Source organism: Hakea prostrata, chromosome 7 (genome assembly GCF_041222555.1).
Source record: "Hakea prostrata isolate BN-2017 chromosome 7, UWA_Hpros_2, whole genome shotgun sequence".
Classification (NCBI taxonomy): Eukaryota; Viridiplantae; Streptophyta; class Magnoliopsida; order Proteales; family Proteaceae; genus Hakea; species Hakea prostrata.
Window position 1 is genome coordinate 59187958 of NC_142606.1, and position 72089 is coordinate 59260046.

Consider the following 72089-nt stretch of genomic DNA (forward strand, 5'->3'; position numbering starts at 1 on the left):
GGTCTTTCATAAGAAGTGGAGAAATTCTCCCGAGTGGCTACCCGAGCGAGGTCCCGAGTGTGACGCCTTTGAGAAATTCCATCTTATGAGAGTCTTACTTAGACTTTCATGAGAAGTGGAGAAATTCTCCAGAGTGGCTACCCGAGTGAGGTCCCGAGTGTGACGCCTTTGAGAAATTCCATCTTATAAGAGCCTTACTTAGACTTCATGAGAAGTGGAGGAATTCTCCCGAGTGGCTACCCGAGTGAGGTCCCGAGTGTGACGCCTTTGAGAAATTCCGTCTTATGAGAGCCTTACTTAGACTTTCATGAGAAGTGAAGAAATTCTCCAGAGTGGTTACCCGAGTGAGGTCCCAAGTGTGACGCCTTGGAGAAATTCCATCTAATGAGAGCCTTACTTAGACTTCATGAGAAGTGAAGGAATTTTCTCGAGTGGCTACCCAAGTGAGGTCCTGAGTGTGACGCCTTTGAACTCTCTTGGGTTCTTCGTTGATTTGAAGGGCACTCCTGGGTTCTTAAACTTGTTAAGAACTCTCTTGGGTTTTTCGTTGATTTGAAGAGCGCTCTTGGGTTCTTAAACTTGTTAAGAACTCTCCTGGGCTCTTCTTAAGAATGCTCTCGGGTTCTTGAAATTGGCAAGAACTCTCTTGGGTTCTTCGTTGATTTGAAGAGCGCTCCTGGGTTCTTAAACTTGTTAAGAACTCTCCTGGGCTTTTCTTAAGAACGCTCTCGGGTTCTTGAACTTGTCAAGAACTCTCTTGGGTTCTTTGTTGATTTGAAGGGCGCTCCTGGGTTCTTAAACTTGTTAAGAACTCTCCTGGGCTCTTCTTAAGAAAGCTCTCGGGTTCTTGAACTTGTCAAGAACTCTCTTGGGTTCTTCGTTGATTTAAAGAGCGCTCCTGGGTTCTTAAACTTGTTAAGAACTCTCTTGGGCTCTTCTTAAGAACGCTCTCGGGTTCTTGAACTTGTCAAGAACTCTCTTGGGTTCTTCATTGATTTGAAGAGCGCTCCTGGGTTCTTAAACTTGTTAAGAACTCTCCTGGGCTCTTCTTAAGAACACTCTTGGGTTCTTGAACTTGTCAAGAACTCTCTTGGGTTCTTCGTTGATTTGAAGGGCGCTCCTGAGTTCTTAAACTTGTTAAGAACTCTCCTGGGCTCTTCTTAAGAACGCTCTCGGGTTCTTGAACTTGTCAAGAACTCTCTTGGGCTCTTCGTTGATTTGAAGAGCGCTCCTGGGTTCTTAAACTTGTTAAGAATTCTCCTGGGCTCTTCTTAAGAATGCTCTCGGGTTCTTGAACTTGTCAAGAACAACTCTCTTGGGTTCTTTTGAAGAAATGCTTGTGTCTTCTTCGCTATAACTTTCTTTTTGAGAAAAAGGATGTCAAAAATGGAGACATAGACTTTATTGAGAATCAAATGGTCTTTCGACTTGCTTGCAAATGCTACATATCTTGACTAATTCTACTGATAGAATTTTCAGAGATTCATGGAATTCCAAGTTCGATCTATTGTCTCGCCTGTGGCTAAGCTTTTTAGCTTGTAAGTCCTTGGTTTTGTCTCTTGCTCGACGAGATATGGCCCTTCCCATGTAGGTGAGAGCTTGGCTTGGTTTCTTGGGTCTGAAGCCGCAACTTTGCGGAGTACTAAGTCACCCGCACGATGTCTTCTATTTTTTACCCGAGCATTGAAGTTTCCAGCTACTTGGTTCTGATATCTTTGATTTCGGTTTTGTGACATGCTCCGCACTTCGTCTATTAGATCAAGATTGCTCTTCAAGCCTTCTTCGTTTGCTTCTTCATTGAAGTCTGTATATCTCTTTGATTCTGCCAATACCTCCACCGAGACAAGTGCTTCTGTGCCATAGGCTAGCCGAAAAGGTGTTTCTCCTGTAGGAGTTATGGCCGTGGTGCGATATGACCAAAGAACACTTGGTAGTTCTTCAACCCATTTGGCCCGACTTGTCTCCAGACGCTTCTTTATTCCATCCAAAAGCGTCCGATTGGTCATCTCAACTTGCCCGTTGCTCTGTGGATACGCCACAGATGACGTTCTATGCTCGATGTGATATCTTTCACAAAAAATCTTGAAACCAGCCCCGACAAATTGTTTTCCATTGTTGGTCACGAGGATCTTTGGATTCCAAATCTGTAGATGATCCTTTCTTGAAAGAACTTCTCCATTTGTTTCTCAGTAATGGATGAGAGAGGTTCGGCTTCCACCCACTTAATGAAATAGTCTATTGCCACGATCAAATATTCTCTACTGTTGGCGGCCTTAGGGAGCTTTCCCACCAAATCCATTCCTCACATGGCGAAGGGAATCGGACTGGAGACAGATGTAAAGTCTTCAGAACAGATGCATGAAGTTGACATTGCTTGCATTTTCTGACATAATCCATGGCGTCTTTCTGAATAGTCGGCCAATAGAGGCCTTGGCGTATTATTTTATGGGCCAAAGCTCGACCTCCCATATGCGCTCCACATATTCCTTCGTGTACCTCGGCTAAGGCATATTGAGCTTGAGAAGGGCCAACACACTTTAAGAGAGGTTGTGTGACCGATCTTTTATAGAGTTGATCTTCTATGATGGTGAACTTCACGGCTTGATTTTTAACTGCCTTAGCCTCCTTGACGTCTTCTGGAAGGATATCATTCTTCAAATATGATATTATTGGGTTCATCCAACTAGGCTCTTCTTCAATATCCATCGCCTCGACTTCCCGAATGCTAGGAATTTCCAACTGTTCAATATAAACGGCTGAGCCTAAGGTTGAGTACTTGGATAAAGCCAACTTGGATAACTCGTCTGCTAATTCATTTTTCTTTCTCGAAATTTGCTTTATTTCAAGATGATCGAAATAATGGCGACAATTGTCAATTTTGGCTAAGTAATTTGCCATTCTTGTTTCCTTTGCCTCGTACACGCCGCGAACTTGATTCACGATCAACTGAGAGTCACTTCAGACTTCCAATTCTCGGACTCTTAGGGCTCGGGCAAGTCTTAGTCCTGCTAGAAGGGCTTCGTACTCGACCTCATTATTAGAGGCTTTGAAGTTGAATCTTAAAGCATAATGAATAGTGAATCCATCCGAGCTTATTAGCATTAACCCTGCTCCACTCCCCGAAGAGTTGCTCGAGCCATCGACATATAAAGTCCATAACTCCTGACCAGGTGGATCTTCTACTCCCGAACTGGGCATGCTATTCTCAAGAACAAAGTCGGCTAAAACTTGTCCTTTTATAGCTGGATGAGTTCTGTACTCGATTTGGTATTCGCTTAACTCAATGGCCCGTGTTACCATCCTTCCTGCTAAGTTTGGTTTCTGTAGTATCTTCTTCAACGGGAAGTTGGTCAAGACTACAATTGGATGAGCTTGGAAGTATGGTCTGAGTTTCTGAGATGCGACTACAAGGGCTAAAGCTTGTTTGTCCACATCCGGATATCGCGTCTTGGCATCTACTAGAACATGACTTATGAAATAAATAGGGTTTTACAAAGTACCTTCTTCTTTTACTAACACCGTGCTTACTGCCGCTGAAGAAATGGGTAAGTATGTGAATAATTGTTCTCCCGTTGAAGGTCTGGCTAAGAGAGGTGGAGTCCCAAGCTTCTCCTTTAACTTCTCAAACGCTTTCTGACATTCATCCGTCGAGAGTGTATCCTTTGCCTTCCCGAGGTCTTTAAGAGCCTTGAAGAAAGGCAAACTTTTCACCCGATCTCGAAATGAATATGTTTAGGGCAGCTACTCTTTCGGTTAAGCATTGAATATCCCTAACCGTCTTTGGCGATTCCACCTCGAGCAAGGCTTTGATTTTTTCTGGGTTGGCCTCGATTCCTCGTTGGGATACCATAAATCCAAGGAATTTTCCGGAAGAAACTCCGAACGTGCACTTCTCTGGATTTAGCCTCATCTGATATGTTCTTAAAGTATCAAAGACTTCTTCAAGATCTTCCAGATGACTTCTTCGGACAATACTTTTCATGAGCATATCATCCACATATACTTCCATATTCCTTCCGATTTGGTCTTTGAAGACTTTGTTTACCATTCTTTGATAAGTGGCCCCAGCGTTCTTCAACCCGAAGGGCATTACTTTGTAGAAGTAACTTTCTCGATCTGTCATGAAGGCCGTATCCCTCTCGTCCTTGGGATTCATCATAATCTAATTATATCCCGAGTAAGTGTCTATGAAGCTTAATACTTCATGTCCTGCCGTGGCGTCGATCAAAAGGTCGATCCGGGGAAGTGGATAGCAATACTTTGGGCATGCTTTATTCAAGTCTGTGTAATCCGTACACATTCTCCATTTGCCGTTGGCTTTCTTCACCATTACTACATTCGCCAACCAAGTTGGACATTCTATTGGTTTTATGAAACCCGATTGCTTTAGCTTCTCCACTTCATTTCTAATGGTAGCATTTTTCTCGAGTTAAAAATTCCTTCTTTTTTGGATCATTGGAATTGCATCGTCCCTGATCCATAAGCTGTGTTCTGCAACTCTTTGATCTATTCCGGGCATGTCTTCGGCCGACCATGCGAATACATCTAGGTTGTTCTGGAGAAACTCAGTCAATTCTTCCTTGAATTCTGTAGGTTGTTCTGAACCGATCATAGTCCCTCTCTCGAGAAGATCCGAATGAAGTTGAATTCGCTCAAGCTTTTCAACAGGTTCGGCTCTCTGCATAGCTTCTTCATCCCGGTCATCCCGAATTTCAATACTCATTGTATTGCCCGATCTCTCGGTTCTTCTAACTTTCTTGAGATAATTCACATAACATTGTCTGGAGAGTCGCTGATCAGAAGAGCACTCCCCGACTCCTGCTGTGGTTGGAAACTTCAACTTCATATGTGTTGGAGAAACCACCGCCCCTAAGGCATTAAGAGTTGGCCTCCCGAGTAAGACGTTGTAAGCTGAAAGGTCCCGAACCACCATGAATGTTGCTTGGACGACTGCATCCCTAGGAGAGGTCCCGATCCTTAGATCCAACTGGATGGTCCCTTCGGATATGGCGGACGACCCGGCGAACCCATATAAGTGAGTCCCGCATGGAGTCATCATCTCGTCCTCAAACTTCAATTTCTTAAATGCTTCATAAAATAGTAAGTCGGCGGAAGATCCCGTGTCTACAAGAACGCGGCGAACTTCCCAATTTGCCAATTTCACTTTGATAACTATAGCATCGTCGTGAGGAGAAGTGACGCCCTTGAGATCTTCGTCAGTGAAGGTTATTGGATCTGGGCATAAGTCATTTCTTCGTTTTCTTGGCAACTGCATCGATCCAACGAATCGTGCCTTTTGCTTCGCTTTCTTAATGGATTCTTCCGTCAGATTTCCCAAAACAATATAAATGGGGGGAAATTCCCAAGTGTCGGGTCTCTTCTCGGGATTCTTGTCTGCCCTCTCGGGACTTTTGGATTTGAGTCTTTTTGTTGATCTAGGTGGGGACTTCTCTTGATCTTGTCGCTTCTTCTGAAGATACTTTTCAAGATGCCCTTCTTGGATGAGTTTCTCGATCTCGATCTTTAGATTTCTGCACTCATCCATATGGTGGCCATAGTCTTTGTGAAAGCGGCAATACTTTGTCATATTCCTATCTTCGGGTCGGGCTCTTATCTTGCCCGGCCACTTCAAGTTTTCTTTATCTCTGATTTGTAATAAAATTTCTGACCTCTTAGTATTAAGAGGTGTAAAGTCTCCATTGGCAAGTCTTTCTTTCGAACCTCCCTTTTTGTCATCTCTTGCCCGAGCATTTGAATTCTGACCTCTTTCTCCATAATTCTTCTTTTCCTTTACGCCTCTCGTAGACTCTTCTCGGGCTTCGATAACTTCTGCAACTGTTGCTTGTTTTTGACATTTCTTAAGAAGTGCTCCATAAGTCTTTGGCTTGTCTTGGAGCAATACTTCAAGCAAATGTCTTTGGGCTATTCCACTCCATAGCGCATTGTACGCTACTGTATCATCCAATTCTTCAACCTCAATAGCCACTTTATCTAATCTGAGAAGATAGTCTCGAACAGACTCATTCGGCCTTTGCCTAATGGCAAAGAGGCTATCTGCTGTCTTCTTACTCCCGATGCAACTTCGGAATCGGGCAATAAATTTTCTCCCGAGCTCTCAAAAGTTTTTGATGGATCTTGGCTGTAGGCTAGAAAACCACTTTATCGCCGGGCCTTTGAGAGATGCCGGGAAAGTTCGGCATAATAGCTCATCTTCTCGGCCAATAACAGCCATGACAGATTTAAAATAACTAATATGTTCTCGAGGATTAGACTTACCTTTGTAGGGAGTAAACATCGGCATGATGAAGTTGGGTGGAAGAGGTGCTCTCATGACTACCTCTGCGAAAAGCTCTCGGTCAACAACGTCGTAGTCGTCGTCTAGGTCCCGATCATCAAGCCTTCCCTCCATGGCATCTAATCTTCTCCTGAGACCATGCGCCTCTTGATGTTCTTGCGGAGACCGAACACTTCCAAGATCAGAATATTGGGAAGTTGGTCCATGAGAAGATCCATACTGACTAACTGATCCTCTCGGGTCATTAGACCTGGAATGGCCTCTTCCGTGGCTTTCGCCTTCTTGTTCCTGATCTCTTTCATTTCTACGCCCTTTTCTGGGTAAATCCTGAGTTTGCCTGAGCCTAGCCAAACGATTGAAAACAGTTCCCCTCGTCCGATCTCCTCGAGGAAGTGGTTCTTCAATACGAACTCCTTGAGATCTTTCTCCAACTCGTTCGGCTGGTCGTCTTGGTATTCTGGGATTTCTCCTTTCTTCATTCACCGGACGTTGCCTATCCCAAGTTTGTCGGACAGCTTCACTCCTTCGTCCTTCTTGGGAATTTCTGGGGGGTCCGGATGGTATCCCGACTTGATGGACTAAGCCACGAACTACTCCTTGGAGTTCCAACATTTGTTGTTGGACTTCTCTTTGCATATTCTGCAAAACGGCTACTGTTGCTGGAATAGGAGGTTGACTTGAACCTCCCTCTCCAAATGGAGTTGGAATAGTTAACAGAGGAATCTCTGGAACTCCTTCTTGACCTTCCTCTGGAATAGGAATTTTTCTATCTGGAGAAGGGAGAGTTTGTTCTTCAACACGTCCGTTTTCTATCTCCCTTTCTGTCGCTCAAATGAGAATTTGAGAACTTGCCACCTGAGGTGTGGTACGTCTCATCATGACTTTTTGTGACGTTTCCCACAGACGACGCCAATTTGTTGCGTCTAGAACTTCTTCGAGGGCCGAATATTGAGATGACCACCTTAAGAGCTCTCCAACCAAGTTGGAATAACTGGGATGCCTACACACATAAAGAAAGCAAGAACGGTCCGGCCTAGTTTTGGCCGAGGAACCGCCTCCGACGCCCAAGTCAGTCTAGGCAACAATAAGAGTTCTTGAGAGAGTTCTCAAGAACGTAATGAATAATTTATCAGATGAGGTTCTCGTACCTTTCTCCATGTAGGAGGTGGGTTTATATAGAGGTTACCTGGAGGCGGCGCTTCCTTGAATTTCGGATCGACAGTTGGAGGGCGAGTGGAGTATCCTTGGAATAACGGCTCCTTCTTTATCGCACCAGATAGAGCCGTTATGCTGACTCATCTCCCCAATTCTCAGAATAGACATGCTGAGTAGTTATTCGTAACTAACTCTCGTTGACATAGTCAAGAAGGTTTTCTGGGACTTGCCTCGAGCGCTTGCCAAGGAAGATATACACCAACTGAAGTCGGGTATGTATCTGTCCCGAGTGGGGCACTCGGGACCTTTTCCAAGGAAGAGATGAGCCAGCCCAAGGGGGTGCATCTGTCCCGAGTGAGGCACTCGGGTCCCTTTATGAGGGAAGAGATGCACCAGCCCGAGGGAGGTGTATCTCTCCCGAGGGGGGGGGGACTCGAGACCTTAGTTCCCCACAACAAGTATCAAGCTTTAAGCAATTCACAAAGTCATTGGATTGGGAGATCCAAAGAGATCCTAGGCAAAGTTAGAGAACAGGTACAAGCCTAGGTCATTGACAAATTGACTGTTGTTGAAGAAACAATTATATGGTTATAGAGAAAGAAGTTTGATGAGCATTTGAAGGAGTTTCGACAAGATTTTGATCGAATTGTCGGCTTCTAATATTTTTAAAGAGGATGACAAAGAATTATTCCCATTGGCATCAATACCTCTTTCATTTGGTCTCATTGTTACTATACTGGTGGTAGGTATGGGTACTTTTGAAACTTTCATGATGTTACTACTGCTTTACAAATAGAGCTCCGATTGGAACTTGTGCAAGTGGTACATGTGAAGTATAGTATTGAATAAAAGTAATTTCGGAAAGAAACAAGTGACTTTCACTTCAAATTTAGTACATGATTGTCATATCTTAAAATTGATTGTAGCAATAGACAAGGGGGGAACTCTATCACATCATACGACAATGATGAGCCATACGATACACCTTGACTGAGGAGTGCGGGCAATGCCATTTGAGTACTGGCGAGCAGTAAAGGACATCCTAAGTGGAGGGTTTGGTTCATTTCAGTTTAAATAAGGCAAACAAATGCATCCCTCAAGGGAATGTGAACGATGCATTAAGGCATGGCAGATAATATACAAAACAAAAGTAGTTGTAGCTTCCACATTAATAGCAATTTTCTTCAAAATTAAACCAAGGTAGGGCTTGTTAGGGTGGATGTATCTTGTATACTATATATCCATATAGTTAAACTTGACTTGTCATTGTAATTAGAATAGATTTTAGATTACTTGTACAAAGTTGGGATTTCAAGTACCCTTGCAAATATTTTATACTTTCTTTGGAGAACCCGAAAAATAAAGAAAGAGGATAATACCTAAGGGTGTAAATGGATAACCGAAATTCGCTCCCGAATTTATATCTACATCCGTTTAGGGGTATCCGAATACGTCCAATTACTAATAAGATGCGGATATGGTATATCCATTTCTTACCGATTATTATTCATCTGATTAAATTACTTATTTAGATTTATTTTTTTATTTTTTTATTTTTATAAAAATTTTACCTATGATATGTGACTATTTTTCTAGATTTCTACTAAAATAGCTACCAAAGTTGCTAAATTCTTAAATTTTAAACTAACCTACCCCTCAAATAAAATGGTAAAGACATAAACAGGTAGTCAAAAACTTGTATTTGATATGTATTCAATCCCATTTAGAAGATTCTACTTGAAAAAATAACTATCCAATTATCATTCGAATTAGACCTATAAATGGATAGCCGAAATCCGCCTCCGAATTCGCATTTGTATTCGTTTAATTGTATCCGTATCCGAAAATTTTCTTACCGGAAAATATCCATATCCGTCCGCTAAGCAACCTGATTCGGATTCGGATTCGGATAATTGCTTATCGGATCGGATAATATCCGGATAAAGTAAAGTATTTAACATTTTTTCTTTAAAAATAGATGATAATCGGATTCGAATACCGGTAATCGGATTCGGATAGCGGTATTCGGTAATCGGAAATAGGAAATTTATAATAAAAAATGTAAAAAAGTGACAATTATCAATCAATAATCGGATATTTTATCAAATCGGATTATTATCGGATATCTGATAAAGTTTCTGATTCGGATTCGGATGCCTTCTCTAAATTGTTACTGGATTCGGATTCGGATTCGCATAGTGGATTTGCTAATTAGATTCGGATTTGGATACTGGTGTATCCAAGCCGAATCCGGTCGTTTTACAGGCCTAATCCGAATCCGACTGAATCTGCCCAAAAACCGATTGGATATTATCCAAATTCGTCCGAATATAATAAAATGCGGATATGATATTACCACTATCAGATCCGTTTACACCCCCTAATAATACCTCATATCATAGAAAGTGGTGTACATAGATTTTTCAGTAAATACTGAAATCTTTTATTCTCTTAGGGCCTGTTTGGTTACATGAATCGTGAAGATTTCAAATATCTAGAAATTTCAAATCCATAGATTTCAAATCTATAGAGTCATAATTCACAAAATTAACTGTTTGGTTAATAAAACATGTCGATGAAATCTATGGATTTATAATTTTTGTAAATACAAAAATATTTAGTATTTTTAGAGTAGAGATCAAATCTCTGGATTTCACCTCATACCCATAAATCTACAGATTCACGTTTTTAGTGTAAAAAGATGCATCTCTAGATTTCATGAATCCAGGGATTTTCACAACCAAACATGTATAAATCTCAGTCATGAATCCAGAGATTTGAAATCTCTAGATTCATGTAACCAAACAGGCCCTTAGGTGGACCTGTCAAACCCGCTAGCCATGGTTCTCCAACCAGTGATATTATCTTTGGATACCGCAGCAATGGCTTCGCAGATCATCGTATCATCATCCTAAAATCAGACAGAGATTGAGAAACAGCTCGAGAAATTCTTAAAATATAAATTTTGGACGCATTTAACTAAAGAAACAAAGTGAACCTCCACAATTTAGGCCTGCTGCGTGGAATTGGGCAACTTCATCACTCCCAATTGAGGACGGACGTTGAGCTTCAGACTAATCAGATGAGCATCTACTCAAAGTGAAAACTGAAGACTCATCTCATCCTGTTGCAGATCACCACCACCACCACTTCAATCAAACATGTGGCTTTTAACCTAGTTTTTTATCAAGATTGCAAACAGATCACCACCACCACTTAAATCCAACACGCAGCTTTTAACATAGTTTTGAGAGATTTTAGCAACACTGAAACAATCATCTGGAAGAAGAAAAAATCAAACAGTTTTACGGAGGCTATGTAGCACTAGTACAGGTATAGTCTTGACTCCTATAGAAGACATAGGCACAGACACGAGAATCAAACTGAAAACTTAACGACGATCAACCATATAATGTCGGATGCACGGTACCGTTCATCAAGATATCTATATGCGTTTTCATTTTCTGTACACGATGGAAAAGCGAGAGGGTTCATCAGATGTTCTCCACAAACTACACACAGAAGGCAGTAAGGTAAGAACTACAAGATAAAATTTTACTTCAGCGCTGCAATGTCGATGGCTTTACTGGCTGGATGATGGCACATTCTCTTCAACAGATATGGAGTCAGTTGTAGATGACTTTTTTGTAAGGGACTTAGGAATATCAATGTCATCTTGAGCACAGCGTTGCTGTGGGTGTGAAAGCAGCACACACATGTGACGGAAGAGAACACGAGAAAGCCCCTGGCCAGACTCAAAAATGTAACCCTCATACTCACTGACATGCTCGAGGGCATCCACAAGCGAATCATATACCTTTTGAGGGCAGTTCTCTGGCCCAGGCTTGTCATGGAGGTAGACGACATCCAAGGTAAAAAGTTTTGCATTTGCAGGCCACTGATATTGAGGTTGAACAGATGATCTGCAGTATATGAGAATCTGCAAAATGTGAATTAGTAAAATGCTTAGTCAGGTTGATGAGAATCATATACAGTTCCTCAAAGCACATAAACTAGGGTATCAAGGCCTTAATCTAAGGTCCATGAGCATAATGAACAATGATATGTGACATGGCCGGAGCTTGGAGGGTAGGGAGGTCCAAACACATCCGCATGGAGTTCAATTGGGGTTTCTCAGTTGTACATTATGACAATATGCGAGAGTTGGATCTATTTTCTTATTTAATCCCCTTCCTAAGAAAAATATAGGGAATATTCTGATTATCAGTTACAAGTACGAATTCTCTTCAATTAACTGGAAAATAATCCTTGTTCAGACCCAGATGCAGGATCTGCTTCTATTTCATGATCTGTTCTAGTTATGGAATTTATGAATACAAGGGTCTTTTGCATTGGAGAGGGCAGACTCTATACAATACAAGTGTGCATGTGTGTGTGAGAGAGAAGGGCACATAAGCCTCTTAAGAACCTGCATAATTAATTTGTTTTTCTTCACAACAGATCTAATCATATTATGAGAAATCCCCTGGGATATTTCTTTTTCTTCCATCCCAGGTCCACACAAATCCTCCTTATCCTCTCTATTTTTTTTCCTTTTAACGGAAGCATAGCTGTTCAATCCTTCCAGCTATGAACCCATCATCAGTGTTTTGAACCACCCAGTAATCAACAGACTGCCATCCTTCTTTTTGCCATCTTTTACATATCGCAATAACAAAGAATCTAAGGAAAATATCACCAAATTCTCAAACACTGCAGCTTTCCACAACTACTGGCTACAAACCCAAATCTTGTTTTTCCAGAAGGAAGGAAAAACTGTAGGGCTTGCTGATATAATATTGAAAAAAAGGGGTGAACCCAGTGCCGAAGCCTTCTGCAAAGTAGAGTCCAGGGGAGTAGTTTCCTTAAGCCACCTTACCCCAGAAATTTTGCTGAGAGACTGTTTCGATACCTTGACCTCAAGCTACAACTGTGATCCACCAAACATTTCGCCAAGGCCTGCCCCGACTAGAAACACCGCACAACTGTGTATTACTCTCTAGCAAACTCTTACAAAGATTGGTATGACATCACCTGGATAGGCAAATTAAAATTGGGTCCAGACTCCAGCATTTGAGGATCATCATTCGGAAACTGTGTGGACCAATGAGATCTTTCGAGATGTATTACCCTCGAACAAGACAATGCATGATAAAAATATCTGAAACCGAAAAGAAATTCTCCAAAGAAGAATCAGGGATACCTCAAATTTGAGAAATCAAAGAAAGATCTGCTATGGGCCAAAGAGAGGGAATAAGAGAGGATAAGGTGCTGTCTGAGGCTGTGAACAGTTTCTGAGGATAAAGAGAAGGGTAAAGGAGGGAGAAATCCAATGGCTAGCAGTCACCACACCGTAAACTCAGACTTTACTTCCCATTATTCAACACTAAAAACATAGGAACACGTCCACACTCCACATTTATTAGGAAAATGGAGCTCCAAAAAAAAATCACAGGTTCTAAAACTAGGAAACTGAGATCAAGCCAAACAGGAAAACCCAATATCCTACATAATCTACCCAAAATAGAACGAACGAAAAGAATTCTATCACAAAATTAAAATAAAATCCAACTTACCTAGTAATCAATAGATGCAATATGATAGGACACTAATGTGGAGGAGCACTATAGGGACAGGTGAGTTGTAGGGGATCATATCTACCCAGCCATGTGAGGGACAGAATTGAAATATAAGGACAAATGGCAAGGACTCAATGGGGAACAGCTACTTGCTGTTGGGGATATTCAAAGGGTATGGCTGAGATGGAAAGGAACGCAGTTAGGATTTGTTTGGGGTATACTAGGGGAAAGTAGGGAATAGTGGAGGGGGAGACTGAATTTGGGTAGGCATTCAGGGGTAGGGAAACCATGTATCACAGCTCTAATGGAGTCACTTGCAATGTTGAACTAATTGGAGTGTTTTCCCTTCATACTTGCTGTTTATTCCATTCAATTGCAGTGTGTGCACGCATGTGAGTAAAATCAAATGGGTTTCAGGGGCTGCCGGGAGCAGGTTCTGCAGAATTAAATCATCGTCATTTGCAGGAGAGGTTGCTGGTGGTTACAGGGGAGATAGCAGGGTCTAATCACAATACAACCTGGTTGTGGGACCAAACTTGGAAACAGCCTTTTCTGCAAAGCACGGGGCAGGCACTTGCCCATAGCACTCCTGCAAAAGCAGGAGCTTCATGCACTAGGGATGTCTTTTTTTTTTCTTTTTTTTTTTTTTGGCAACCTACTAGACCCAAAACCTAAATTAGTAACTCAATATAGACCCTATACCAAAATAAACCCAATCTAACCCGATTCTTCTAAAAAACTAAAAATAAAACAAAATATACAACAACAACAACAATAAGCCTTGTCCCATCTAAATGGGGTCAGCTACATGGATTCTTGCCCTCAATCAGTTATGTTCGAGGTCATGCTAGATACAAGGCCTAAGCTATACATATTCTTTTTCACCACTTCTCCTAAGGTTATCTTATGTCTACCCCTAGCTCTTCTAGTTCCTTCAATATGGATTATATCACTTCTCTATACAAGGGCATTTATAGGTCTCCGTTGAACATGGTCATGCCACCTCAAACGACTTTCTCAAAGCTTATCACTTATGGGAGCAACTCCCAGACCAACTCTAATATGATCATTTCTTATCTTATCCATCCTAGTTTTGCCACTTATCCATCTTAGCATCCTCATTTCTGCTACACTGAGTTTATCTATATGATTATTTTTAACAGCCCAACACTCTACACCGTACATCATAGCTGGTTGAACAACGGTCCTATAAAATTTTCCTTTAAGCTTTAATGGAATACGCCAATCACATAAGGCCCCAGACACACCTCTCCACTTCATCCACCCTATTTTAATTCTTTGGGAAACTCATCCTCTAAATCACCTCTTTTACTTATGATTGAACCTAGGTACCTAAAACAATCACTCTGAAGAATCTCTTTATCGTCAAGAATCACCACCTCATCATCTGCCCGATCATGACTAAAGTTACAAACTAGATATTCTGTCCTCGATCTACTAAGTTTAAAGCCTTTTGATTCCAAAGCTACTCTCCATGATTCTAATTTGGTATTAATCATCACTTGGGTCTCATCAATCAACACAATATCATCCACAAAAAGCATACATCAGGGGACCTCATCTTGAATGTCTTTGGTTAATTCATCCATTACCAGAGCAAATAGATATGGGCTTAAAGTTGACCCTTGATGTAGCTCAACTCTTATCGAGAATTCATTACTTTGTCCCCCCACTGTTCTAACACTAGTCATCGAACCATCATACATATCCTTAACTATATCTACATATTTACTTGCAACAATTCTTTTCTCTAGTGCTTGCCAAATTAACGCTCTAGGGACTCTAAAATAAAACATAATGTAAACAAATAAAAATGGATGCTAACTAAAAGGTGAGTGACCAAAACATTAAGACAATATTTAACCAAAAGAAACTCTTCCTAGACAAAATTAACAGCTAACAAGATCAGCAAAATCTTCTATAATTAAATTCCATATACCTTCCTTCAATGTAAGGTTGGATCAAGAATGACCTAACCCCAAGCAGAGTTTCATACAAACCAATGAAGATGATAAATTATAGATCTAACACTTAACCATAACAATAATTATAACAAGGTTTAATAAACCAACTGGTCAGAGAGGGCCTGCTGTGATTGCTAGAAACAGAAGAAAAACAGCCTGGAACAGGAAGAAAGTGAAGAAAAGTATGAGGAGAATAAGATGGATAAATTAGGAGGTGAAGGAGGTAAGCACAGCTCTTGGTAGCAGCATTTAACAAACTTCAACCTGTTATAAAGCTATCTCAAATTGAAATTGAAACACTATTTTGGGACTCAACTAACTAAATGTAGGACTCTATCAACAATAAATTACAAACTTTAAAAGGGTGAACCTGGTGCCAAAGGCTTCACACAAGCAGAGTCCAATGCTAATTTTCCAACGCAGCCTTGTCCCAGCAATTTTTGCTGAGAGTCTGTTTCCAAAATAATTACAGACTTTTAAGTCACCAAATAAATAAATAAATCTTAATTCTTACATATAACAGCATCATGTAGAAGTTATCTACCACCGAGATTGAAACCAAACTTTCATCAGACCCTTCAACTATGAATAGATAAGCCACCACCTTCCAATTGGGAAACAAAATCAAGTTTGGAAAGCAAAGTTATCTATGAACCGTTTAGTAGGCTTTTATACCAAATGAGACAGATGAAAAGAACAATTTGCTTTAGTACGCTTAAAAGAGGGAACCAGAAAAGAAGAAAGAGAAGATAAGGGGTTGTTTTGGGGCTGTGAACAGTACCATGAATAGTAAAGATAAAGGGAAAGGAGAATACCGCCTGGCCAGCAGTCACAAACCACTTAAAATGCATGTTAATAGGAAAATAGAACTCCTAAACTAGGAAACTCATATCAACTCAAACAAAGGAACCGAAACTTCTTAAGTAATCTACCTAACAAAGTGAAAGATTACATGATTGTCCAAAAATAGAAATAAATTCTAAGTAGCCTACTAGAGAAGAACGAAAACACTAACTCAATATTAACCACCCTAACCTAAATCTTCCAGAAAACTGAGTACATATAAGATTCTAAACCATAAACAAGTCAAACAAGAGTGCAGCCTATAAGGAAACTAATCTAAACATTAAGGCACAGAATATTTAACTAAAAAGGATTCTTCTGGATAAAATTAACAGCTAATGGGACCCACATAATCTTTTCTGTACATTAAACCCTGTTTACCCCCAATAAATCCTAATTTGTGGGCTTTATAAAAGAGGCCCATTACATTAGCAAACCAACAAAAAGGGAGATGATGTAGCCTTAGATTGAATAGGATCAAGTACAACCACTCTTCCAAGATCTTATTCTGAGGCACCTAGCAGGGGGTCTGATTTAGAGTCTTGGAATGGTATGACGAGGCTACAACTTGTATCAGTGGGGTATACTGTGCATATGGTTTGAATATGAGAAGTTTCTAATGGTCAGATTGAGAAAATTCAGGTTAGGAATTAGCGTTTGTTGGGAAAACAGTATTCAGAAAAGGGAAGAATAAGGATTGGGAAATTAGAAGATTAGAAGAAGATAAATTGGGGTAGGGGATACCGGGAAAATTGGACTTACCGCCATCACAGATATTCTTGAAAAGAAGCTTGAATAAAAGAAGATAATCTTGGGAGGAAGAAAAGGAAAGAAATCAGACTTGGGATACCAATCCCCTATGCATTGCTCAACAGCACAAAAACTCCTAAAAGGTTATATTATTTAATCAAACCATTTCCTATTGACAAGGGATGCATTTTATATATATAAACCTTCAAAAAATTTCCTAATTTGACTCACATTGGGCTCCTTGCCACTCAAAAAGATTTTTATAAGGTAAATAAAATAAAAACAGTTCTATCGAGTTATTAAGTATCCAAAATCTAACTCAAACATTGAATTGAACAACTAATCTGTGTACTGGCATTACCTCACTATAGGCTTATAAGTTAGATCCATCATGGTTTGAGATCTCAAACTCAACAGAGATCTAGGTCCCTCAAAAAACCAAGATCTCAGCCCAGAGCTGATAAGAATCCCCAATCAAATGGAGGGCCCATCTCGGTGGGTATTACGGCTAAGTTTGGGCCAGAATTTGGTATTCAACCTATTTTAAAGTCTTCTAAACACAGTGGTGGGCTTGGATTTGTGAGAAAACAAGTATATATATGAGTTCCAACTCGACCCTAACTTTGAAAATAATATGCTAAAGGAGTGAACATGCAAACTTATAAAACATGAAATACAAAACCATTACTTGATATAAATCAAATTATAAAGGTTTAAAGTCAAATATTACATTAAACATGTTCAGTTGTTCACAATTCTACATTAAAACATTGGTGTACTTATAAGTTACATCACAAGAGTAGAAGAGTAAAAACAATCATTGACTAAGCAGCTCCTCCAACTTTGCTCCACCAGCATCAGCACAAACACCACTTCCACCAGTGTAGAACATAGTTTTGAAGAAAAAAAAAGAGACATTTGTGAAGAACACTCACCTTAATTCAAGATTGGCATCAAAATTAGTAAATCTTTGTTGTACATGAGCTAAATAGCTTGTTGATGATGCAGCCTAAGTAGAGATTTGACCAACTTTCTGATGAAAAATCCAGCCAAAACACCAAAACAAGCAAAGGCAAAAAGAGCGTTGAAACAAGTCAATACGAGCTTGAGATCTCGAACGAAATGTGGTATTTTCAAAAATTGGTTTGAATCGAGATCTTGCGAGATAACAAGATCTCAAGTTGACCGAGACCATGGCTGTGATCTTGCATTTTTTTGGGGATCGTCTCGAGGTCTCAAAAAAAAAAGAGATCTCGCCCCCCCCCCCCCCCGGGGGGCAGGGGAGGGGGGTACTAGTGTAGTGGACCTTAGCTCAAGGTCTGAAAAAAATGAGATCTCAACCGGGATCTCATGAGACCTTGAACCACAAGATCCATTATATTAATTTCTCCCCTAATTAAAGCCATAGTCCCTGAAAATCCCCCAGCACCATCAATGACACCATTTTTCAAATGCTCAATCGTTCAATAAACCGTCTAAACAACTTTGAACCAAAAACAGAAGATGGCAAACAATAAAAGGCAAATCGATTCCATCCATTTCGCAAAAACTTTTATGAGAAAATCTTGCCTGAACCTTGCTAATAAATGAAAGAAAGAGAAAAAAAAATTTGTCCGGCAATAGTTCAACAAGAGGATACATTTGGCTTAAATTAATAGCAGTTATTTTTTCCAATTACAGAATCCCATATCATAGAATTGCAAACTATCCCTATGATTAAATCAAGAACTATAACCAAAGTTGAGGATAACATCTGCTAGAAATAGAAACCCAAATTTATGGAAAAGTGAGTGGGTTGACATTGAATACTAGCTTCTAGAGTTTCAGATAATACTTATCTGTCACAGTGATTTGATTGCTCGTTAAAATTAAGAAACGAAATCAGACCCTTGTTTTTATAACAATAACACATCGAAAAATGAACAGATTTGGAAAGAAAATCAGAGATACAGAGAAAGACTCTTGCAGCAATTTAAAATGAGAGAGAAAGAAACCCCATTGGGATGATTGCAAGGGAAGGACAGTAAGGGAGAGTGTGGGAAGGGAAGGGGAAGGATGGTTGTGGAGGTGTGGCATGGACCAGTTAGCAGGAAGGAGAAGTTGATTCTGTTTGTGAAGAAAGAAGAAGGAAAGACGGATGTTGGAGGTATTTTATGTTATTCATTTAGCTTCAGTATTTACGGGGAAATCTAATTTAAAACACGTGAATGTATGATATAATTCTATACCTACCAATTTTGTAAAAGTATATCCCAAAGATCTAGGCAATTCTCCAAAAATAAAATGTTCAACGTCCATATATCAAACCGTGAGCCAAAATAAAGTTTTCTGTGGCCCAATTGGATTGATTGGATACCATTAACTGCATCCCTTCAGTTGGCAAAATGCAGCATTCCCGTAAGGCCATACAGAAGCATTTGTTCTCAGGTATCTACAAATGCATAAGCATGAAGTAACAACCTGCCATAAGTTGACTTCAAGGACCAGCTTACCAAGTATCCATTATCCATAATTTCGGCGTCCATCTTACTTAGCCTAGACTAGTTTCCAGTGATTGTTTTCATAATGTGTCATGCAGCAATCACCTCAAGGATTACCAGAGAAGCAATTTCAGTTGTGGAGTTTAACGATCTGATTTCAAATCATTTTTTTTTTTCTCTAGATGTTGAGCAGATTGAGATTGACGGGAATTCTCCTAGTGATTCAATACTATCCTTGTCAGATCTAGGATCTTCATATCTATGCAGTCTATGAGCTCACCAAGAAAGATGTGATCAGAATGTGCATCAAGAGCTGCCCTCCAAAACAACAATAAAATGCATTAATTTAATATTTACCAGTCTGAAAATCCGGTTCTGAGCACGAGATTTCTTCGCTTCATGAGCTGCTACTCGGAAGAGATGGGTGAGATCTGCCTGACCATATGAAGAATCAGGAGTGATGGTGATCATACGAAGTGCAGCAATAGCAGACTCAGCGTCGCTCCTAAACTCCTTCCGAAGCTTCAAGGTTATCAAAATAACGACAACAATATTTCTCAAGTTAACAAAGGCACTGGAGAAGTAAAGGGAGGATCAATTTGTATATTTGCAACGAAAAACAAGAATCTCCGAAGCTAGAGCTTAAATCAATTCAAGATACTCGACAAATTTATCACACATCAGTTACTTTAAGAATGCCCCGACAAAATGAAGAAAGAATCCAGTGATTCACGTCAAATGTTTCAACATTCAGTTCGAATCATTCTCTCTAAGTAAACCATTTAACCAGTAATATATGTAAAAAACTAAAATAAAAAATGCACAAACAAAAAATCAGGATTAGGATTGCAGAAAAAAGCCAAATTCCAGAACCCAAAACCTTTCACATTACACAAAAGAACCCGATAAAAACTCCAAGAAATTATGGTATAATCACATCGAAATTCTACTGGAACAAAACGAAAGAAAGCAAAATTAGAAATTGGGAATACCCAAGAAGCGGATTGGCCAAGAGCTGCGAAGGCGAAACGGTGCTCAGGATTGATAGCGAGTTTTGCATGGACGAAGAGGAGGACTGCATTCTTTATTGAATCCAATCTGGTGATTGGTCGACCTTTAGGGCCCGAAACTTTCATCTCCACCAAAGATTCAGGGTCGACATCGATGCAGAACAGTATATCCTCGTTGCAGAAAGAGGTCGGCTGCAGAGTGTATGCACAAGATGATGGGCTCTCGGCGTCTACCACTTCCATGGCGCTCATCTTTCTCTGGTCTCTCCGGTCCTCTCACTTCGCTATTCCACCACCAGGCTTAAAAGGTCAAACAATGAAAAAAATCAGGTGGTTCAGGTGAGGCCCACAAATGAAAAAAATTGAAAGAGTAGGACCCACAGCAATACCCGTGGCCCCAGCATTAGAGGTCAGCAATCATCTGGAGAGCACAGTGAGGATCGCCGATTCAGACCCCAAACAATGCAAGGCCATGAACAGTCACGAATGGCCACTAGAAACATCTAGGATCCGTCAATGGAAGGAAGTGGAGTGGTTAAGAATGTCACCTTTCAGTGGAGAGATTGTGGGTTCAATGCTTACCTGCGGCATATGTAATATACCCATCCCCAATTTCCCTATATATAAAGCGCATTTGTTACCCAAAAAAAATCTAGGATCCAATAGTAGAGAATAATCATGGTTTGAGGAATTAGTTAGGATCGACCAGACTCTGTGAATGCACATTTTAGCCACAAAGTCATCCTAGAATGTTGTCCTAGCCTCGCAGGGGTGTGCATCCGTTCTACTTAGCCATCCTACTTTGTTTTAATCGTGTCTTTTATCCATGGTTTTATTTAGTCCCACATCGGGTTGAGATGATCTGATTATATGGTTTATATATGATAAGGCCATGTATTATTAATTTGTGCGACACGAACCGAGCCTGAATTCTATTGTGACCCTGCCATGATTATATAGATATATATTAATATTTATAGAATTTATAGATTAGGCCTTGATCCGGAAGGCCTATTTTGTCATGGGCCCTATTCTGGAAAGCCCAGCTAGGTGAAAACATGGAGATGCCATTAAAGAGGCACTCTCCTGTAAGGAGGTCAGCTGGATAGATACCTTCCTGAAGGGAGTTGAGCTAAAAGGTACCCTCACAAAGAGAGGTGACCTTACCCTTTCACCCATAGCCTTTGGGGCTCTATATAAACCGATTTTCGTGTTCATTCTTGACACTGAATTTTCCTTCTCCTCTTTCTTTCTCTCTCACTCTCTCCCTGTTGTTGTTCTGTTAAGCAGTGAACATAACCTGATACACCTTAAGTAACATTTTTGGAGTGTAACCTTTAAGGTTGGGCTGACTGATCTTGGGGTGAAGACACTGTAGAACCCGTATTGCACAAATTGTGGTGTCTAAATACCTTAAAGAAAGTACGTTTCAGCTCAAAAGAAGTATTGTGAGAACAAGCGTTCAAGTGTTTTTGCAGATTCCTCAATAACGTTTCAACACTCAGCCCTTAGACCTTGAATCTTGAATTTCACTGAGTTCTCAATTTGGCTTGAAAGAATTCTTCATAAAGGGACTTCCATATCTAGATCTCATGACCATACTTGAAAAGTTATTTGTAGAGATGTTAGGTCTAAGATTTTACTTCCATAGCTAGATCTCATGACCATACTAGAAAAGTTTATCTGTAAAGATGTTAGCTCTATGATTTTCCTTCTACCTCATAGACCTTTCAAGATGTTAATAAGAAAATCGATGCAACTTAGTATTCAAATTTATACAAGTATTGCAATTGAAGTTAAAGATTTTCAAACTTTCTCCAAAACATTAATATGACAGTTGTTAACAACAAAAGGTGAACATTAATGTACTAGAACTTATCTCATGAATTCTGTCAAATAAAGATTCTACCAAAAAAAATTTAAAAAAATAAAAAATAAAAAATACAGAGATTGCAAGGATGTTGACATCATTTCAAATCCGGTTCCTCAATCCTCAATGTTAGTACACAACTCACACCCTACCAGTATAAAATCAGAGAGGTCTACGTTGTCAATATTCAGAGGTAAATCCACTTCTAAATGCGTAGTGGAGGGATATGACATGCTACACTCCAAGGTAGTTGATCGCAATTCATTTCCTACTGGTATTTACTGCAGACCCATGCAAGCAAAATTTTGCCAAACATTCCTTAATTGAAAGGTTGCTCATGCATTTTACTTACTCCTCCACTGGAGGGTTCTTACTAAGCTTAGAGTTTAAAGGTTTTTGGGGTAAAAAAAAAAAAGGAAATACAATCAGATTAGACTTTTCAATCTGGTACATCAACTTGGTTTATCAACTATTCAAGTTTAAACATAATAGAAAACCTGAGCACCTTATGTAATTTTCTTTTATAGAAAAAGAAAAATAGCATTAAGATTAAAGCTAATAGCACTTACAAATACTAGATATTGTTCTATTACAATTATCCTATAAGGTGGCTGCCATATTGGTATATCCCTCAAAATAAGTCTGGAGCACTGGGTTTGGGAATATATTATATTCCATCATTTTTGTCAATCTTGCCAATTCCATCAACATGGGTAATTCCTGAAGAGTCCATTTTTGTCTTGAAGGCCATGGTAATAGATCTGCTACTTGTGAATTGTTTGTCCAGATTTCATCTATTTTTAGCCCTTCTTCCTCCACTTTTTCAATCCCCTATTGCAGTCCATTAAGCATAGTCTCCAAGATTTCATTTGCCTTCCCTCTTCCAAAATTGATAGACCATAGATATCCATCTCTACATGTTCCAGTGCTCCATCCTGCAGGTCCTAGCTGCTGGTTATATACCCATGCACACATTAAAATACTTTTGTTAGACTGTGATATTGTCCTACACCAATTTTCTTTTATATTGCTAGGATTTGCATAATTCATATGAACTGGTAAAATTGAGTTTTCGTCCTCCCTTTGTAGCTCTAAAGCCTTTATCCATTTCTGGATATTCCCTAACACCATAAAGGGGCTAGGTATTTCTTGATTAAACACTTTTTCATTCCTTTCTTTCTAGATGAAATAGCATGATATTATGAAAATAGACATAAACCATCTGGACATGTCCTTGGTTAATTGCGAGCACATATTATGGCACCAGCTCAACATAGACATATCCATCCAGTTTTCTATACGTAGCCCTAGAGGTCCTGCTGTGTGAATTCTCTTTCCCCCATTCGCATGATATGAAGATATACCATGTTGTTTATTCTTCCTTCCCGCACATTGCACACTCAGGCAAAGTTTGCGACCGTTTTGCTAGTTTTGCCCGCACCGGTAATCCTGCATTTAAAACACCCTAAAAGAACATTCCACATTTGGTTCCACCACTTTGCAAACTAGTAATCATGGTTCGTGAAATGTTGTTTCATTATTTCACGGAAGGCCATTTTGACCGAGAAATCTCCATTTGGAGAAATTGATCTTCTTGGTCCAAGAGAGGTATTGGAAAAGTTATCACCAGGTTTATTGTTGGCCACATGTCCCAATGATGATTCTGTAGTTCATTTGCCACCTCTGCCACTGTTGCATGTTGAGGCCATCTTGTGAAGTTGTGCTATGTTGTTATGCTATGTTCTTGGTTATATTCCCATGGATCAAACAAGAACGATGTTCTTCGTCTGTTCCCGACTACTCTTCTCACCATGGTTCTTAACATTGGGATGATGCTTGTAATGCTATTCCATACCCATGACCCCTTTTTCCTTGTTACCTTCGGATCAAAGAAACTTTGGTCCTTAAAGTATTTGGCTTTGAGAACTTGTACTCATATCGCATCTGGATTTGAAAGTATTCGCCACCCTTGTTTGAGTAGCAATGCCACATTGTAATCCTCCATTTTTTTTAAAACTCATTCCTCCCATGGGTTTTGGTTGACATAATCTTGTCCATGCTATCAGATTCAGCTGCTTGCTCTTATTGGGTTGTCCATTCCAAAATCTTTGACAGATAGCATCTATTTTATTGCACGTAATCTTTGGGAATCTCAGAAATTACAACTGATATAGGGCCATCGATTGAATTGATGCTTGCATTAGCACCCTCCTTCCTACGAATGACAAATTAGTCGCCTTCCACATTGTCATTTTCTTCGCCATTCGATCCACCACAGTTTGCAATGTTCTTGTTTTCGCCTTACCTTGCATCAAGTTTGACCCTAGATACATTGTTCTGCCCTTAATTTCTAATACCCTTAAAATTGAAAGAACCGGGTTCCTTTCTTCCTTCGGAACATTCCGACTGAAATGTACTCCACTTTTCTCAAAGTTTATTTCCTGCCCTGTCAAATCCATGAATAATTCCAACCACTGCTTTAAGGGCCATGACTTCTTCTATTTTTGCTTTGCAAAATAAGAATGTGTCATTTGCAAAAAACAAGTGTGATATCTCCAGAGCTCCCCTCTCGACCTTAATTCCACTTAGCAATTTCAGTGATTTATACTCATCAAGGAGACGTGACAAAATCTCCATTATGAATAAGAAAAGATATGGGGTAAGGGGGCATCCCTGTCTCAGCCCCCTTGATCCCGCAAACCAAGAGTAAGGAGATCTATTGACCTTGACGGAAAAGGTGGGAGAGGAAATTAGCTCATTGAAAAGCCTGCACCATTTTCCGTTAACACCCAAGAAATTAAAAAGTTTAATTAAGATGCTTCTGTCAACTCTATCATAGGGCTTTGACATGTCCAATTTTAAGGCGATGAAACATTTCTTACTGCATGTTTTACGCATGTAATGAAATATTTCATGGGCCACCATTATATTGTCCGTGATCTGTCTTTGGGCCACAAAGGCCCCTTGACAAGGAGAAATGAGGCAAGGTAACAGTGCCTTCAGTCTTCTAGCAAGGATTTTGGCAATAATTTTGTAAGACACGTTACAAAGGCTAATAGGTCTAAAATCATATACAACATTAGCATTCTCTTTCTTTGGGATAAAGCACAAGAGGGTATGGTTAACCCCCGTAGGTAGGACTTCGTTAGAGAAGAACGCGTCAACAAATTTGTAAACGTCCTCACTTACTAAATCCCAAGCTTTTTTATAGAAATACCCATTGAACCCATCAATCCCTGGTGCTTTGTGGGGTCTCATCGAAAACACCTCCTCTTTAACTTCAATCAAACTAGGAATCTCAGAGAGAGACCTCCCGCCCAGGTTACCATGCGAGAAAAGACATTCATGAAATCAAGGTCAAGGGTCTCAGAAGATTGGTAGAACTTTTGCATATATTTAGCAAAAACCCCAGCAATCTCTCCTGGCTTAGAAAAACATTGACCTTCATCATAAATAACCGTCAAACCCCTCTTATGAAGATTGATTCTGCTAGTTAAATGATAGAATCTGGTATTCCTATCCCCATCCTTAATGTACATACCTTGAAATTTCTAAAATCATAACATTTCTTCCGCCTCCAGAGCCCAAGCCATCCTTTTTTTCTTGTCCTGAATAATCTCCCAGTCCGGGCTTCCTTGTTGCTCTAAATTTTCAATCTCTAGAGCCAAGCTATGAAAAATGTTATCCACCAGACCAAGCACAAGACCAATTCCATTTTTTTTAAATCTAGACATCAAGGCCAATTTCTCATTGAAGGGAATGTTCTGATTTTTTATCCATGCATTATGTAAGTCATTTGGGAACAAAAAATGTGAGAACCAAGCATTTTGAAAGTGGAATAACTTAGGATTGTAGTTGGTGACCCCCAGGGGTTTAAGGATCAAAGGGTTATGGTCAGACCCGGCAGCGGGTAATTTTCCACCTGTTGGTTAGGAAAAAGACTCAACCACCCTGGAGAATAAATTCTAACTATTTTTTCCTTAATTAGGTTTGGTGGTTTTTGCTTGTTCGTCCAAGTGAACGAGCATCCCAGTGCCAAGATTTCAGTTAAATTTTCATCATTAATGATTTTTTTCAATCTTGACAAGGCTCCCCCAATTTTGTCGTTGGCATCCAGGAGTTCATTAAAGTCGCCTAGAATGACATAAGGTTCCGCCACAACTTGCAAATTAGTACCCAAGGTCTCCCAAAACCCTATTATGTCCGAATAGTAAGTTGGAGCATAGATGAAACATGCAACATAGCTCCTCCCCTCTACCAAACATCGGAACAAAGCACCTTATGTAATTGTTACTTATTTTAGATCTTAGCACCTTATGTAAGTGGGTCTCTACCAAAAATAACCTATGCTCTGCTTCTGTTCCCAAATGGAAGGTATATTCAATATGAGAGAGAATGATACAGAATGGTGAGATCCAGACTGGCAAAAAAATTGATTACTACATTATACATTCATAAGGAACTTTTTTTGAATTCAATTGTTTCTTGGAACTGCATCCCCTCTAAATCCTTTTTTTGGGGGGGTCAATAGGAAATGGCCGTGAAGGCCTCCAGTTTTTTGGCAACCTGTATAAGCCTCCAATTTCCCCCCTCAAATAAATTGTTTTCTGTCCCCTCAGGCGAATATTATCTTCTGGTAATAGCCTCTGCTCAAACAATTTGTCCTAAGATTTGCTGGTACTTCTCGAATATCTCCAAAGTGTCATTGCCAAGAAAACCACACCTGCAATGCTGACCAAAATCTGCACAAAGGAGAAAAAAGGAAGAAAAAGCCAAAACGTCAACATAGGAAAAGTGGATCAACTTTGGTCTAATGCATATGGGAACAGGGTGGAAGGATCACCCTATCCCTCCCACCCCAGTCCATGCGTTGGTCAAGGCAGCCTGCATACGTGGAGCAAGCAGTGGGCCCAACCTTTGCCCGATGCTATATCACATCAACAAGGGAGGAAAAAAAAGAGTGAGTTGGGGGGGGGGGGGGGGGGGAGAGGGTGTTAACAATTGTACAAGCCAAGTGGGAACTAAAGGTTTAAGTGAAACAAAGACTCCATAAACACAATTAAACTACTAAAATTTATTGCCTTGTAAAATTTGAAAACTTCCTTGGTTCATCTCTGAAGTCAGTCCCCTTTTACTTTTCCTTCAATAAGTTATATAACAACCTCAAAAGCACTAGGTTTCTTCCCCCAATTCTCTGCTCAAGGCTATATGTCTGTTTGCGGGTAAAAACCCCTTCAAGCTACACTACCAGGCAAAATCAGTATAAAAGAACAAGGTCAGAAGTTGAAATCTCCTTCAGGCGTATCTTTAAAAAAAAAAGGGTGGGTGGGGGTACCTAAGTAGATTTTACTTGAGAATTTGAACTTAAATGAATCTACCTGCAAACAAACAAGGACCTAAATGCTACATCATATGTAACACATGCAGAGCACAAATAACGGCAGAGAGAGAGAGAGAGAGAGAGAGAGAGAGAGAGTATGACTAACCTTTGCATCTTTACCAGAGCTATTAGGCATATATTGGATGAAAGATCTGAGCAATTTCAATCGAGATGTCTGGGGCATGAGAATCACTACAGTATACTGCTTTTGGCATGGATAAGGTAAGATGCGTTGCAGCGCCAATTGTGCTATTAATGGTCTCAAGGATTCTCTTACTTTGGTACGTCCCTCGTCTTGAATCTGAAAAAAGAGCATAAATTAGTCTGCGTGTATATATTTGGTCAGTATAAAGAACACCTCAATAAGTGCATTTACAACCTAACACTTTCTCCTGATTTGCTCCTTTAACTATTCACAGAAGTGAAGGGGTTCAAAAATAATTTGGAAGTGAGAGATCATTATGTCATTATCAAAGTTTTCTAGTATCATTTTTTTTTATCAAAACTGTTAAATAATAGCTTTGTCCTCAAAGTCATGATAAAAGAGGAAAGAAGGGTAAAAAATAATGTACCCAGTGCATGACTTTTCCACACTGAAGGTTCTGGGGAGGGTCATAATGACTACAGCCTTATCCCACCTCCAACCCCCCCCCCTTCATAGAGGGGCTGTTTCTGGACTCAAATCCATGACTACTAGGTCACAATGAAGCAACCTTACCATTGCACTAAGATCCGTCCTCAAATGGGAAAAAAAGGTGAAGTTACAAATCATTTGACACCTTGCCACCAAGGTGAAGTTGAAAAGTTGTGAACTGTTGACTGCAATCATATTCCAATAGTTATTTGAGTCAAGGGTAAAAAGATATTTTCAAAACAAGATGAAAGTGATTTGTCAATAATTGTCATTGTCCATGTGGAATAGGTGAAACTCATCCTGACCTACCATTCATCGTTATGTCATTTCCGATAGTTGTCAATGTCCATGTGGAATAGGTTCCAAAACTTGTCTTGACATGCCATCTTGACCAAGGGAGATTCTCAATGATGTGAACACGAAGACCCCCTGGCTGAAACCCTAAGTGGGTTCCCCTGGATGGCTCCAAGAAGCCCCCTTGATCTGGCCAAAACACCTAGTAGGGGTATTTAGGGCATTTCAGCCTTCTTTGAGTGCTGGAATTATTTCTAGAGTTTTTAAGTTTGTTTTCATTTCTTGAATTGAGTTTGTTTTGAATCCTTTAGTCATTAGCACATGTTGATTAAAGTTCTACTTAAATAGGATTTAGCATGTACTAATTAGAGTTTTTAAGTCATTTGAAGTTTTATTTCAGCATGTGTTTTTAGTGTCCCTTAGATCTTATATTTTGGTCGGTTGAGATTGAATCTTGTGGTGGGATCCTAATCTATAAAGGAATCCCACCTAGAGTTAAGGTCATTAGTTATTTAAATTCCAAATCAAGAATTTAGGTACATGGTGGGATCCTTGTCTGTTAAGGATTCCCACAGTGTGAAAGTCTTTTAAAGGCTATAAATAGCCAAGTATCCTCTGTAATTCTTCAGTTTGATTATTGAATCAGCATCTCTATCAAGAATTCCTGATCTCCTTCAAGTTTCCATCATCTCCCTCAAGAACTAGAGCAGCAAAGCAAGTACAGCATTCCCACCCCTTCCCCTTCTTCCCCAGCAAGCCCCAGCCCCTCCCTCCCCTTCCCTACCCCCCCCACCCCCCTGCACCCCCAGCCCTCCCCTGTTCTGCCCAACCCACGGAGCGGCAAGTCTGCTGTTGGCTCCCATCTGTCGCTGCCCTCCAATCTCCCAATCCTCTGGTTTTCTCTCCGCTCTCTTTTGGCAGAAAAGAAAACAGAAACCGGAAAGAAAAAAAAAAAAAAAAGAAAAAAGAAAGAAAGAAAGAAAGAAAGAAAAGAAGAATAGAAGAGGAAAGAGCAAGAAATAAAGATTCTTTTACTTTTCAACATTCAACCCATATCCTTTTGTTAAGCCTTAAACTTAATTCCCTTCCATCTCATCTATTTTGTTTAGATCTTCATCTTTGTTTAACAATATTATCTATTCCTCATTACCTTGTAACATCCCTTACCCTACTACCTAGTAAAGGATTCCATCTTGGGTATTGACAAAACCCTAATTTTCCCTTTTCTCAAAGCCCCCGGCCCCCGGCGGCCCGGCGGGCCCCCCGGTTCCGGAGGGGGGGGGGGGCCCGGGGGGGGGGGGGGCGGGCCGGGGGGGGGGGGGGGGGCGGCGCCCCACTTTTCTCAAAGTTTATCTCCTGCCCTGGCAAATCCATGAATAATTCCAACCACTGCTTTAAGGGCCATGACTTCTTCTATTTCTGTTTTGCAAAATAAGAATGTGTCATCTGCAAAAAAACAAGTGTGATATCTCTAGAGCTCCCCTCCCGACCTTAATTCCACTTAGCAATTTCAGTGATTTATACTCATCAAGGAGACGTGACAAAATCTCCATTATGAATAAGAAAAGATATGGGGTAAGGGGGCATCCCTGTCTCAACCCCCTTGATCCCGCAAACCAAGAGTAAGGAGATCCATTGACCTTGACGGAAAAGGTGGGAGAGGAAATTAGCTCATTGAAAAGCCTGCACCATTTTCCGTCAAAACCCAAGAAATTGAAAAGTTTAATTAAGATGCCTCTATCAACTCTATCATAGGGCTTTGACATGTCCAATTTAAGGCGATGAAACATTTCTTACCGTGTGTTTTACTCATGTAATGAAATATTTCATGGGCCACCATTTTGTTGTCCGTGATCTGTCTTTGGGCCACAAAGGCCCCTTTGACAAAGAGAAATGAGGCAAGGTAACAGTGCCTTCAGTCTTCTAGCAAGGATTTTGGCAATAATTTTGTAAGACACGTTACAAAGGCTAATAGGTCTAAAATCATATACAACATTAGCATTCTCTTTCTTTGGGATAAAGCACAAAAGGGTAGGTTAACCCCCGTAGGTAGGACTTCGTTCGAGAAGAACGCGTCAACAAATTTGTAAACATCCTCACTTACTAAATACCAAACTTTTTGATAGAAATACCCATTGAACCCATCAATCCTTAGTGTTTTGTGGGGTCCCATTGAAAACACCGCCTCTTTAACTTCAATCAAACTAGGAATCTCAGAGAGAGACCTCCCGCCCAGGTTACCATGCGGGAAAAGACATTCAATGAAGTCAGGGTCAAGGGTCTCAAAAGATTGGTAGAACTTTTGCATATATTTAGCAAAAACCCCAGCAATCTCTCCTGGCTTAGAAAAACATTGACCCTCATCATAAATAACCGTCAAACCACTCTTATGAAGATTGATTCTGCTAGTTAAATGATAGAACCTGGTATTCCTATCCCCATCCTTAATGTACATACCTTGAAATTTTTTAAACCATAACATTTATTCCGCCTCCAGAGCCCAAGCCATCCTTTTTTTCTTGTCCTGAATAAGCTCCCAGTCTGGGCTTCCTTGTTGCACTAAAATTTCAATCTCTAAAGCCGAGCTATGAAAAATGTTATCCACCAGACCAAGCACAAACCAATTCCATTTTTTTTTAAATCTAGACATCAAGGCCAACTTCTCATTGAAGGGAATGTTCTGATTTTTTATCCATGCATTATATAAGTCATTTGGAACAAAGAATGTGAGAACCAAGCATTTTGAAAGTGGAATAACTTAGGATTGTAGTTGGTGACCCCAGGGGTTCAAGGATCAAGGGATTATGGTCAAACTCGACAGCGGGTAATTTTCCACCTATTGGTTAGGAAAAAGACTCAACCACCTGAAAGAGGAGTAAATTCTATCTATTTTTTTCCTTAATTAGGTTGGGTGATTTTTACTTGTTCGTCCAAGTGAATGAGCATCTCGATGCCAAGATTCAGTCAAATTTTCATCATTAATGATTTGTTTCAATCTTGGCAAGGCTCCCCCAATTTTGTCGTTGGCATCCAAGAGTTCATTAAAGTCGCCCAAAATGACATAAGGTTCCGCCACAACTTGCAAAATAGCACCCAGAGATGAAACATGCAACATAGCTCCTCCCCTCTACCCAACATCGGAACAAAGCACCTTACGTAATTGTTAATTATTTTAGATCTTAGCACCTTATGTAAGTGGGTCTCTACCAAAAATAACCTATGCTCTGCTTCTGTTCCCAAATGGAAGGTATATTCAATATGAGAGAGAATGATACAGAATGGTGAGATCCATAATGGCCAAAAAATTGATTACTACATTATACATTCATAAGGAACTTTTTTTGAATTCAATTGTTTCTTGGAACTGCATCCCCTCTAAATCCTTTTTTTGGGGGGGTCAATAGGAAATGGCCTTGAAGGCCTCCAGTTTTTTGGCAACCTGTATAAGCCTCCAATTTCCCCTGTCAAATTGTTTTCTGTCCCTCAGGCGAATATTATCTTCTGGTAAATAGCCTCTGCTCAAACAATTTGTCCTAAGATTTGCTGGTACTTCTCGAATATCTCCAAAGTGTCATTGCCAAGAAAACCACACCTGCAATGCTGACCAAAATCTGCACAAAGGAGAAAAAAGGAAGAAAAAGCCAAAACGTCAACATAGGAAAAGTGGATCAACTTTGGTCTAATGCATATGGGAACAGGGTGGAAGGATCACCCTATCCCTCTCATCCCAGTCCATGCGTTGGTCAAGGCAGCCTGCATACGTGGAGCAAGCAGTGGGCCCAACCTTTGCCCGATGCTATATCACATCAACAAGGGAGGAAAAAAAGAGTGAGTTTGGGGGGGGGGGGGGAGAGGGTGTTAACAAATTGTACAAGCCAAGTGGGAACAAAGGTTAAGTGAAACAAAGACTCCATAAACACAATTAAACTACTAAAATTTATTGGCTTGTAAAATTTGAAAACTTCCTCGGTTCATCTCTGAAGTCAGTCCCCTTTTACTTTTCCTTCAATAATTTAACAACCTCAAAAGCTCTAGGTTTTTTCCCCCAATTCTCTGCTCAAGGCTATATGTCTGTTTGCGGGTAAAAACCCCTTCAAGCAACACTACCAGGCAAAATCAGTATAAAATAACACGGTCAGAAGTTGAAATCTCCTTCAGGCGTATCTTTAAAATAAAAAAAAGGGGGGGGGGGGGGGGGTACCTAAGTAGATTTTACTTGAGAATTTGAACTTAAATGAATCTACCTACAAACAAACAAGGACCTAAATGCTACATCATATGTAACACATGCAGAGCACAAATAACGGCAGAGAGAGAGAGAGAGAGTATGACTAACCTTTGCATCTTTACCAGAGCTATTAGGCATATATTGGATGAAAGATCTGAGCAATTTCAATCGAGATGTCTGGGGCATGAGAATCACTACAGTATACTGCTTTTGGCATGGATAAGGTAAGATGCGTTGCAGCGCCAATTGTGCTATTAATGGTCTCAAGGATTCTCTTACTTTGGTACGTCCCTCGTCTTGAATCTGAAAAAAGAGCATAAATTAGTCTGCGTGCATATATTTGGTCAGAGTATAAAGAACACCTCAATAAGTGCATTTACAGCCTAACACTTTCTCCTGATTTGCTCCTTTAACTATTTGCAGAAGTGAAGGGGTTCAAAAATAATTTGGAAGTGAGTGATCATTATGTCATTATCAAAGTTTTCTAGTATAATTTTTTTATCAAAACTGTTAAATAATAGCTTTGTCCTCAAAGTCATGATAAAGGGGGAAAGAAGGGTAAAAAATAATGTACCCAGTGCATGACTTTACCACACTGAAGGTTCTGGGGAGGGTCATAATGACTACAGCCTTATCCCACCTCCAACCCCCCCCCTCATAGAGGGGCTGTTTCTGGACTCAAATCCATGACTACTAGGTCACAGTGAAGCAACCTTACCATTGCACTAAGGTCCGTCCTCAAATGGGAAAAAAAGGTGAAGTTACAAATCATTTGACACCTTGCCACCAAGGTGAAGTTGAAAAGTTGTGAACTCCTGTTGACTGCAATCATATTCCAATAGTTATTTGAGTCAAGGGTAAAAAGATATTTTCAAAACAAGATGAAAGTGATTTGTCAATAATTGTCATTGTCCATGTGGAATAGGTGAAACTCATCCCGACTTACCATTCATCGTTATGTCATTTCCGATAGTTGTCAATGTCCATGTGGAATAGGTTCCAAAACTTGTCTTGACATGCCATCTTGACCAAGGGAGATTCTCAATGATGTGAACACGAAGACCTCCCCTGGCTGAAACCCTAAGTGGGTTCCCCTGGATGGCTCCAAGAAGCCCCATTGATCTGGCCAAAACACCTAGTAGGGGTATTTAGGGCATTTCAGCCTTCTTTGAGTGCTGGAATTATTTCTAGAGTTTTTAAGTTTGTTTTCATTTCTTGAATTGAGTTTGTTTTGAATCCTTTAGTCATTAGCACATGTTGATTAAAGTTCTACTTAAATAGGATTTAGCATGTACTAATTAGAGTTTTTAAGTCATTTGAAGTTTTATTTCAGCATGTGTTTTTAGTGTCCCTTAGATCTTATATTTTGGTCGGTTGAGATTGAATCTTGTGGTGGGATCCTAATCTATAAAGGAATCCCACCTAGAGTTAAGGTCATTAGTTATTTAAATTCCAAATCAAGAATTTAGGTACATGGTGGGATCCTTGTCTGTTAAGGATTCCCAGTGTCAAAGTCTTTTAAAGGCTATAAATAGCCAAGTATCCTCTGTAATTCTTCAGTTTGATTATTGAATCAGCGTCTCTATCAAGAATTCCTGATCTCCTTCAAGTTTCCATCATCTCCCTCAAGAACTAGAGCAGCAAAGCAAGTACAGCATCCCCACCCCTTCCCCTTCTTCCCCAGCAAGCCCCAGCCCCTCCCTCACCCTTCCCTACCCACCCCCCCCCCCACTGCACCCCCAGCCCTCCCCTGTTTCTGCCCAACCTCCCCCACCTTGCCCGCACCAGACCAGCAGCACCCCAGTCCCTCCCCTATGCTCCCATGACTCTGTTAAGCCCTCCCCCATCCTGTCCCTGCCCTATGACCCCTCTCCAGTCTCCCAATCCTCTCAGTTTCTCTCTCCCTGACTCTCTTTCTTGCGGCAGAAAAAGAAAACAGAAAACAGGGGGAAAAAAGAAGAAGAAGAAGAAGAAGAAGAAGAAGAAAGAAAGAAAGAAAGAAAGAAAGAAAGAAAGAAAGAAAAGAAGAATAGAAGAGGAAAGAGCAAGAAATAAAGATTCTTTCACTTTTCAACATTCAACCCATATCCTTTTGTTAAGCCTCAAACTTAATTCCCTTCCATCCCATCTATTTTGTTTAGATCTTCATCTTTGTTTAACAATATTATCTATTCCTCATTACCTTGTAACATCCCTTACCCTACTACCCAGTAAAGGATTCCATCTTGGGTTTTGACAAAACCCTAATTTTTCCCTTTTCTCCAAAAGCCTTCCCACATAATTTTGGATTGACCTATATCCCTCCTAAGGGATTCCAACAACTTTCTTGGATACCCATAGGCATTCCATTTTTACTTTATTTGCTGGAAGATTCTACACACATCCTAAATTCTAGGAAATATTCCTAAGAAACCCTAACCCCATAATTGGATTTACATCATTAGGTATCAAAGCTGCAGTTGCCAACAACTTTTAAAAGTCTCAAGTCACTATGGATGAACTAGAAATCAATAGACAGTCGGAGCAAATTATCAAGGTCAACAAGAGATATTCACACAGATTACTGAGATGAACCAGATTCAAAAATCTTTGAACAAACCAGAATAGGAGATCCAATACAGACTCCACCACCACCACCTCAACTAAACTCTCAAGTCTATGTGCCTCATGGAGGAGCGAGTGGTGCAAGAATGTATAGGCATGGTAGAAGCTCTCGCTTTTGAGCGAGATCTCGCCACCTTGAAAAACCGAGATCAGATCTTGGTCGAGATATAAAGGTCCCAATTGGGTTGAAACTTGGTATTTAGCCTATTTAAGGCCTTTTGAACACATTGGTGGCCTTGGATTTGTCAAAAAGCAACCCTATGTATGATTTCTAAGTCTACCCATAATGTGAAATAGAAATGTTGTAGGATTAGGGAATGCAATGCTATACAACATGTAATATAGAACCTTTAAGGCATATAAATGAAAAACAAGTGTATCAAATGCATCAAGTAACCTAAATGTTATCAAAATCCCATCCATATGAGTATCACAATCTTGATTTTCAATAATAGAATAATAAAATTATACAACCATTAGAAGTTCTATATAAGTCATTAAATCATAAGTTCACAAGACAAGCAAAGAATGATTGACCTTCCTTCGATGTTGTAGATGTGCTAAGAGTAGTTGCAAGAGAAAATTCAGCCAAAATCCACAAAAAAAGGCAAAAATTGAGAGTTCCAGCGAGATCCAGGGTGAGAATGGAGAGATATTATGAGATATAGCGAGATATGGCCAGGTATGGCAAGATATGGCAAGATATGGCGAGATCTTGAGCGAGATATCCCAACTCTTTGCTCTCGACCTCCATCTTGTCTCGCTTATATGAAAAAACGAGATATCTCACAAGATCTCGGTGAGATCTAGCAAGATCTTCCACCATGGGTATAGGCATAGAACAAAATTCCATCGAAACTTGGCGAAATTTCCACCGAATTTTCCCATTTTGGGAACTTTGAAACGAAAAATTAGGGGACTGGAAAAAATCCCAAGTTTCAATCTAAACCATCGAAATTTCATCGGAACTTGTGGAAACCTCGAAACTTGGTTCAACCCAACTAGACCAAATGGTTCATAAGAAAAAAAATTCCCAAATTTTGTGGGAAACATGGGAAATTTCGTGGAAACCTGTGACTTTTTTCTGCAAGTTTCATAGCTTCCCCATATTTTCATGTTTTTTTGTTTCTTTCATGTTTCCCCAAATACCCCCTCCATTAAGACTTCTCTATCCAAATTGCGTATTCCCTCATACTAGTTATCTTAAGCATGTTGATGACCAAACTTATAAAGTTACAGTTGTCGATTACCTTTTGACAACCATAGGCATAAAATGTCATGGGATGTCTATGTTCATTAGTTGGAGGAGAGGATGTTACAAGTATAATACTACTCAGCTCACAAGATGGATCCACCGAGGCACTCCTTTTGGCACTAAGTTGTACTTTCCTTTTATTGTCAATCATTGTATTTGATGTTTTTTAAGTTAGAAATTATATATTGAATGTTATGTACTCAAGTAGTTAAGTTTATAGTGTACTTCTCAGACAACCCTACATTGATGTTATGTACATTAAATGACATATCTACATTGATTTTTTTAGCAAAATACAGCCAATGTGTTATTTATACTCTAATTAGCTTAAGTGCAAAGTCTCACCCTAAAACACTCCCTAAAACCTATCAAAACTTGCACAAAAAAGTCCTAAGTTTCCTCGAAATTTCCTAGTTTCCCACCTAGGTTTCCCATTTTCACCTCGTCGAAACTTGAGTTTCCCTCAAATTTTTTTCTATGGGAATAGGGATGATGATCCAAAACTCTCTCACCCCAAGCAGTCTAGAGAAAGAAACGGCCACACTAGGGAGTCCAGGTATGGGGGACATATTTTTGAGCGTATAATCAAGATGATGGACAACCTAGGAGGCCACCAGCAACCCAACCATCGTTTGAAGAAAACTTGAGGGCTCACTTCAATGGAGGCTAGGAACAAAAAAGAGGTGCAGACCACCACAAAGGAAAGCTGGAGTTGAAGGAGTTCAATGGAAACCTTGATCCAGAGGTTTTCTACAACATGAAGGCAAGCCTAAATGACTACTTTAACTGGTAGGACTTGTCTGAAGACAGAAAGATTCAGCTAGACAAGACCTAAATGGCTAGAGCCACCAGAGATTGGTGGAGCACAATTGAAAGAGAGCTTTACTATGAAGGCGGGGAACCTGCTACGTGGAATCAGACGCCAAAGAATTGACAGAGAGGTACCTTTCAGAGTACTACAAGACCATACTATAGGAATAGTTCCACACACACAAGCAAGGTATGATGTCAATTGCTAATTACAGCCAGCAGTTTGATTTCTTAGCTTCAAGAACAGGCACTAGAGAAAGCAAGCTCCAAACCATGACCAGGTACAAACTTGGTCTGAAGTCTGACATCCAACTAGCCTTGGGAATTATAGACATAGTAGCTTTGAGAGATCTATTCGATAAGGCCCTACAAGCAGAGTCCCTGATGGCACAAAAGAAGCCAGGTAGCCAAGACTACACAAGAGACCCACCCACTACTAAGCCCTACAGTCCCACTACAGCTGCAACACCAAAGGTATCTAATCCTATGTGAAAACCCAAGAGAATGCTTATACTGTCATGAAAGAGGTCACTTTGCTAGAGAGTGACCTAAGAAAAAGAAAGAGGACTTGTAGTCCTAGAGGTACCCCCACCAAACCCAACTACTAAAGAGACCCATGAGTGTCTACCACTAGTGTTTGAGGATGAGTATAGTGAAGATAAGATAGACCCAAAAGCCCACCTCAATCTGGACTCTAAAATTTTGAAGACTACTACTACTGAAGAAGAAGACTGGCAGAGGAACTCTATCCACACCAACCTTAGAGCAGGAGGACTTCTAGCCTTAGCCATCATGGATAGTGGCAGCAATATCAATGCAGTAAAAGACTTTCTATAGAAGGCAAGACTCACACAAGAGAAGCACCCCAAACCCTATAAGGTAGCACTTCTAAACGACTCCAGGTTAGATGTGGTTACCAGGTGCCTTGTCCCAGTCAGTCTAAACTCCTATTTAGATGCAATCTGATGTGATATCATTCCCATGAAGACAACTGACATCATCCTAGGAAGGCCATGGCTATATGATAAAGATGTCACTATCCCCTACAAAGACAACAACTGCATCTTCGAGCATGAAGAATAGAAGATCATACTCCTACCACTGAATCTAGCTAAAGATGCCAAGAAAAGACAAGCCATGCGCACCAGTCAGCAGAGTCCCACTCAGAACCAGCCAGTCATGATGACCCACTCTAGCAAGAACTCTACAAAGGCCTAGTGTGAAGACAGTCCCAGCAGCAAGCAACCATTCATCGGGGATAAATCATAAATGTCTTTAAGAGGGGGAAAATTGATGTGAACACAGAGACCCCCTAGCCGAAACCCTAAGTGTGGCCCCTGAATGGCTCCAACAAGCCCCCTTGATCTAGCCAAAACCCCTAGTAGGGATTTTTAGGGCATTTTAGTCCTCTTTTGGGTGCTGCAACTATTTCCAGCGCTATTTCTAGATTTTAAGTTTGTTTTGAATCTTTAAGGCATTAGTCCAGCACATGTTAATTAAAGTTCTAATTAAATAGCATTTAGCATGTGCTAATTAGAGTTTTAAGTCACTCAAAAGTTTTATTTCAGCATGCATTTGTAGTATCCTTTAGACCTTATATTTTGGTCAGTTGAGATTGAATCTTGTGCTGGGATCCTAATCTATAAAGGAATCCCCCCTAGAGTTAGGTCTTTAATTATTTAGATTTCAAATCAAGAGTTTAGGTCAAGTTGGGATCCTTGTCTGTTAAGGATTCTCACATAGTGTCGAAGTCTTCAAAAGACTATAAATAGCCAAGTATCCTGTGTAATTCTTCAGTTTGATTATTGAATAAAATTCAGTTTGTGTTAAAGGATCGTGATTCCTTGTTGAGGGGGCCACAGTTGAGTTACTAAGAGTCTTATTCAAGAATCAGCATCTCTTTCAAGAATTTCAGTATCTCCTTCAAGTTTCCATCATCTCCTTCAAGAACCAAAGCAGCAAAGCAAGTAAGTACAGCATCCCCACCCCATCACAGGCTTGCTCTTCCCCTTCTTCCCCTTCTTCCCCAGCAAGCCCCAGTCCCTCCTTCATCTCCCTACCCCTGCAAGGCCTACCCGGTTTCTGAGCAACCTCCCCCACCCCTGCCCCTGCTGCCACACCAGACCAGCAGCACTGCCAGCCCCTCACAACACCCCCAGTCCCTCCCCTACCCTCCCACAACTCTGTTAAGCCCCTCCCCCACACTGTCCCTGCCCTACGACCCCTCCCCTTTCCCTCCCAATCCTCTCGGTCTCTTTCTCCCTGTCCCAATATTATGGCAGAAAACAGAAACAGACAGAAAAAAAAAAAAGAAGAAGAAGAAGAAAGAAAGAAAAAAACAGGAAAGAGCAAAAAAGAAAGATTCTTTTTACCTTTCAAGATTCAACCCATATCCTTTTGTTAAGTGTCAAAACTTAATTCCCTTCCATCTCATCTATTTTGTCTAGATCTTCATCTTTGTTTAACAATATTATCCATTCCCCATTACCTTCTTACATCCCTTACCCAACTACCTAGTAATGGATTCCATCTTGGGTTTTGACAAAACCCTAATTTTTCCCTTTTCTCCAAAAGCCTTCCCACATAATTTTGGATTGACCCATATCCCTCCTAGCTCCTAAGGGATTTCAAAAACTTTCTTGGATACCCATAGGTATTCCACAATATTTTTACTTTATTTCCTGGAAGATTCTGGGCAAATCCTAAATTCTGGGGAATATTCCCAAAAAACCCTACCGTAGAATTGGATTTACATCACTCAGATCACGAGACCTCAATCAAATGGTGCCATTTTTTTCTTTTAGGACATTTCAGTGGTCAAATGGGCATGGATAGTTCTGAAACTTTTGGTAGCTTGTTCTAATATTATCAAGCATGCACCCAAAAGAAATATTATTGACCATATTTAATCTTTCTAAAAAGAAAGCAAAAAAAAACCACCCACATAATTTAATGATTTGAATTTTCTTGTGTGCATGACAGTAAGGCCAAACCCTGATTGTAAACATAAAATATTGCATATTCTTACATATTTTGAAACTTCTGAATGATATGACCCATGTTTGACAAGTAAATAAGGCATAATTGACAAGTAAAACTTAAATCAAAGACTTGGATATTCACCCAAAAGAAAATGTAAATTGAAGGCTTGGAAGTTTCTACAACAATTCTCAAACTTGTTCAGAAATATAAGTCAATATTATGAATTTCCAAATTTCAACAATCAAGTACTGATTACCAACTATCAAGTACAGTGAATAATACATAATCCTAAGTCGGAGAAAGCTAGACCTAGTCTTCCGTGTCCTCAGACTCTCAAAGGTTGAATGCACATAAATATTAAGGAATAGGAAAAATGAGTAATTTTCTAATGTTGTTCGACCAGCTATGATGTACGGTGCAGAGTGTTGGGCTGTTAAAAAGAATCATATAGATAAACTCAGTGTAGCAGAAATGAGGATGCTAAGATGGATGAGTGGCAAAACTAGGATGGATAAGATAAGAAATGATCATATTAGAGTTGGTCTGGGAGTTGCTCCCATAAGTGATAAGCTTCGAGAAAGTCGTTTGAGGTGGCTTAGCCACGTTCAACGGAGACTTATAAATGTCCCTGTACGGAGAAGTGATATAATCCATATTGAAGGAACTAGAAGAGCTAGGGGTAGACCTAAGATAACCTTAGGAGAAGTGGTGAGAAAGGATATGTATAGCTTAGGCCTTGTATCTAGCATGGCCTCGAACAGAACTGATTGGAGGGCAAGAATCCATGTAGCCAACTCCATTTAGTTGGGACAAGGCTTATTGTTGTTGTTGTTGTTGTTGTTGTAAGGATGCATGAAAATAAGGCTAAAGCAAAGAAAAAAGAGTTTTCTCTTCCTAGACAAAAACAGCAACAAATTCTCAAATAGGATCTTTCGAGTAATAGCTTTTTCAAAGGAATATGACCCAAAATATCAAAATCTCTCAAAATCCTGAGATCTTGTCGAGATCTTGTCGAGATCTTGATTGAGATAAGTAATTTTCATTTCTTGTATGTTATCTCATTTCAACTAGGCGGAGATTTTTGAGATCTCATTGAGTATTTGAACAATGTGTGGACACGATTTACCCTTGTTGGAAAAGGAATCTGTTAACCCCCATCGACAGGAAACATCCCGAATTTTCAGCCCACATTTACAGGTGAATAGACAGATCACAAAAATGAAAGACCAAGACAACCATCTGCACTATAATAGGTAAGTAAGAGACAGGTTGTGAAGGAAAGGGGATCTTGATTGAAAATGCAGAAGACCACATGTATTAACCCACATGGTATAAGTAGTAGAAAAGCACACTCAATGTACTAACCTCAAAAGAACCACCGACATCACCAGCATACACCCTTGACTGGTAACTGCGCAGGACTCTATCTAGCCAGTAGTAGTTTTCCTGGAACAATACACAACTTATTAGACCAGGGTTGCAAATTGAAGCATTGATTGACAGAAAAACTCATGAGCATCTGTAACATAAAGGCAATTGATAAAGCTACCAAAAAAAAAAAAAAAGAATAAAAGAAAAACACCTGCAAACCATTTTCATGGGCCCGTTGCTCAAGTTCAAGGATCGTTGAAACATCCTCATCCAAAGGGCCTTCCAGCTGAAGACGTGATATTTCGTCTAAAACAAGGTCAACCTGCAATGAAAATTGTACAGATACAGCAATAACTTAGTATAGCAGAAAAATGTCAGATTTGAATTTCATCTTCCTCCAGAGAGGGGATAAAATAAGAGAATATTCTAGATAGTGGATCAACATAATATTGGATTGTAAAACTACCAAACCCACCAACACAGAGGAGATATCTGGGTCACAAGAAAAATTTACGCTAATGTCACCACGCACATCCCCAGTTCTTGATGGTTTATTACCCCCAAGGAAAACTGAGACACCTACTGAGTATATCTGAGGGAAGAATGGAATCAAAAGAAAATTAGGCTACCAAATCACTTTATTTCATAAAACATTAACTCTCAACAATTAGGGATTAAAAAAAAACACACACCTGACCGTGCTCGAATCGAAGGACTTGCATTATTTTTGTTTCCAGAAGTTTGCTCAGGAACCCAACAAAGTGAATTTCTTCAATCTAAGATATAGTTTGGACCACAAGAAGAAAAATCAACACAATGGACATGCAGAACTTATTTTCCTCACTCATATAGGGTGTCACATATACCATAGTTTCATTCTTGAGCTCCACAGGAAAGGATAGCTGCACCGAACATTGCGCTTCCACCATGGGACTGCGAACTACTTCTCTAGAAGTTCACCAAATAATCCATTAAAGAGAGAGAGAGAGAGAGAGAGAGAGAGAGAGAGAGAGAGAGAGAGAGAGAGAGAGAGAAAGAGTTATAATTTAAACAGAGAAATAATTGCTATCTACCTGATGATAGTTCCAGGAAAAGTGAAGGGCAATCCTTTTAAGTCATCACGGTTGAAATGTAAGATTGGCTCTGGAGGCTTTGGTATCCCACCCTAGATCGACCAACTTCAACCAAGTCAACATGGAATATCAACAATTAACGGCTGAATCAACTTAAAGGTTGACAAAAATTACCAAATACTGCAAAATCAAGGGGACTGACACAGCAGGATCAATATTTCCAACAATAACAATAGTGAAAGTTGAAGGATCCTTAAAACAGTCATTGAAATACTTGCAAGCTCTTCGAGGATCAACTTTTTGAAGATCACTAATCCTAATTGGCTGCTCAAATAGAAACACCGTCTATTAAAATTCAATGGTTAAATTAGCCAAGAAACAGAACAAGCAACAGATAAAGCAGAAAATAAGGCAATTAGAGATGCAAGATCATGATTACCCTAAAGAAGTAGGAGTTCCCATAGTTCAGCTCCCGTACGCGATTTGCAAATGCAGTATAGGGATCCCTCTCTTGAGCACGAACTGCTTCTTCAGCCATTTGCATCACTATCTTGACTTCTTCTTCTCCTGGGACTACATCTGTAGTGAATAGTTGATAGACCAGCTAGCAGCACCCCATACAGTAATAAATTAGAAAACAACACAACATACAACCAAATGAATGTTGAAATCATTCAATTGTATTTTTTGACGAGATTAAGATATCGGTTCAGACTTATTATTCTCTAGCCAGCCAACATTCAAGTGACAGATCATCAATAATTCATGCAAATTTTCTTAATAAGACACATCAGAACCAAAAAGACAAGTGACCTACATCAAAGAAAATTAGATCCCACACTAAGCAAAGGTCCACGGATGGCATGCTAAGTACCCTTTAACAAAATAATGGGTGGTAACTGGTAATCAATTTGTGGCTGATAGTTTCATTATGGTTCTGCTTGGCTTACAAATTTCAATTGGTCCATGTTGTTTACCAAGATGGAAAAAGTGATAAATGTACAGATTAAGGGAGAACGTGTAAAATAACATGAACAGATACCAGAACAAAATAACAAGGTAAGCAATAATAATAAAGAGAGTAAGTGTCTAAATGACATCTACATTGGTGTATTAAGAACTTGACATCCATTTTATTGCTCCCTGTCTTCTTTCCAAAAACATTTAATGCAATTTTCCCAATATGGATCCATCATTCATTTCACATAGGAACATTGAGGGATAAACAAGGTAAAAATATTCAATGCATTAAATGACTTGAAAAACAACTAGAAGGTCTGACAGACTTTTATGCAAGGGCTATAAGGTTATACCCAGCAAAAGCTGAACTGTGTAGCACAGATTGGTAGTCTTGGATATGCTCCTCAGTACAAGAAAAAATAAGGAGAAACGACTAGCCCTAAGATAAGATGGAGGCAACTACAAGGAGCACTCCTAGAATCCTTTAGATGGCTCTACTAGGAAAGTGAAATTTTGAGGGAGATACCAATGAGATTGGACTGAATTAACAATTTGCATTAAAAAGGCTGCCAAGGAAGTCTTAGGGATTTCTAAAGATATGAGTCTAAACCCCAAAGAGATTTGGTGGTGGAATAATGAAGTTAAAGCAGAAATTAAGGCTAAAAAGGATCATTTGAAGACCAGGTGATAACTAAGATGCTGAAGATAAATGGAGATTTTATGCAGCCAGAAAAGAAGCAAAAAAGCGTGCAGGAAAGAACTAGTGAAGACTTATGATGACCTGTATGAAAAACTTAACACAAAGGATAAGGAACATGCCATTTAACAGATTGCAAAGATAAGAGAAACGAAGGCCAGAAATTTGGACCAATGGTAGAGTATTAATTCGGGATGAGCGCATTTTAGAGAGATGGGGAGAGTATTTCTATGACTTACTAAATGGATCTACCCTAACTGATAGGCAGCTGAAAGTGGAGCAGAATATATGCATTGCAGGACCAGCATGGAACCAAGACCAAGTGAACCACCAATGAACCAGGCCAGCTCAAGCCAGCCCATTCAGTTCATATGGATATTTCGAAGGCCAAAACACTGTTCACGTGAACAGTGCCACAGCCCATTATTTGGCCTTTAGGGAATATTCCATAGAGGATTTGTGGGCCCAAGGTCAGATTACATGAAGATTTTATTCTTGGGAGATTTAGGACCTTAGTTTAGTTATATTTCATTAGTTTCTATTTTAGTTATTTTTGCATGTGTCCGAAATATAAAGCATGTAGTTTCTATTTTTAAGATTCTATTGTCACTAGTTACTAGGATATTAGTTTCTATTTTCAATCTACTAAATTTCTATTTATTGTAAAGCTTTACCCAAGCTATAAATAGGCCCTTTTTTTTTTTGGTAACATAGGTGCTTTTTATATATAGGGAAATTGGGGATGGGATATTACATATGCTGCCGGTAAGGATTGAACCCACAATCTCTCCACTGAGAGGTGAGGTTCTCAACCACTCCACTATCTTTCCATTGGCTATAAATAGACCTTTACATTGCCAAAAAAGGACTTTTGGAAAAAGGGGGGGGGGGGGGGGATGAATTGACGCTTTAGCATTGGGCATTTGCAGCCCCCCCCCCCCTTTATTCTCTCCTCTTCTCTTCTTCTTATGAGTGTTCTTCTCCTTAATACCCCTATCTTCTTTCACCTTCGCTTTTCCCTAATGTGTCCCTCATTAGTATGTCATAACATTCACAACAAATTGGCTAAAGGGATGTTAAAGAGGCCTTATGGAAAATAAAGGGAGGCAAAACCCCAGGAATGGATTGAAGGGGGGAAGATGAATTGAAGCTTCAAAATTGGGCATTTGCAGCCCCCTCCCCCCCCCCCCCCCCTTTTTCTCTCCTCTTCTCTTCTTCTTATGAGTGTTCTTCCCCTTATGGCCCCCATCTTCTTTGACCTTCGCTTTTTCCCTAATGTGTCCCTCATTAGTATGTCAAGACATTCATAACAAATTGGCCAAAGGGATGTTAAAGAGGCCCTATAGAAAATAAAGGGAGGCAAAACCCCAAGAATGGACAAGATCCAATTGAAGTGTGGATGAGATTAGGGGTACCAGGCATACCTTTGGTAGCAATGTTGTTTATCAAGATTTGGAGTATAACAAAAATGTCAGATGAGTGAAGAAGCACCACAATTCTTATTTTTCAGTATAAAGGTGACATCCAAAATTGCAAAGTTACAAAGGTATAAAACTAATGAGTTACCACAAAACTATAGGAAAAAATCATTGAAGAGAAACTACTATATTCAAGAAACAATTTGGATTGATGATAGGAAGATCAATAATGGAGCTATTTACCAACTAAGGAGGCTTATGGAAATTTTTACGGCCTAGAAAAAGAACCTATATTTTCCCTTAAAGAGCTCATTTAGCATGTCCTAAGGAAGAGAAGGAGCTCAAGTAATTATGTGGGTGTAGATAAGTAAATGTACCAGGGCACGGTGACTAATGTTAGAACTAAAAAAGAGCAACTAATGAATTCCCAATTATAAATGGAAAGCCCTTTATTGATTGCACAACATGGATGATGTTATCAGCATAGTTGTCACGGCGGTGCCATGGTTTTCTTTGCCCCCTCAAACGCTTGGGTGACCTTGACAACTATGGTTATCAGCCACATACAAGATCAAATACCATAGCTATGTTATTCACTGATGATATATTTTAATCAATGAGATAGTGGAAGGGATGAATGCAAAACTGAGAATTATGGACATCAATTTTAGTTAAACTATAAGAAGAAATGAAGTAATGGGACCTGAAGCTCAAGAGATACCACAAAGTAAATGTGTTAGATACTTAGGTCCTACCATTAACAAGAAGGGTGATATAAAAGATGATATTTCTCACAAAATTAAGGTAGGACAGATGAAGTGGAGAGGTGCTTCAAGAGTGTTATGGGACAGGCATATGCCTATTAAGCTCAGAGGGAAATTCTATAGGATAATAACCAGACTGGCTATGACCTGTGGGGCAGAATGTTGGGCAACCAAGAGGAGCCATATAAACAAAATGAGTGTAGCAAAGATGAGAATGTTGAGGAGGATGTGTGGCAAGCTACAAAAGAGTTGCTGGAGGTGGTCCGGTTATGTCCAATAGAGACCTTTAGAGGCCCCACTAAAGAAGAGCAATCATCTCCAGTTAGATGGAGCCAAAAGAGGCACGAGCGAACCTGGAATGACTACTAGAGAAGTGGTAGAAAGGATATGAATGAGTTAGGGCTAGATTGTGACTACTAATACAGTTGTCATCCAACTAGGACCCATGCATTGACCCCGTATAAAGGAATGTTCCTAGGATGCTACTTTGGCTTCGCCACCTAATTATCTTTTCTTATACTTATTTTAAAATAGTTACCCATTTTCTCTATTGTTACCCACTTGTATTTTTTGCTATAACCTTCACAGGATCCATGTATCCGACCCCATTAAGTTGGGATAAAGCTAAGGAGGTTTGTTGTTGTTGTTGTTGTTGTAGTAAATTACTTCCATCTTTTTAAAATGAATACTACATCAAATAACTCTGGGGAAGAATGAGGGACAAAAGAGCAAGGTTAACAATCCATTGACACTTAGGGGGTGCCAATAAGAAAATATCATACACATATTATTAAAATTTATCAACCAGGAAACTAAGCCACTACCATGTAGTCTAGTAAAATTAGAAGGGGAAAAAAAAAAGGTGAACCCAGTGCCGAAGGCTTCTGCACAAGTAGAGTCTGAGGGGGCAATTTTCCTATGCAGTTTTACCCCAAAAATTTTTGCTAAGAGACTGTTTCAATGCTCTGACCTCAGGCTACAACTGTAGTTCACCGACCATTGTGCAAATCCAGCAAAATTATGAATACCTAACATGAAACAGATTTAAGACTCCAAAGTAACCAAGAGTCACTGGAAAGCATAGTTTCTGAACCATACAATGCTGAAATTGGCCTTAAATACACATTCTTGCACCCATTGGAATATGCTGTTGGTAGTGCCACTTCAGATCAGACTATTTAATGAAAATATTTTACCCTGATAAGTAACAGTGTAGAATTATTGAAATGATAGAACATTACACAACAGGCACCAAATGATTATAATATGGTATATGACCAGGGAGAGAGTGGGGGTTGGAGAAAGAGGTTCCGGTCTAATTTCATTTATTTTACATTTATACTCCCATATAAATACCAATATCTGCACATCTTCATTACTAAAAAGTTAAAACCAACAGAAATAAATGTAAATCTTTATGGTGATAAATTATAAACAACTCTCAAGCTTTTTGTGAAGTTATGCTTATATTGATTCATTTTTAAGTCGATGTGTTAGATAAACATAATTGAAACTATACCAAACACACCCTAGTGTTCAGTTTGAATTTTTATTTTTATGTTACATTAGTTTCTTTATTCAAGGACTCATTATTTTTCCAACTAATAGTTTTGATTTAAATTGTAATTCCTTTTTGATTATGACAAAGCCCAGGGGGTTATTTTCCCACAATAAAGAGTTGTTTTCATAATGGCTAGTTCCTTTCTTCTTCTTTTTTTACTTTTTATTTTCACCAAAAGCGTCCCCCCCCCCCCAAAAAAAAAAATCCCTGCAAATCTGAGATTGGACAAGGTTCTAAACTACTGCTAGGAGTAAGCAATTCATAAGAAGATTTCATAGTTGCTGACTGAAGGAAGTCTGAGTACGCCATGGATGCTGCTTTATCCATTAAAAACTTTATAATTCTCCCGTAGAATTCATTTCAGTTTAGAACATTAGTTCTCTGCATCTGGTGCAAGGAGCCAAGGACTGTGGTCGATATTGAGATAACACAAAAATATTTCAGCCAGGCTGATTCAAATAGAGATTTGCATAGAATGACATAATCAGGTATTTAACCAGGGAAGCAAAAGAAAGGATTTTATCAAGTCATCTAATTAACCAATGAGAGATTTGCATAGAATGACATAATCAGGTATTGTGTGATTGGCGTATTCCATTAAAGCTTAAAGGAAAATTTTATAGGAACGTTGTTCGACCAGCTATGATGTACGGTGCATAGTGTTGGGTTGTTAAAAAGAATCATACACATAAACTCAATATAGTAGAAATGAGAATGTTAAGATGGATGAGTGGCAAAACTAGGAAAGATAAGATAAGAAATGATCATATATTAGACTTGGTTTGGGAGTTGCTCCCATAAGTGAAGCTTCAAGAAAGTCGTTTGAAGCGGCACGACCACATTCAACAGAGACCTATAAATGCCCCTGTACGGAGAAGTGATATAATCCAGATTGAAGGGACTAGAAGAACTAGGGGTAGACCTAAGATAACCTTAAGAGAAGTTGTGAGAAAGGATAAGCATAGCTTAGGCCTTGTATCTAGCATGGCCTCAAATAGAACTGATTGGAAAGCAAGAATCCATGTAGCCAACCCCATTTTGTTGACATAATCAGGTATTTAACTAGGAAGCAAAAGAAAGAAATTTATCAAGTCATTTAATTAAACAGTGTAGCATCATGTAGACATGCACAACAAGAGAGAGAGAGAGAGAGAGAGAGAGAGAGAGAGAGAGAGAGAGAGAGAGTAGTACCCAACCTGCAAAGCAGTTTCCAGGTCAGAAGGCGAGCAATCACCAGAAAAGGTTCTCATGTATGCTCCAACTTTAGTGCCAACTTCAGCTCTCTTACCAGCAAGCAAATCCATGAGCACAGATGGCCTATGACCAAATATGCCTATTTCTCCAGCAATAGTCGAGCCCATTGAGCATGAGAAATACTCACCTTCTGAGAGCTCAGATAAACCTCCATAAGCGAACCCCGTGAAGATGACCTAACCAAATCATTAGTATGAATAAGGGAAAGGTAGACATGCCAAATAGACCCCAATATAAACCTTGTAAAGCAAACCAATCGAAATAATTAAATGAAAGAAAGTGCCAAAAAGGATACCTACCTTATGGAATTATTTTATGAGAATAAAAATAATTTTATTCATCCATTCCACAAAGGAGGAAAGATTTTATTGAATATGTCAAAAGACAACATGCTAATTACAAAAATAAAATTTAAACCAAGACAAGAAATGATGCTAAGAATGCCTGTTTGAAATGTTAAGCATCTCCCAAAAAGAAACATTGGTTGCCTGATGAAGTACTTAACTGATTTTACAGGTAACAAACTTTTTATTATTCAATAGTCCCCCTTTAAGTGAATACTCTTGATCATATACATGATTTATTGGTTGCCTGATGAAGTACTTAACTGATTTTACAGGTAACAAACTTTTTATTATTCAATAGTCCCCCTTTAAGTGAATACTCTTGATCATATACATGATTTATTGCTAAGATGCATTGTAAAATTCATCCCATGTATATTTTCTAAATTTTAAAAATAAAAATAAAAAATTTGTACCTGATCATCTAAAAAATCTGTGCACTTGTAGCAGACTCTCATGCCATTTGATAGAAGTAATTCTGTGACCCCAATGCTTGAAAATTCTTTCTGCTGCAAAATAACTCTGCAATGGTGGTCATGGATTGTGAGGAATAAGGAGAAAACTCTGTCAAAATGAAGAAGACATGAAACATAAAGAATAAAAAGGCCCAAAACTGATTTTAGATCCTATAGTCTTTACTAGGCTACTAGCTAAGATGATGTTTACAACCGGTGAGTCACAGCAGAAAGACTCAAAATTACAGATCCTAAAAGTTCAGCAAAACTAGATATAAAAATTATGATTCACACAATCCAATAGGCTTCCTTTCTAAACCTAAAAACCACCAGAAACCAGGGAAGAAAGTAACTGCAACAAATTTACAAATTTTGCCTTTTCAGAGAAAGGATGCAACCTAGTGAGACAAAACAAGAAAAGAAAGAAAAAGAAATGTTTCACAGGCATGCAGGAGGAACCTTAAGTCAATGGAGCTATAATTAGGAAGGGGAAAATGAATTGACAATAATGCATGACACAAAGCAACGTCTAGCGAAGAAAGCAACTTGAACTGCAGTCAAAACCAAGTTATACTTATTGAGAATCTTATACTCAATTAAAATTGCAAAAATTGAATTTCAAAAGGTACAAGGTTATGAAGTTCCATGGGCTAATGCTAACAGACAATAAGTAGAACAAGACGATTGAATGGAAAAAGCTAAATGTAGCATGCCTAGGTATACTTGTGTCCCTAACTACCAGCCAAGTGGCAGACTTGGTTGTATGTGAATAGGTCCGTGGTCCGTGAGATACAGGATTCCACTCCCATCTCACAGGTCAAGTTTCAGACTCATACCAATTGGGGAGGAAGTGCCTCCAGAAAATGACTTTGAAAGTTCATCAGATTAAACGAGTACACTTCTGTTATATCTGTAATTTTCAGAAGCTTTAATCTTGATCACTTCCACCGAAGAAAATGAATTTAAAGTTCCACTAGTTAGTCTAGATTAAAAGAATTGTATCAGTAATTTCTGAGAGCTTTTAGTCTTGCTCGCTCCCCTATTGGTTTGGATCTGAAACTTGACCATGTGATGGGGTTGGGTTCTCTATTTGATGGTTCCACTGGTGTCAATCCAAGTCAGTCATATCAAGTAATTATTAATACCAGATCACTGCATTTAAACCCAAAAAAAAAAATTAAAGTTCAACTCATGTGGTTAAGGGTCTAAACACTAAAAAAGTGAGTCCTAAGATGCAATAAAATTCTATAGTTAGTTTACCCTGGATCAGGTTTTGTGCTGACAATCTCGTCTGGGATGTTTTCATCATCCCACAAGGAAATATTTCTTTGTTCCTCAAGAGAGTTGACCTTCATCACTGCAGTTTTAAGATCATCAGCTGTTGAAGTGGCCCGAGGTTCAACTGTTTTAATCACACAGCTGCATGATGTTCGGAAGTTCTCAGCATACTTGGAGACCTCTGCGGCTGATATTTCTATTCAGATCACAAGAGAAAAGTGGGGGAAAGGAGGCATAAGTGATAAAATTTGTGTCCACAGAACAAATTGCAAATAATATCCAGAAAGCACAACAATAACAGCTTACGAGGTAAGATAGTCTTTTGTAGCTGTGCCTCATATTCAATTCCAACAACAGGCTCATTGTGGAGAAAATGCTGTCATATAAGAGATAATTAAAGTAGTAATAATAATAACTTTATATCGGTTAAATAGAGAAGAGGACTAAAGTACTCAATCAATCAGGAAAATCAGGATATAAAGTAGGAGGGAGGGAAAAGGCAATAATAAGGATACAGCATCTTTGAATGTGAAAAGTGTAAAATATGTCAATCAAGGACATGGCATGAATAGTATGATATTGAATTACCTGTAGATACTCATCTCGCAGGCTTGTTGACTGCATCTGATCACGCTCCAAATAGGCAGATTCGATCTCTGACATCATTAATGCTCGGACAATTGATATTTCACGATCTGAAAACCCATGAAGCCGAACCCTTGCAACCTACACATAATGCAAAAGTAAGACCAATAGACAAGTTAGTCAACCATCATATATTGCCAGCATTATACCTCCATCAGTATTGATTCCAGGGCTTCAACAGTCCCTTTCTCTTTGCACGCTGAAGTCATTATATAAGCCTTCATGGGTCGAACAAGAACATCAGCAGCTGAAGAGCATGAGAAGTATGGTGGATCCTTTCTACGGGATATTTTAAAGAATCTCTGATTTAGAGCACAATGAAACATTGCTTCTGCCAGTGAATCCCTGTAATCCTTCACAGTCTTCAGCTCTCCAACTGGCATCTTACAACTGATCATCACCGCAGACTGTTATAAGCCAATCCAAGCAAGAAAAGTAAGAAGTGATGTTTTCATATGTTACTGCGTCCACAACCAGATACATTAAAATATTTAAGGACCCCTTGACTACTCACCCCAGCAGCTTCGGATTCAACAAAGAATGAAAACCGTGGTTCATCATGGGATGGAACAGGGAAATGAGGTATAGTTGGAGGGTCAGACAAAGAAGCTTTCTGCCCAAAGTGAGTCTTAATCAACTCAACTACGCTCTGCACCCAAGAAGGAAGAGGCTGACTGCTGAGAAAGCTGAATTGCTACAATTGTTACCATGGGAATTTACGAGGCAAATCTAAAGACAAAAAGATAAACCTGTGTATCAGAAAAATCTCCAACAGCCACCACTGCCATATGGTGTAAATGGTACCACTTATGATAAAATTGTTTCACAGTCTCAGGAGAAACAGTCCGGATCACCTTTTCGAGCCCAATTGGTAGACGCTCAGCATACTGCATTCAGGTAGTAAGCGAGAATGAGAAAAACATGGTGCCTCATCAAACATGGAAGGGAAGACCTAGCCCAAACAAAGACACACCATGACCAACAGCACGTACAGTTCTACATCACACATGATGGCCCAAGATGATATTTACTGATAATTCCAAACAAAGAAGCATTCAAATAATGTATGAATGTAAATTAATTATCCAGGTTAATCTTAGACACTAAAGTTGAAAATTTGTTTTATACCAATCATATCATAACAAAAGTTTCATCCCAACTATTTTGGTTCACTACAATGCAAAGTTCTAGCTAATCTCAACGCAAAACCATCCAAAACTGAATATATTGTGAAGACAAGAAAATAATGATCCTTTGTCTTCCTTTGCTAACATTGAAAATATTGAAAGATACATTTATGGAATCCTAGTAGGAAAAATGTAAATTTTATGATAATGGTGATCAAAGATGGATAGCTGCTAGATCTTCAGATTCTCAGCAGGTGGCATTGGCAAAAACAAAACATTATTTCTCTAACGGTCAAGCAAACTAATTTTTTGGCAACCAGAATGTGGAAATAAGATTGAACGAGCAAAAACAAAAATAGAAACATTATGCACTACAATACAAACATGATAATTCTTTAGCAGTACCTTAGAACCTTCCATCATTAAAACCCAGTGAGAATCCTGCATTCGCCCATTAGCATTGCGGCTTCCTCTATACTCTTCCAAAACAGCACCTCTTTCCTTTTCCAGATCATCTGCTGAAACTCGGACCTATGTTTATAGGTGAAAGGAGATGCCCTGAGCAAACACAAACTAGAAATTATAATGGGTCACTAGCATCAGATTACTGTTACTACCTCGGAGCTAAATTCTGCCAAGACTGATATGGCCTGTGACAAAAGCTCGGGCTTATCAACAGGAACAAGAAGCTCATATATGGTTTCATCAGCCGACGTGGATGCATTCTGACAAGCACCAAATTCTGCACCAATGCTTTCCAAAAACCTGATAATATCATGATTTGTGTATTTCTCAGTGGCACTGAAAGCAAGATGCTCAACTATATGGGCAACTCCTCTTTCATCCTCCTCTTCCAAAACTGAACTGTCATAACCAAATGAAACGACCAGCTCAATCAATCAAACATGAAGAGTTCATAAAACAAAGAAAACAATTAAAGCTTGATAAAACAGAATTTGCCTCCGAATTTAAATCATTGTAGTCTAGGCAATGTCTTAGTAGTCCAGGAGCCTTGTCACCTAGGCAGGGTGCCTTATTGGTGTCACCTTGCATCCAAGACCCCTCCAATTCCTTAGATTATCTAGATGCCATGATAGTTATGTATTCAACTAAGTACAGCTTCCACTGTCTCAACTAGTATGGATGCAGTATAGACAAACAAACACCAAAATAGTCTATCAAAAAAAAAAAAAAAAAACCAAAGGATAATTCTTTAATCACTACCTGTTAAAAGGAGCATAGATTAATAAACTGTCGTCCAAAGGGGAGAAACCAGGATGGTTGTTGCATCCAAGAGTAGTGATACAACCACATACCCAAGCCTTAAGGTAAAATAGAACAAAATAAGTCCATTTGAGAAATAAAAAATTCCAATGAACTAAATTTAGCCTCCTTGGGTCATCATTTAAGATTAAGTTCTCATCAGGCATATGGTGTCTGCTCAAACATTGAGGCTGAGATGATATCTCTTTTGGATAGATATTGTGCAAAGTTAGGTAGTTGTGACTCTTAACTATAAGATGATTATGAGTTTCGCTACTCGGAAACACGGTTGTCAAGGCGACAAGGCGAGGCGAGGCATTAGAGGGAAACAAAAACCAAGGTGACACCAAGCAACACTACATCTGGCCGCCTTGCGCTATGCGGACACTTTTGACAACCATGCTCGGAAAACGTGCCAATTATGGAGTGTTGATATTGGTTGCAAGGTTTTAGTTTGCACCATTTGGCTGAAATAAAGGGAGTAATGTCCTTCCGGGGTTTTTTTTTTTTTTTTTTCAACTGATCTTAAACAAAATCTTAGGGGCTTCCACAGGTAAAAGATAAATTTGGGTAAAACAAAAAAAAACAATAAGTTGTATATATCCTATTAAACAGCGTGATGTTCTTAGTTCTTGAAAATCAAAGGAATAAGCACAGATAACGTGAGGAAAACCTATAAAACAAACAGGAGACAAATGAAGATTAACCTATTTCAACCATTCTAAAAGCATGGACAACCCAAAACTCCTAAAAGTAAAAGAAAAATCAATTGAAATAAACTAAGCATATTGTTTCTTTGGGTGAATAAACTAATATTAGAAAACCCAAAGGAAAGAATGTACAACGGACAAAGAGAAAAAATGGGGAAAAGAAAGCCGCCTATAGTCTACTAAAGGGATCGCGGTAACAACAATGCGCCTGTTCCTTGGGGTTTGTAAAATCGGGAGGGTGAGGGAACTGTTGAAGCCTAGTGGAAACATCAAAGTAGATGGCTTTTCAATTTGAGCCCAAAAACCTAGAGTTGGATCTCCATCCCTTGAGGTTACGTTCCCATCAAACATGAGAGATCGCTGCGCATAACACTGGATTGACAACCATATTACAAATAGAAGAGCCGGAGAAAGTCCTCAAGCACCAAATACAATCCCCAAGCAAAACCGAAAGAGCGCCTAGAGCAAGGCCAAATGGAATAGATGGCCTTCATCCAAACGAGGTGGGAGAAGAGCCAAATGAAGGTAAGGTGATCAATGTCTTCAAAGCCGTTCTAGCAAAGGTTGCAATGGGGGGAAGCAAGGATGTGGTAGTGGATAAGGAAGGATAGGGTTGGAAGGCAATGGTTAAAAGTTCTTCAAGTGGTGAAAGCATGATGTGTATGTGCCATTGAACCAAAGTAGAGGGCCCAAGGGGTGGCTTGACCAAGGGTGGAAGAGAGCTCCCAAGCTAAGAAGGAAGAGAAAGTTCCGGAGATGGGAGGCCAACCAAATAGTACGGTCATGACGTGCCAGGCAAAGGGGGAGGGAAGGGGGAAACCAAACACCGCTATGATGAAAACCTAGAGAAGGTGGACCTAAGAATGTGAGAGGCGTACATAAAGCAAGGGCCAAAGAAGTTATAAAAGATGCCCAGATGATGCCATGGACCAAGCCAAAGAGTTGCCATCTACAACATGATGGGTGATGGAGGGGAGGGCAAGAGGCCGGAAGAGAAGGAGTTCTCTCCAGACCCAAGATGAGCTAGGAGGGAGAGAGAAAGTTCAAAAGGAGTTTCGATGTAAGCAGGGAAGAGTAGACTCAATTTACCCAGCTTGAAACACGTTTGGTGGTGATTTTCCAAACCAGCTTTAGTAAATTGGCATTATTGTAATCCCTAATCCCCCGGTCATCCAGCCCACCTTCAGATTTAGGGAGACAAACGCTTTCCCAAGGGAAAAGGTTGCTAACAGCTACTAAGGTTATTCTTTATCCATACGTGATGAGTTTCGATGTATTGGGTCTATCTGTAGTTATTGAAGCTTTAATCTCCCTGCTTACCCTGATTGTAGGTTCAGTATACGAATGGCGAAAACAGGGCACTTGAATTGTCTTAGTTCCTGAATATCCAAACAATGAAAAGGAAAAGAAAAAAGTGACATTGTGACAGTCATGATTTCCGGTTAGTTTGTTGCTCGAGGAAACCGATAGTTCAAAATAACCAATTTTAAAATTCTACAATACGAAAAACAAAAAACCCAGAAGAAAGCAAGGAATCAACAGGACAAGTAAGAGCAGAGAATTTGAAGAGAAAAGAGAAGCAAAGTACTTACCCGACCTTCACAGCAAGAGCAAGAGCAGCACGCATTTTGGGTTTTGAATTGGATCGGATGTAATAATGAAGACCGTTCTCTAGCCTACCATAGTCCACTCCAACAGGAACCTCACCAAGATCAACGTCCATCGATACATTCACCAGCTTCAGCGACCTGAATCTATGCCTCTGTGCTGCTCGCGAGGTCTCCGCTGGTAGCAAATCCATACTTCTACTCCCGATTGTTCTGCTACGACTCGTCTCTTTATCGAACCCTGCACTCCGAAGCTTTCGAAATCGGAAAATGTCTTTTCTCCAATCTTTCGCTGTTTCCAAGCAAATGAAAATCAAACGTTTCTGTTGGATAAATTTTGTTGGTCAAACTCAATCTATATTTTCCTTAACTCCTCAATAGAATAATACTTTACTGATTCCTTCAATAAAACAAATTTTCGCTTCTTTTTCTCGCCTATGTTTTTTTCATTACCTAAGACTATCCCCATAAAATTTCATCATTTTTCGATTTCATTTACAAAATTTATCTTATTACACGAAAATAATATAAATCTTAAAGTAAATTGCATTGACACCTCAAATTGGAGCCCTTAAAGCACTACACTTTATTTTATGTTTAAAAAATACAGAGACCCTAAAATTGAATTTTCATTGGATATATTTGTCCAATTTGTCACTGAAAACCTTTCATACACTGTTTATTTCCAAAAATAACACTATAATAAGCAAGTGTTTGAGAGGTTTTAATAAATTGGACAAATATATCCAAAGAAAATTTAATTTAGGGGTCTTTATGCTTTCTAAACATAAAATGGGGTGTTAGTATTTTAAGGCCTTCATTTTGGGGTGCCAATGCAATTTGCTTTAAATCTTATAAGTAAAAGGTCAATAGTGTAAATTTCCTTTTAGAGCTGGGGCCTCTCCTCCATTATATATATATAAGCACTAGGGTGATTAGACAAGGTACATCAAAGACAATTCATTAGTTGCACCCAAATTGGAAGGGACTTGAAAGCATAATCTTCACATGGATTCCAACATTCTAAAAGCAAGGCATTACCATTATCGACTAAGGTCCAGAGGCCAACACATGATCATGTCCAAAGGATGAGGGAAATGGAATAGGTAGCAAACCTCCTTGAGTGGGTAAAACCCAATTCGGGGTTGTGTTCTATGCACACAATAGAGCATTGGTAGTAGCCTGTCAATGGTGCTGAGGTCTCACAAATAAAACCTTCCCCACAAGTGTCAGCTCATAATCAATACTCAAGGCCACTTGTTCTTCTTCATTGAAAGTGAGTGTATTTTCATCAACAGAAATGGTGGAATGGGCTCAAGATCTAGCTCCTACTGTTGGAATCTCATTTATGGACAATATATTAACTAAATTAATGTGTATTTATTCTATTTTATCACATATAACATATTAAAGTTATCAGTTTAGTTATAAAGCATCCTAAAGCGTGGCCTCTTATATGTAGAAACTAAAGTGCAATTTAATAATATTTATGAAATAAATCTAATTACTAAATTTTATGATGGGTTAAGTTAGTAATTGAAACTATTCATATTGAGTAATATATATAAAGGGGTCATTGGTCCCCAAGCCAAATGCAGATTTTCTCTTTAACTCCGGTCATTAGAGAGATAATAGAGAGATCAAAAGATCTTCTCAAAAGAAGGGCTTGCATTCAAGGCTTGGAAGATCGACGATTATCATTCAATCTTAGGGATTCAGATCAACGATATTAATCAAATCTTTTCTAAATCTTATGGATTTAGGTGAGTTTCCGCACTTAATATTTTCTCGATGATTTGACGTGTTTGATCATGGGTTTAATTAAGATTCTACACCTACTGCACAACATCCAATGAGTTTTGGCTTGTTGACATCGGCTCTCAGGGGTTGGAACTATGAGTAAAAGGCCTTGGGCAATCAACAATTACAATACTCTTCCCTTTCATCATTTATGATAGGGGTGTCAATTTGTAGCCCGGACCATTAAAACCAAACCACACCGCTCCGTTATAGCCCGAACCGGCCCAAACCGAATCTTAATGGACCGTAATTGGGCTGAGGGTGGTGGAGCCCGCACCAACCCGAAACCGAACCGCAACTTGTTATAACCCGTTTTGTAATTTTACATTAAATAATATTTAAATTGGTATATTACCATTAGGTAGTTGGTATAGACAATTAAAAAAATTAAGCATGATTTCAAAGTTCAAATAGTTATTTTACTACTTAATATCTAGGTTCTTGATTTCTATAGAATGGGTGGGTTTTTTTTAATGGAAATTGACCAATAGCAACTTTGCTTTTCATATAATTTTTGCTTTTGTTGTAGGATACTCAATTGTTTCTTCTTGTTCTTTTTCTTACACACCATAAACCGTTAGTCAACCCAAGTTTAAACCGTTAACCTCAAACAGTTAGTTAGCCCAAACTCAACCCGCACCAAACCGAAACCGCCCGAAACCGTTATTTTGCTAATGGGTTAGGTATTTTTCAGCCCGAAACCATTAAGCCCAACCCAAAACCACTCCAAACCGCACCGTTGACACCCCTAATTTATGACTAAGAATGGGTTGCCCCACTGAGGATTAGTGCAAGAAGGTGTAAAGAGCTACATAGCAAAAGAGAACCACACTTTAGAAACTTAAATTCCTTTAAACTTGTTGCATCAAAAATTAGTTGATTGTCCTTGTAACTCTACTGTTCCTAGACACATGAAAATGTTATGACCTGTAGTAGGTCAAAAAGTTGCCTTCGACAATCAAATTAGTCAATAACACAATTGAGAGAAGCTTTGGACTTGGTTTGTGCACTTTCGAAAGAACCCTAGCGCAGCTCTGCAGCAACAGCACCTTGCCGCCGCTCTTTGAGGTGGAGAGACTCTCAGTCTCTCCACCTCCACCCCTTCACCGTCAGGCTCCCTCACCTCCTCTCTTCCTCTCTCCATTTTTCTCTGATTTTTATTTTATTTTTTCCTTCCTACTCTGCTCCCTCACCTCCTCTCTCCCTCGCTTCTGCCTCTCTGTGTTTTCTCCATCTCCACCCCTCTTTTCCGCCTCTCTTCCATGCAGTACCCCTCTCTCTCCGCCTCTCTTCCGTGCAGTAAGATCTCTTGCTTCTCCCTCTGTTTTCTTTCTCCTTTTCTTCCCTATGAGTCAGCGTTTCCCTGCTCACCTCCCTCCTATTCTTTCCGCCTTCTTCTCCTTCCTCATCTGCTAGGAAAACAGATCTGAGTTTTTTGCTTCGATCTGTTGTTTTGCTTCTCTCATCTTTGTGTTTCCTAGTCTCATCGCCTCTAGCATAGTTTTCTCTCCCATCTCTCTTTCTCTATCTTTTCATCACCCACTTCATTCGGATAAAAAAAAAATACTAATATCTCTGGTTGCAACGACCTTTGGTGCATACCGCAGAACAACTCCAGATCTGGAAGCACAAGTTCTTTAGCGGTGAGCTTTTCAGCTTTTCAGGCAACGGATGACATGGCAAAACCTTCTCCGCAACAATGATGCTACCAACGCGACAACCGAAAGTCAGCCTTTATGGCATTTTTTGTCTCCGCCCTTGTGGCGTGTAAGTCTCCGCCCTTGTGGCATGTAAGTCTCCGCCCTTGTGGTGTGTATCTTTGGTTTAACTGTTGCTTGTGTCTTTGGTACAACTTTTGTTGTAAGGGTTTATTGGACTTGATCCATCCCTTAGTCTGGATGACCCTGTCTATTGCATGTACGACAGTTTGGTCAATTTCCACTCCTTGGTTTTATCTGAACCTTGTGTTGTCATGCATCTGTTGTATTTTATTTTCTTTGTATCTGTACTTTTCTTAATTTATGAATGAAGTGTTTCTCTTCTTACCAAAAAAAAAAAAAGACTTGGTTTGTCAGAGCGTAAGTGAATAGTATAGTATGTTTGGTCATACCTATAGGGTAGTGAGGGTTAGGTGTATGTAAGCAAACCTGTATTGTGTGAGTCATTGGATGACCGATTTTATCATAAATCTCCCTTGGTGATTGTCGGATTTAGCGCCTTCCTTTTAAAGACTTGTCTTGTTCAAACATATAAGTAGTTACGTAGCCTCTATCCCTGATTGATCAAGATGCGTCACACATCACACTGAAAATGTAACAACCCCCGTATTTCTAACCCGAGATCCGTATTGTAGGTCCGAGAACCCGAAGGTCTAGTCGGGTAAAGTTGTGGAGTGTCCGGATAGAAGTCCATGATCCATACCCTGAACCCATGGATCTGGATCCTCTATCTGAAGAGCCTGCCTTGCTTGGTAGTTGGTCTTCTGGAAGTCAAGTGTTGTTCGGAGATGTCCGGAATGAAGGTAAGATCTCCCCCATCTCTTCTTTAGGGCTAGGTTGTACTTGGATATCAACCCCCTAGCAAAAGCACCCTTGTATGGTAAATTACATGGGGGTGGTTGCTAGTGGCGGTCGATCAAACCAAGCGACCACCTGGAGCGACCGCCCGGTCTGTTTTTGGGGTTTTGTCCTATTTTGCCCCCTGACTTCTATAAAAGGTAACCCTCGCCCAACTTACAAATATTTTATTTGTGGTTACCATTTTTGGAGGTCAGACGGCTGCGGAGAAGTGCGGAAAGTGGATTTGAAGTGCTAGCAGTGATCTGGAGATCAATCCTTCCCTTTTCTGGTGTTCTGAAGTGAGGTAATGGATTCACCTTTCATCCTTTATCTCCTTTGTCTTTAATTCCGTGTTAACCCATCCCCTCATCACTGTGGTTACCCTTTTTGATTCAATTGTGACTCTCTTTCCAATCTTCTTGAGGTGATTCATCCGAGAACGAAACCCTACTTTCGTGAAAAGGATAATCCAGTCAAAGGGAGAGTTCTGGGTAATCCAATGATGGTAATTGTTAGGATTCCTTCACCCATTGGCTATAGGAGTGTTAGATTCGAGACTTAGGCCATGATCACTCGAAATTCGGATTGAAAACGGGTGATCAGAAGCCTGAGTTTCGGATTGAAACTCTTTGTTCTTGGGGCGGTCACTAGTGGCGGTCGCTCAACCTAAGACTTTTGGTTTTGATCCACCTTGATTCAATTAACTTATATATTATTGTAACCCTGTGTTTAGGTATACTCTGTTTGAAAAGAAAGTCTTATAATAGTTTACGGATCTCTTTTTACGGACTGTTTGCTTATATGCAGGTAAGGACATTCAATCCTATCTTATGAATAAACTTGAACATGCTAGTCCAGTGTCTGTTAGCATTAGTAATTCTTTATATATGCTGCTAGTCATGTCTTATATATTAATCTTGTTATATTATTGTTGTTTGTCTTGTTTACATATATACTTTGTTGGATATGATTGTAATATACTGATGATACATAGTGTGAGGTTCTGATGGATGAGGTATTCCTTTGGGATATCTTAGCTTGGGATATCAAAAGGCTGTGGAATGGGAGACATGCCTGCTGATGTCTCTAGCATTGTCATGATTGTTTGATGACATTCTTAGGTAGAGTCTAGAATTGCATGGCTAGGTACCCCACATGCTACACCCTTCCGGTAGGGGGATTGAAACCGGATGACCCGTGATGACAGTGATGTGACGTTGGTCTACTGTTAGTCATATAAATGGTAGGGTTGCATATGTTAGGGTTGGGCTCATGAACATCCAAGGAATGGACCGGGAGTCGTGATGAGTCATGAGAGCTTCCGCCCAATATGTGGATGACCATAGGGTTAAGGAGTGGAGTCCAACAGCAATAGCCAGTCCGTGAGGATTCTCATTCCTAGGTTGCAAAGGATACTGAACCGAGTTGGTTGGTGCCATAGGGGATGTATCTGGACTTCATGTAGACATGTTACCAGTATGACCTTGCATTGGATTAGAAACCCCGACATGCGCCAGTACTCATTACCAATGGTCGTGGTGAGAGAGTGTTGACTTAACCCCCACCATGGTTTGAGAGCCAGGTGTGGACTTTCCCTTTTTGCCCAGGGTCCCTACAGAGGTAACCAATCCTTGCCGGATCAGAATGACTAGACTTACCCAAAGGAGAGTTGGTGTATATCTTAAAGCATGTCAGCTGTTAGAGACCTGCATAGTTAGAAATCATAGTATCATTCATATCATTTATGCATTTATGCTTTGTTGGATAATTGATGGGAATTGTAATTGTTCTTATTGAGTTCTCTAGAATTCACTCCTTTATTTTGCATATGTTTATTAGCCAACACAGAAGAAAGAATTGTACTGGAAAATGGACTGGTTTCCTATGAAGGAACCATCCCGTATGAAGAGGATGTGGCACTGGCAGTGGGAATGGAGATAGCTTGTGCGGGAGCTCCTGTGGGTGCATGGAGTGCGCTTATTGCACCTATTGATGGTCAGAGAAGAAAAGTGGTTAAGTAGTTCACTCAGCGAATGGAGAAGAACTGGAGGACATCCTATCTTGAAATTCATGGAAAACATTATTTAGCCTTAGAAAAGAGAACTGGAAAGAAACTGATATAATTCTTTTGATTGTTTCCGCTGAACTCATATTCGTTTTATTCATTATTCTTTCATTTATTATTGTTATTGGAGTATTTGGACTCCTGTAATTCTTTAAATCATTTATTGAACATTTATTGCTTTTGATTGTCTATATTTGTATTTATTATTGTTGATAGACTAAAACCGTGGATCCTATGATGGATCACTCCCACGGGTTGTCGGGTGGGTAACCGAGACCGGCGGGTGGGGTGTGACAGAAAATCTCACCACAAGTGGATAGGCCTATTGCTTCTATAACTATATATGAGGTCTACTTGACCTGTTATTTCTTCTCGAGCTCACCACGTCATCTGTTCGAGTCACCCTTGCACTCCATGCTCGTTGCATGGTTGACCTGTAAGTCTAACCAGAGAAGGTCGAGCACCTCCCAACTTAGTGTGGTGGAGCATGGTTGACTTGTTAGTCGATATGGGAAAATTTGTACCGAACCGAGTCCACCGTCATTTCAGTCTTGGACCCTGGTTGAAGATGGCCCGACTGCACGATCGGGTTCAGCCATCCGGTCCAATCATTATAGCATGATGAGAAAGGAACCCTATGATTCTAAAAATAAGCACGACCCCAAGGAATTCAGGATAAGTGATTGAGTTATAAACGGAGTAAACAATCGTGTTATACATGGAAAATACCACTGATGTGGGGGAGAGATCATGTCTCCTTTTACCTTGAGAAAAGGGGTAAAACCCTATCAGACGACCACCAAGAAGAATCATGAACGAATCCAATAACCAAGAACTAGAGGTAAAACCTATATGAACAAGTGATCTACGCACAACAAAGGTATCTGAATTGTTTCCCTTACTTTCGTATTCAATTTCTACTCTGCAACTAGTCAAAGCTTTGTGATCAATTCTTTAACTGACTTAGCCTTTGGATGTGGCCTCCCTCCCGACCCCAGGGTCGGACCACGTTTAACCTTGTTTTGCAGGTCATTCCCCAGGGATCTCAAGGCTAAGCAGATTTTGATCGCATCAAAGTCTAACCAGAGAAGGTCGAGCACCTCCCGACCTAGTGTAATTTCTCCACTATGGAGCGCAAATAATTTTTAACATATATATGAAATTGCCATACATCTTTTGAAAATATGGAAAAAATATACAGTTGTTTTCATGATCATGAAAAATTCTTTTATTTTTAAATACTTTAGCAAGCCATTAATACTAACTTTAGTCTTACATCGTCCATCACCAACGGTCCTAGTTTAAGAACCGTAGTGTTTGACTAAAAGTCTTGCGAATATGTTATGAGCACGACCACTTCTTTTATTCCATGATAGGGAGATGATATAAATATCCAATGAATCTAGATAAATATATAAACAATACAAAATACATAGATCAAGATTTTAAATTTGGGTTGGGAGGTCTTTAAGTGATTCTAATTTTATTTAAATCAGACACTAAAAGGAAAAAGGTATAGATTTGTAGGCCTTGATTTTTTTTTTTTTTTTCTTTTCGAATTTCGCTACTAATTGAACGTATCTAATTTCTTTATCTGGATTCCATTGATGCTGTCAGGCAATTAGGGATACTTTAATAATTTTATTGATGTAGTGGAACGTTTTAATTTATTTAATTTTTATGGTTTAACTTAGGCAAGAAAATAAAAATTTTACCTTAGATTTTTTTTATTTCATTTCATAGTAAAGGTAAAATGGTAATTTTTCTTTCATAAAAAAAAATGAGAATTTTCCTTCAACCATTAACAGCAATACCTGTGTCAAATTTGGGGTTGTCTTTGTAAGTTTTGCTTTCTTAGGAGATCTCATGAGTTTAAATCCATTTTAAGATTTTGATCACTTTGTTATATGGGGAGTACATGGTTAATGGTTAAAGCATCAAGAGAAAAAGCAGGGGAGGTACATAGTTAATGGTTAAAGCATCAAGAGAAAAAGCATTAAGGGAGCACAACATGTGGAGTGAAAAAATATAAGGGGTTCTTCCGGTGGGGGAGGTGACTCTCGAGAGTCCTTCTCCCTTAACAATTTTGAACCACACGACATAAGATGAAGCCCACCTGTAAATATTAAAAAAAAAAAAAAAGAGTTAAGAATCTTAGTAGGCCCCTTGTAAGTTCTTACTACGTGGTTCAAAACTATTAGGGGAACACATTTTTTAGTCTAGATTGTCTCCCCTTACGGAAAGCACTGTTATGGGTGTCAATTGCATATCGAAACCGTTAAACTATACCAAACAATGCTGTATAAAACCGCACCGTACCATACCGTTCAAAATTTGGTACGGTATGTATCGAAACCGAATTTTTTGATACGGTTTCAATTTTAGGTACTCATACCGTCGGTATGTACCGAAACTATACCAAATTAAGAGATATAAATTATAATTTTACAATTAAAACACTTTACCTTTACCCTATCCCTAATTTCCTATTTCAGTTTTTTGTTTTATCATTCACTCATCTTTCTTGGATTTACTTGTTTTGTCTCTATTAATTAGACTTACTTGTTTTATCTCTATTAATATCAAATTCAATCGATTGGTCTATCGCAATTTCATTAGAATCTTAATGAACTAATAACAAAAGTGGAATAAGTTCATTCGTACCAAAATTGTACCGCATTGGATAATGTATTTAAACCATTTTTTGGCATCGATTTAATACCAAAACCGAATCGTACCGTATAAATTCAGTACGGTAGTACGGTACGGTTTTGGTTTTCGGTATTCAAAGTTGATACCGTACCGAATTACCGAAACCGTACCGATTGACACCCTTAAGCACTATGCTCCCCATCACTTGTCAACCACAGATTATAGGGGGGCCATAGAGTACTGGGGATAGGTGTCATTTTTTTAATATTTTTCACTTGTAGGCCCTCATATAGTGGTTATAAAGCCGTTGTGACCCACAAGTTCACATCCTCTACAACTCCCTGTAATTTTTATCTAGGATTGTGATGTGGTAGTAAATTATCAAAAAGTCAAAAGTAGAACCCAATTAAGAACTGAATCTAATAAGTCCCTAAATTTTCTCCAAATTTGGTCTTTCTTCTTTTCTTGAGGCTTAATTTTAGGGAATTATTAGATTCAGTTCTTAATTGGATTCTAATTTTGACCCTTTTATTTTTTGGGTACAAAGGGCTTATTAAGCCGGGGGATGGGGATAATAATATGCCTTAGCAAGAGTCAAACCCACTACCTCTTTAGTCTAGTAAATACTTACATGAAGTTGGTGACAAAGATACTAGCTGACCGACTGAATCCATTTCTGCCAGAGATAATTGATCTTGAATAATCAACATTTGTTGAAGAGCGTATAATTTCTGATAATGTAATGGTTGCCCATGAACTCTTTAATTATGTGGAAAAACAAAAAAAGGAAAAGAAATTGGTAATTATGAAGATGGATATGCGTCGAGCTTATAATAGGATGGAGTGGGATTATATTCACCAAGTTTTAGCTCACATTGGATTTCCAACAGCATTTGTTAAGTTGATCATGGAATGTATTACATCAGTTAAATATTCACTACTCATCAATGGGGCTATAAGGTGTGACATCAAGCCTACTCGGGGGTTGAGACAAGGTGATCCCTATCCCCATCACTATTTGTGCTTTGTACTCAAGGCTTCTCGGTTTTGATGAGGTAGCAAGAAGAAAAAGAATTGATCCAAGGTATACAAATCAGAAATAGGGGTATGAGGCTGTCTCATATGCTCTTTGTTGATGACTGTCTAATTTTTTCAGAAATGAAGCTTAAGGTGTTACATCAACTAAAGGACACCCTCAACACATATTGCAGTGCAAGCGGCCAACAAGTAAATTACTCAAAATCAAGCCTTTGTTTTAGTTCAAGCGCTGGATTTCTCACATGTTTAGAATTCAATATGGGGATGGACCCACTAAGTATCTTGGTCTTCCTTCAATAATTGGAACTTCAAAGGTGCAGATCTTTCATGAGATTAATGATAGAGTGGAGAAAAGACTACAGGGATGGACTCAGAAACTTCTATCACCAACATGCAAGAAAATCCTCTTAAAGAGCTCGGCTCTATCTATTTCTAATTATGCACTAGGACACTTCAAGCTACCAGAATCCTTTCACTGAAAGAATGCAAGGATGGCGCAGATTTCTATTGGGGTTTTCAAGGAGGTGGAAAAACACATTGGATTTCCTGGGACCGAATGTGTACATGTCACATCCACCCTAGAATCCACCTAGGGTATACCTTATCTGGATTACTCAGGGGAGTGATCCACAATCCCGACGATCCAGTTTAGGAACAATCATAACCACTTAGCACAATAATATAATCAAAAGCAAGAACAAATCTTTGTATTCAAGTAATTTAATAATAAAAGTCAAGAAAGGATCTCAGAAGGATTGAAAAAGAACACCAGAGTGCGGAAAATGATACCAATAGAATAAATAATCAACATGCGGAAATGAAGCGGAAATTCCCTCTACAACATTAGCGGAAGGTAGATCAAATAAAAATAAGGGTTACAACCGGTTCCCAAATAAAAAGGGGAACAACTAAACGACAGTCTCAACGAATCAAATAAAAGGTCAAAAGAGAATAGGACGATATCTCATCGCTGTCACACAAGTGTAAAAGCCGGACTGCTCCAGATAAGTAACAATCTCGTACTGATAGTTTTCATCAACTTAGTCGCCATAACCAGTATTGTGTGACTCACCAACTTAGTCTTCAGAGTGTTGACCATCATAGTCAACAGTAGTACCTGCAGGAAGAGCTCACAAAATGTGTTGCAAAAAGGAGTGAGTTCAAAAGAATCAACAAGGTAGTTATTCCATAATACATAAGCCATATGATACAAGTCATAATATGATGCAATATGATATGAAACACATGATGCAAGTATGATTCTAACTCTATGAATGCTGGTTTCTATGGTACACATGTTTTAAGTCATAACACCATACTTCTTTGGGTAAGTCACACACACACACCCTCAACCATTTAAGATATCTTGGGTTCCCTCAACCATTTAAGATATCTTGGGCAGCCGGTTGGTAATGGGTCCTGCATCCCTCGGACATTCCTTGGCTGGGGATTTGGTCACCACTCTCTCACATCACCATTGGTATAAGTATCGGCGCATGTCAGGGCAAAGCCTAGCTCAATGCAAGTCGTCTACTCAGTCATGTCAACTCAGATCCGGATACTTCCATTCCTCCTCAACCATTTAAGATATATTGGGATCCTTTCCGGTATCCTTCACACTAGAGTCACGTATCCTATGGCTCCAACCAACTCAGACTACGGACTCATCAACCCTATTGGTCATCCACAAATAGTAGACGGGAAGCTTTCACGTCCCCTCATGGACCATTTCATCGGTCTTAAGTGCTCGTGAGCCCAAGTCTAGCCATTTGCAACCCTACCAATAAATGGCTTCCACAATGTGATTCATGACCTCTCACGGATTATTTCACCGGTCTTGAGTGCCCACAAATCCCCACTGCTACCACGGGTAGTTCGGTCTCAATACCCTTCCGATTCGGGTCTGACACGACAAGGACTTCCTAGCTAGACACTGGACAGTCCTATGTATGTCATTCAATAATCCGGGAAAGTGTCGATAGGAATTTTCGGAAAACATCTCATACTATTCCCTCCGATGTCCAAGGGCAGAAGCGTCAATAGGACACTCCCCAATCCCAAATTATACCTAAGCAATCACATGCTTATTTCCATCATATCATATATCAACGATACATCATCATATTGAAAGATATACCATAACCTCTCATGATCAAGTGTATAAGTAATGACAAGAATAAATAGACATGATAAACTGTCACGCCCTCCCAGCCGGTACCCTATCTGGCATACCCGAGAGTGTGATCCACAGCCCGAAGATCAGGTATCGAGTGATCAACCTCCCACATAAACAATAACATAATCATGAACAACCATAACAAGAGTGCGGAAGATAAATCATAGATCCAATAATGAAAGAATGAATCATAAACGAAACGGAATAATAGATATAATCAGAGTGTCAAACAGATAAGTAAAGTGAAGCAAAAATCCCACTTTACATCCAGCGGAAAAGTAGCTCTAAAGAATAAACTAGATAAAATCTAATCCCAGTAGCAAGTACATTGGGTAACTAAATTATTCTCCACTTTGTAGACGACATCCTTGTAGGTGTAGATCTTATAGATAGCACAAGGACGCTTCCACTCAATGGTCGGACTAAGCATCGTACGGAGCATAACCACCCGTGGGATCTTCAGAGTAATTGTGGTAACCGCAATCACCTTCTTGGAGATATGTCTCTTCGCCTTGCGCTTCCTCATAGGGACCGTCATAGTATTCCGTACTGCAGGATAGTCTAACAACATTGTACAATAAAGGAATGAGTTTCAAAGAAACTCAAGTAAGGCGATTAAAATCCATAATAACATAAATGGCGGGATTCCGAACAATCATAAATGCAATATGATATGAGACAAACAATGAATGAATGAATCTAACTCTAAGTATGCTTGGTCTCTATTGGAGACATGCTTTAAGTCATAGCACCGTACTTCTTTAGGAAAGTCCACTCACATCCTCAACCATTTAAGATATCTTGGATTCTCTCACGGATCATTTCACCGGTCTTGAGCAGCCGATTGGTAATGGGTCCTTCATCCCTCGGGACAAACCTTGGCGGGGGTTAAGTCAACACACTCTCTCACAACCATTTGGTATAAGTCTTGGCGCATGTCGGGGTAATACCTAGCCAAATGCAAGTCTTCTACTTGGTTACATCAAGTCGGATCCGAGATACTTCCATTCCTCGTCCCCGACGATCCTTTCCGGTATCCTTCACACTAGAGTCGGCGTATCCTATGGCACCGACCAACTCGGACTACGGACTCATCAACCCTATTGGTTATCCACATATGGTAAACGGGAAGCTCTCACGTCCTCTCACGGGTTGGTTACCGGTCTTAAGCGCCCGTGAGCCCAAGTCTAACCATATGCAACCCTACCAACAAATGGCCCCCACAATGTGATTCCTGTCCTCTCACGGGTTGGTTACCGGTCTTGAGCGCCCATGAATCCCCATTGCTACCACGGGTCGTTCGGTCTCAATACCCCTCCGATTAGGGTCGACATAACAGGACATCCTAGCCAAACACTACTAGACAATCCTATATATGTCATCCAACAGTTTAGGAAGGTGTCCAGAGGGCATCTCCGGAAATATCCCATAATATTCCCGTAGTAGTCCAAGGACAGAAGTGTCGGAAGGACACCTCTCCTTTCCAAACCAAACGTAAGCATACACATGCATCAATTCATATCATCACATATATGGTAACTCCATATATGGAAAGAAATCGATATAACAATCACTTGTATAACATTGGTAAGTAAATCATACATGAATCAATTCAATATGAATAAGTAATGCTACTTGTAATCAAAGTTATGCAACAGTAGAATATCATTGTAAGAATCTAATTTAGGAAACATATTAATGATATTCAAATATAGAAACTAGATTCATGCTATCTATGTAATTAAGGAAATAACCATCCTTACCTTTTATAACTCGCAAAGAATCCAAAGAAATCAAGTAAGATCTTGGCAAACTTGAGAAGAAGGTCCTAAACAAGTATATACAACATATTAGGAAAGATCCCTAACAGAAAAGATACCAAAACATCCGAAATAGACCAATTCTGGAGTTGCTGTACTCATTGGTCGAGTGGATTGGTCGAGTGGTCCAGTCGACCAATCAGTCGACCAATGCGAGACGATAGCTTAGAAAATCGGAGTTTTGAGATATGAAATCCGAATTTGGTGGTTCAAAAGGGTACTAATCAAGGGGTAGACTACATCAGTAGTATTCTAACATATAGGGGACCTCAAAACACTAATCAAATCAAGGTATCAAGATCCAAATTAGGAAACAAAAAGTTACCATAAATAAATCAAACATGGATCTTGATGAATTTTGAAATAGAAAACAAAGATAAGAACTATAGGAGGATGGATCATTGCTTTTGGTAATGAAAACATGAAAACATGCATAGGTCTTCATGGAATAAGGCTTAGAAGCATAAATCTAAATAAGGAAATAAAACCTACCATATATGTACTATCATGCATCATGAAGAACACATAGTAAGGTAGAAGAGAGCAACTAGAATTCTATGGGTTATGGATCATAGAAAGAAAACACAACCATTAACCACTAACATGATCAATGAAAGAAGATCCAAAGAGATCAGAATTCAGATTAGGAAATTAACAGAGATTAAATCATGGTTTGATCATGAATCCTTCAAAAGCTTGCAATGATCATGGTTAAGATCATTGTTCTAGCCTTAAATCCTTAGGATGATCATGAGAACATGTTCAGAGATGTTTGCAACAGAGGATGCAGCATCTCTTCCACTGTCTCAACTCAAAAAGGAAAGAAAAACAAAGATGTAGGAGAAGAAGAGAGAGTAGACATACCTTTTGATGCAAAAAGAAGAGTTCCGACGAAGATCCGCCAAGAAAACTCCAAGGATGCAAGAGAGATGACTTGCAGGCAGCAAATACGAAGTGGACTCGAGGTTAGACTTAAATAGAGCAAGAATCAACCTAATTGCCAAAGACTGCACCCATTGGTCGAGTGGATTGGTCGACTGGCCCAGTCGACCAATCAGTCGACCAATGCAGACAGCAAGGCCAAAACAGGGAATTGAAGGCCCAGATCAAATCCAAACCTAAAGGGGTTTTGTACACAAGTCAAGTGACTTACCTAGTAGGTAGAAATGCCTTCAAACCAAGATAGAGAGCACTCCAAGTCCATCAACTAATTAGATCTTCATCAGGATTCTGTTTCCATAAATAGAACCTCATCATCAACCTTCATGGATTCAAAGCCAGACACCAAGTCCTCTACTG

At 39.4% G+C, this 72089-nt stretch overlaps 2 protein-coding genes across 2 annotated transcripts; both read right to left on the reverse strand.

The window, feature by feature from the left end:
• Window positions 1-10664: 10664 nt before the first annotated feature.
• Window positions 10665-20399, reverse strand: LOC149011509 (uncharacterized). The gene is made up of 3 exons (XM_089163320.1): window positions 20080-20399; window positions 19445-19609; window positions 10665-11390 (listed from the first exon to the last, which is right to left on the reverse strand). Exons 1-3 carry the CDS (start codon window positions 20347-20349, stop codon window positions 11034-11036), a joined length of 792 nt encoding a protein of 263 aa, XP_089019446.1. The 5' UTR covers window positions 20350-20399; the 3' UTR covers window positions 10665-11033.
• A 10955-nt stretch (window positions 20400-31354) lies between these two features.
• On the reverse strand, window positions 31355-57033 carry LOC149011510 (Insulinase (Peptidase family M16) protein). Its single transcript, XM_089161089.1, has 21 exons — window positions 56667-57033; window positions 53719-53965; window positions 53507-53632; window positions 52724-52861; window positions 52489-52623; window positions 52124-52381; window positions 51918-52055; window positions 51636-51705; window positions 51312-51525; window positions 50013-50118; window positions 49195-49428; window positions 43038-43202; window positions 42773-42922; window positions 42599-42690; window positions 42392-42473; window positions 42218-42301; window positions 42001-42117; window positions 41737-41847; window positions 41520-41600; window positions 32612-32806; window positions 31355-31886 (listed from the first exon to the last, which is right to left on the reverse strand). Exons 1-21 carry the CDS (start codon window positions 56873-56875, stop codon window positions 31809-31811), a joined length of 3030 nt encoding a protein of 1009 aa, XP_089017215.1. The 5' UTR covers window positions 56876-57033; the 3' UTR covers window positions 31355-31808.
• Window positions 57034-72089: the final 15056 nt, after the last annotated feature.

What these genes read in the sequence shown, in the direction of transcription:
- LOC149011510 (XM_089161089.1), bottom strand. Translation starts at nt 56,875, where the DNA reads ATGGATTTGCTACCAGCGGAGACCTCGCGAGCAGCACAGAGGCATAGA. An exon ending in GCTCTTGCTGTGAAGGTCGG is followed by an intron (nt 53,966 to 56,666) that starts GTAAGTACTTTG and finishes TGGTTATGACAG; the next exon opens with TTCAGTTTTGGAAGAGGAGG. An exon ending in GGAACTCCTACTTCTTTAGG is followed by an intron (nt 42,923 to 43,037) that starts GTAATCATGATC and finishes CTATTTGAGCAG; the next exon opens with CCAATTAGGATTAGTGATCT.
- LOC149011509 (XM_089163320.1), bottom strand. Translation starts at nt 20,349, where the DNA reads ATGAGCGCCATGGAAGTGGTAGACGCCGAGAGCCCATCATCTTGTGCA. An exon ending in TTGGCCAATCCGCTTCTTGG is followed by an intron (nt 19,610 to 20,079) that starts GTATTCCCAATT and finishes ATAACCTTGAAG; the next exon opens with CTTCGGAAGGAGTTTAGGAG. An exon ending in AGAACCGGATTTTCAGACTG is followed by an intron (nt 11,391 to 19,444) that starts GTAAATATTAAA and finishes CACATTTTGCAG; the next exon opens with ATTCTCATATACTGCAGATC.